General features: G+C 40.7%; 1 protein-coding gene across 2 annotated transcripts; it reads right to left on the reverse strand.

Moving 5' to 3' along the window:
• Positions 1-25,244: 25,244 nt before the first annotated feature.
• Positions 25,245-32,963, reverse strand: EDN1 (endothelin 1). Of its 2 annotated transcripts, none has more exons than XM_032247704.1 (5): positions 32,355-32,963; positions 30,552-30,720; positions 28,502-28,657; positions 28,195-28,338; positions 25,245-26,468 (listed from the first exon to the last, which is right to left on the reverse strand). In XM_032247704.1, exons 1-5 carry the CDS (start codon positions 32,416-32,418, stop codon positions 26,363-26,365), a joined length of 639 nt encoding a protein of 212 aa, XP_032103595.1. In that variant the 5' UTR covers positions 32,419-32,963; the 3' UTR covers positions 25,245-26,362. The 2 variants fall into 2 exon arrangements, with proteins under 2 accessions (XP_032103595.1, XP_032103594.1); XM_032247703.1 differs by having other exon boundaries at positions 28,195-28,341.
• Positions 32,964-72,089: the final 39,126 nt, after the last annotated feature.

Below are 72,089 nucleotides of genomic sequence, written 5' to 3' on the forward strand. Positions count from 1 at the left end.
CAAGCAGGCAGTAAGGGAAATGGTTAAATTCTGGGGAGGCTTTAGTTATACCCAACAAACCTACGTTTTACGTAAGATAAGGTGAATGTTTGCAGAGAAAAAGGGGAGTGAAGGAAGCATCGGTAAGTCTCTTGTCTTGTCTGTGTTCTGCACCTGGGAAGATGGGCCTGTATTTTATATTATCAGATGTTAGTTTAAGGAGCTAGACTTAGGTTGCAGACCTAAAATTACAACTGGCATGGCCTTGTTTATGGGAGGCCAGAAAAGAATTTCCCTATGAGTGATCCGTGGGGCAGTCCTTTGCAGACGCCAGAGGACTGGCTGAAGAGGAATGCTAATAACGCTTTTATTAGAAAGAGGGTGTTGAATGACTCTACCTCCAGGTTTTAACTTTCCCTTTTGTGTAAGGAGTTTGGAGATCTTGAGATTTTTTTAAATTTTGCTTTACAAATTTCTTTTTTTTTAATCTGCTGGTTAAAATTTTTATCTCATTGCACCTATATTTAGCATATATTTCTTTTAGTCTGTTAGTAATTCTGTTTATTCATGATGTTTTCCAGTAGACTTAAACTTCCTAAAACAGGCAATCTTCTTTCCATACCGTCAGCATTGGTGTAGAATCTGTCACTTAACCAACTTTGGTAGAATACAACCAAACTGACAGAAATCTTTATTTTACTATTGTTTGATGAACTATAATTCCTAGATTTGGGTCTTACTGATTGAATTTTTTTTTTAAGCTGAGCTTTATAAAATTGCACACAAACTAGTGAAGCAGTGGCATTGTCTGAGGTAAATACCCGAGGTTCATCATCTTACACCAAGGAAATGGAGGATGTGGACACGCAAGGAGTGAGCTCAAGAGCGGAACTTTAATAAGTGAAAGAAAGAAGAAAGCTCCCTCGTGCAGGGGAAGGGGTCCCGGACAGGTTTCCAGGTTCACGGCAAGATGCAGTTGGTTTTCTAGATGAGCTTGAGGAGGTGGTGTCTGATTAGCATAGGATGCAAGAGATTAGTTGGACCAGGTGTTCCATTTACAGAACACGCGAAGAAGCTGGCCATCCCACCCTAATCTTTTATCATGCAAGTGTGTTCTCTACCTGTCTGGTGCCACATTTCCTGTTCCCTTATTGCACATGTGGTGACAAAGAAAAGGGAAGATGGAGCTTCCATGCCGGACATGCCTGGCTCCTAGGTAACTCTTTTCTATTGGCACAGCTGCTGCCATTTACCTGTGCAAGCTTCTAGCTTGCTTATCTGTGTCTGCAGCTTGATTTTTCAGGCTGCTCTTTGTTAGGAAAGAAATTACTTGAGGGTTGCTTTTTATGAAAAGGGAAACTTTGCTGAGGACTCTCCCTCACTAACTGTCTAAATTGTTTCTTTCTAGCTCCTGTATCACTAGGAATTCAGGATTTCCAAATAGAGCATAGAAATTCAACTATCAATAGGTCTTGACTGAGACGGTAAGAAAGCCCTCACCTTTCTCCTTCTCCCCTCCAGCCTTGAATAGTTTGCACCACTTGTTGAGCCTCCTCTGGTTTTGTCAATTAAATCACCTGCAATAGTCTCTGGGGGGAGTTATCAGTGTTCCATGGAGAACAGAAACCCTTGAAGGTGGAGATCTCATCTCTCCGTGTTCTATTCGGCCCCTGAGACACATTGCTCTTGGTGTCACTCCAGGATATATGCTTTCCCAAGCAATCTGCCTAATTGCGCTGAGCAGAAAGCGGATGAAATACATAATTTGATAGGTTCCTCTGACTGCAGTATCTGGTCATTGGGCTTTGTATGAAAGGTTGGCTGTCATGTGTTCTACTTTGGCCATCTCCCTGTCAACATCTCTGATAGGAAATTGGGGTGGAGGGCAGCCACAGGCTGCGGCACAGCATTTATCTCACGTTCTTGGTAAGACGAGTCTTTAAAAAGGCACATTGCAAAGCACAACAGATCTCTTGTGTATAGCTTCATTTGTGTGTAGCTTGATATATAATGTCAAGCATTAAATTTCAGCCTGTTGATATTAGTATTTTTTTTTTTGAGACAGTCTCGCAGTGTCATCCGGGCTGGAGTGCAGTGGCACTATCTCAGCTCACTGTAACCTCCACTTTCTGGGTTCAAGTGATTCTCCTGCCTCAGCCTCCCAAGTAGTTGGGATTACAGGCGCCTGCCACCACGCCCAGCTAATTTTTTGTATTTTTAGTGGAGACGGGGTTTCACCACGTTAGCCAGGTTGGTCTCAAATTCCTGACCTCAGATGATCCACCTGCCTCGGCCTCCCAAAATACTCGGATTACAGGCGTGAGCCTGGCCTGTATTTTTAGAATAATAACAGGGAATGTCAATAAACGGTTATTGAATTCCACAGTAGGTAGAATAGAAGCCATGTGAGGGCTAAGGGCTGGGTCCAATTTATCTTTGCATTCCCCAGACCAGTGTTGCACACTGCCTGTCTCATGGCAGGTGCCTTCTGAGTGAGTGAGGAAACCATCCCTTGTGCGTTTCCTCCTGGCTGGCTTCATCTTGCAAATTGCACAGAAATTATGGCTCATCATATTCTTTAAGACAGCCAAGGAATAAAGTCTCACCATTTTCTTTAGTCTAAACATCCAGGACTTAGTAATACATCCTGCTGGGAGTCTATTCCCTTCGTCTGAGTCTCAGCAGCTACTATGCGTTTAAAAATTATATTGTTACCCCATTCCCATTCCTTTGTCTTAAACCACTTAAAAAAGAAATACTTGTAATTCCACCAGAAAAATCCTAATTAGATGCTTAGCTTCTGAAACAAAGGCTTAATGAATGAGCTCTTTTTCCACCCCCAGGATGTTGACAAGGTCCCTCCTCATCTGTGAGTCTCCCACCATGAGCTGGCAGGACTCCTACCACCCAGAAAGTGATAGACAAACTCACTTTAGAGGCCTTGCCCCTAGGGGTAATACAAACTAAGAAGGAACAGAAGGCAAGGCCCCCTCAGAGCAATGAGATAACCTACCAGCCTGTGTGGGGAGGACTCCCTTCCCTGTACTTCTTAACCACATCCTTGGTTGAAGGCACAGAGGAGAGGGATGAAGTCGCAGTTAGTTATTTGATGCACTCAGCTTTTATCTACTGACCTTATCTGTGTGATGATTATGTAGTAACAGCTCAGAGGGCAAATATTCACCGAATCCTTCACCAGAGAGAAAGAGACTAGTATGGAGGAAATATACTTTGCAATAGAAGACATATTGATTTGGGCTTCATTCTCTATTGATGAGGTCAGCATCCCTAAGTCCAGGTCTTACGAGTAATAAACAGAAAATTATTCCTCTTTGTTTTACAACAGAGTAAGTACACCGAGATGAACATAGATTATAGCCTTTTGATTTAGAGATTGCCTTCTTCAAACTCAGAATTATACAGCTCTGCTTGGCAAACTGGGTTCTCCGCTGAATAAAGGTGCTACAAGGACAGCAAATAAAGCCTGTAGTCTCCTTATGTTAATTTAACAAATACCATGTTCCTGAGTCACAGCTGGGACACACCTAGTCCCCGAGCTCCAGAGAAACCAGACACTAGGCGCTGTGTGTCTTCACTCTGTTGTATTTGCACAGACTGACTTCATTGGCTATCGAGTTTTTCCTCATTGACTTATATGGTCACTAAGAGGACCTCACTCACAGAAACCTAAACAGCAGGCAAATACAGAGTATCACTGTAGCAGATGAAGCTAGCTTGGCTATTACTGCAGGATGTGCTTGAACAGTCCTGTGCTCCCAATATTCACCTTACCCCTCAACCAGAACTCTTAACACTACAGTAATTTAAAGAAGGAGTTCTAAATCTCATTAAGCGGGGGAAATCCTGATGGAGAAAAAAGCAGGGGTGGCTATAAATATAAACATAACCCTATATTTAAAAGGATTAGTGAAAAGATGAAGAAAATACATTTCATCCATTTGTGTGGATTTTAATACTTATTAGTCTAAAACGCTTTTTAAAGAAAAGGGAAAACTGCTGGAACTTTCTCATACAATTCAGAGCACAAATATATATGCCCACAAATACACACATAGTTTATTTAAATTGTCTGAATCAGAATATACTTGAAAATGTTTCCTCACTAACTATTCACGCCTCGGTGTAAAAGCCTCAGAACTCAAGCATCATAAGAAATAATCCGCTAGGATGTCTGCATCGGATAACTAGGGCAAAAGTAAAAGCCAGTGTTAGACATAGTGAACTCCAAGTTTCTCTTCAAAGAATCAATATGTCAGTATTCTTTAATTCTCCATTTTAAAGTTTCACCTCCTTGTAGTTTCAGTAAACAATCTTTTCCACCAGTTCTAATCAGTGGTTCACATCTGTTCCCCTGGTTGGACCCTGCTCTGTCCTGACTCATCTCGGTCACCTGCTCTAGTCACCTACTTTGACCTGAGTCACCTCTGCTCACCTGCTCCGACTTGTCCCATAACCATCCTTCCCACCAAATTACCCACTCTGCCACTCCGGCTCGTACCCCTGCTCTCTTTAAACAGGCAATCAGAAATAGCTTAGACTGTGTGGTCTAACCCTAGCCAATAGGGGAATGACACAGCAGTAGGGGTTACCTGTGTCAGGAAGAAGAACCCCTTCCCCTCCCTTGTCCAAGTGTGTGCTCGCCATTGTTCCATCTGTGAGCTGCATGCACCCTTCTATAGAAGTAAATTGCCTTGCTGAGTGCTACTTACCTTGTGGTACCAAAAATGTATATGTAATACCAACAACTCACATCAGCCTAACTCATAGTTCATTTCTTTCTGAGTAAATTGTTTGTTAAGATTTGCATCTTGTCCTCAAAATGATACTGGAAACCATAAATTTCTGTTGATAATTGGTAAAATTAAAATATTGAGGTTCAGTACATGAGTGAAAGGTATTAATCAAGATTATAGCAAACTTGTTTGTCTTTTTCCTTTTCCAAATTTAAAAGTGTTTGAGGCTATGATTTCAGAATAACCCATAATCACAGACATTGATCCGTATTTAATAATTCAAGGTATACACATTTTTTTTTGCATGCCCAAGGAAAGAAGTGTTTCAAAGGCCAAGTCCATGCTGTAGTCAATATAATATTTCAGGGCTCAACAATATGCCTCATATTGCTGGCCAGTAACAGCTGTAGAAACTAATGGTTTTGAAAGCACACCCAAACTAAGTGAGGAGATACTTCAACTAGTTAATTTCAAAAAGCAAAATATGAGTGTACTAACTCATAGAACACATATTTCAAATGCTTTAGTGTTTTGACAAGTAGTGGACTGCTCAGGGAAAGGCTTCATAGATGAGGCCTGTCAGAGAGCAGGTGGCATCTTCAACTGATTCCCTAAATCATTTACTCACTCATTCATGTCTTCAATCATTAAACATTTATTCATTACCCTACTATGACAAGTCACTGTGACAGGAGATGTGACAACATATAAGGTCCACTCACTGCCTTCCTGAAATCAGAAAGATAACACATACATTCTTTCTTTCTCTTCTATTGCTTTTTGATTTGCTTGATAGCCACCAGAATTTGTTGGTGGAAAAATAATGACTGAATCTGGTACAGACAGTTGTTCATATTCCCTCAGAACACAGTTTCTCAACCTCAGAACCACTGATACTTTGGACCAGATAATTTCTGGTTGTTGAGCGCAGTCCTACTTACCATAGGATGTTTAGTAGCATCCCTGATGTATACACCACTGGACTCCAGTCGCACCATCTTCCCAGTGGTAACAATCCAAAATGTCTCCAGACATTGCCAGCTGTCCCCTGGAAAGAAAAATCATTCGCAATTGAGAACCACCGGGGGACAATAGAAAGTGCTATGGGTGACTGAGTAGGAAAAAAATAAATTAAGAAACGGAGAGAGTGTGTGTGTGTGTGCGCATTTAATGAATGGTGTGTAATTTCAGCTGCCTAATGATTTTTTTTTTTTTAAGACTGAGACTTGCCCTGTCACCAGGCTGGAGTGCAGTGGCGTGATTTCAGCTCACTGCAACCTCTGCCTCCTAGGTTCAAGTGATTCTCCTGCCTCAGCCTCCCAAATAGCTGGGACTACTGGGGCACACCACCAGGTCCAGCTAATTTTCATATTTTTAGTAGAGATGGGGTTTTACCATGTTGACGAGGATGTTCTCAAACTTCTGGTCTCTTGTGATCTGCCCACCTCAACCTTCCAAAATGCTGGAATTACAGGCATGAGCCGCTGTGCCTGGCAAAAAGGCATACTGTTTTTATAAGACTGAATGTTTTTAAGATATCCATCCCCTCTAAATCAAGGATAAATTCAACTCAATTCAATCAAAATTCAAGCATAATTTTTAAAGGAAGTGCCAATTTGTTCATGAAATAAATACAGAAACCCAGAGGGTCTAGAATAGCCAAACAATCTTGATTTAAAAAAAAAAGAGTTAGAGATATTATACTAATCAATTTGAAAACATACTCTAAAACTATAGATATTATGATAGTGACCTATGGAAATGAAAGGAGTACAGAAATGGAGCAATGGAACAAAACAGAGAACCCAGAAGTAGACACATATGCATACATACTAGTGGTTTCTTAACAAAAATATCAAGTCATTCCAGTGCGGAAATAAAAGACTTTTAGACAAATAGTGCCAGAACATCTGGGTATTTGGGGGGAAAAATAAGTCTTGACACCTCCCCACGACCTTATACCATGCACAACAATTAATTGATGTGGATCATAGACCAAAATATAAGAGGAACCTTGAGAAGATAGTACAACCTTTGGGAAGACAAAGATGTCTTAAACAGGACATAAAAAGCAGTAATTAAGAAAAAATTGATGTCAGATTCATAAATATTAATAATTTCTGTTCATCAGAAGTCATCATTACAAAACAAATTCTCAAGCCACAATCTGGAAAATGCATATTTTCTAGGATGTATAGAGAACTCTTAAAAACCAACAATAAAAACACAACTCGATTTGTAAAAACAGGCAAAATCCATGAATATGCCTATCACATAGAAAGAACCAATGGCCAGTAAGCTCATGAAAATGTGCTCAACACAATTGATCATCAGAGAAATGTCAGCTGATGTCACAGTGAAATGGCATTTCACACAAATCAGCATGGCTGAAGTAAATAAAATGTGATAATACCAATTGTTGGCCTAAGTAAAATAAAAATATTGACAATACCAAGCATGAAGCAATTGGATATCCCAGGCACTGCTGGTAGGAACGTAAGAATGATGTAACCACTTTGGAAAAATTTTAGAACTTTCACTTAAAGTTAACTAACCATAATCCTACTTATGGCCCTGCAATTCTTCTCCCGGGTATTTATGCAAAAGAAATGGGGAAAAAAAAAAACATAAAAAAGACTTTTACAAGAATGTTCATAGCAGCCTTAGTAATAGCTCCAAATAGCAACAATTCCATCATACTCATACAGAAGAATTGATAAATGTATTATGATATATTTATACAATGAAATATTACTCAGCAATAAAGTAGAACAAACTTCTGACAAAGGCAGTAACATGGGCAAATCTCAAAAACATTACGTTGAACAAAATTAGCAAGACCTAAAAGAATATATACTGAGGTACATTGTATAGAAGCAAAACTAATTTATGGTGAAAGAAATCTGAACAGTGACTTCCTCTAGGTTCTAACGGGGCTGGGGACAGGGCAGGAGTGAGTGTGTGTAAGGGAATTGACTGGAAAAGGTTCAAAGGATATAAGGAGTTTTCTGGGTGAAGAAGATGTTTTATATCTTGGTTTGGATGGGTATATATAATTGTAAAGCCCATCAAATGGGATAATTGTCCAGGCATTTTATTATATATAAATTATACCACATTAAGATGATTTTAAATCTTAAAGAGACCCATAACTTATAAAACATCTTGAAAGACCAAGGCAAAATCTCTGAAAACATTTACCGGAAGGGAACAAAATAAAAACATCCTGAAACTAACGGGCTGCAACACCTCTGCAATCTGACAAAATGATGACTCCTCACATCTGCCTCCCCCATACTTCAGTACAAGCCTTTTTGGTGTTGCAATGTTGTCCAAGTTTGGAGAAATGTGACGTTCCTCTGGCCCTGGGTCAGAGAGTGATGGGCTTGACCAAGTAGAAGGACCAGTGGAATTGACCAAAGGAAAGCAAATGCTTAGCTTGGTCTTGAAGCCAAGGGTCAACCAACACACGTGTGCTGCCAATTGGCACTCACTGACATGGTCAGTGTCAGGCCCCTGGTAGAGAGAAAAATGCGACTTCTGTCACTGCATTCCAAGCTACTGAAGGCAGTCGGCAACAAGGAATTGCTTGCAGACAGGCTAGTCATTCCTGATGCTCTTTCTTCTTTTCCTTTTCCTGGATATTTCTGTTGATGGGCATGAGCAAGCAATGAGAGCTTAGAGTGAAACCCAAGCATTAGTGAGAAATTAGAGTTGGCACATCAGTGTGGGAGGGTGGAGAAGGAGGGTAGTGAGGACAGCAGCTCCTTCCCCATGTCAAGCATATTTCTCACTCGTTACAATGCTTCGTATTCTCTGATGTGTCTTTTCCCATAGAGGAAGTTCTTTGTGAGAGAGGAGGAGAGGAGCTAGCTCGTGGGAAAAAAAAAAAAAAAAAAAAAAAAAACGTCTCTCAGGCTGTGAGCAGTAAATTGGCTCATGCCCAAGTAATGTCCTCAAGGTGTGCCATGAGAGATGAAGTCACTTGGCTCATTTTACCAGCTTCAGGATGGCATTAAGGCCTGACAAAGCCAAGCAACATGTACAAGGAAACTAATCCGAGGCAGAACCATAGCACTGAAGGAGTCTCCCTGGATGCAGCAAAAGTGAGAATCTTGCTCAAGAAAAATGCTGGAAAAGTCTTTACCCCAAAGAGGAAAGCTAAGTCATGGAACAAGGAAATGAACTACATCGAGTGAAAATGCACATCTGATGCCCAGTCCAGACCAAGACACGTATGTTCCTGGAGGCATGCTAGCATGCTGGCACCCCTTCGAACTATTATTCTTGGCATATTTGTTCAGCGTGTATTTAGTTAAAAAAAAAAGAAAAGGAAAGAAAGGGAAACACTTTTTGAGAGTAGGAAGGGGTAAGCTTTTTTGAAATATAACACATACGGGAAAGAGCACATATCATAATGTACAGCTTGAAGCATTCCACCAAATTGAACACACCCATGTTCTCAGCACCCAGATCAAGAAAAAGAAGATCAGAAGTCCCCTGGGCTCTCTTCTGCCCACTACCACCACCCCACCCTCTAAAGGGAGTTGCTCTCTTGACTTCTAACATTGAAGCTGTTTTTTCAGTTCATGAAGTTGTAAAGCTCTTTATGTTCACACTAAATCATTAAATTTATCATTTTAATTTATCTGGAGTTCTTTCATTTCATGGCTTATGTTGTTGCCCATAGCCAGAGAAAAATTTTTACTCACATTCCGAAGTAGAGATCAGTGACGTCTGTATTGCAAAGCGTTGTTGCCTAGATAGAGCACTTCATCTTGTCTTTTTAGATTTCTGCGCATCTCTTCGTGCTGACTTCGAATGATTGTCAAGTAGCTGGACTCCCATGGTAGCCGTCTGTCATTGTACCTAATAACATATTAATGTACAAAAGTAACAGAGATAGGCTGATGCTGGGAAGGAGTGGGGTTTTTTTTTTTTTTTAATACTCAAAGGCATCATCTACTTTGGTCAAAGTAGAACAATTTTTTTTTCGAGTAATGAGAGGAGTTGCATGTGGAAACCTGAGTTACCAGGCACCATTTTTCTGATTTATTACAATGACGTGTTAGCACCATTTCTTAGAAACTGATATTCCAGAGAGATGCCCAGTCTTTTATCAGATATATGTATTGCAGATATTTTCTTCATTCTGTGACTTGACAAACCTCTTACTACCTTCTGGCCTGAAACTCTGCAAGACCCTCAGTTCTGGCTTGTAGATGACTTTAAAGCTAAATATGGGAGAGATTCCAATAGTTCTTCTTGCAATATAGTGTTGGGATTGTCATTTCAATTAACAGACATTCAAAGCGTGCCTTCTCTGGATGTTGAGAACACAGATGGAAAGATGCCGTGCCTCCCCTGCAAGAGCTCTCTGTCAAGTTGAGTATCAGACTTGTTAACAAATACCAGAGTAGAGACCACAAAGCCTTTTTGCCTTGAGAAGTCCAGGAAGGCCTCACAGAAGAGAAAATATTGGAAAAGAAGCTCACCAGAAGAATCTTGAAGAAAAGCCATTCTTCTCTGAGAAAGTAGCATTTCAAAAGCCTGGGTGGAGAGAAAGTTCACAGCCAGGGTGAGGAATAGCTAACATGGTATATTTTTTAAATTCCACATAACCTAAAAAAGCACCCACATCTGCACCACCTGGGTTCTTGCCAAAACAAAGATTTCTAGGTGCTATCTTTTGCTGGATCATAATTTCTGACGTTTGTGACTTGGGAATCTTCATTTTGTCAAACCTTTCCAGGTTAATTCTGTTGCACACAAAATTTGAGAAATGTTCCCCTGCAATAGTACAGATGTAGGGTGAAGATAAAACAGGAGGGCTGGGTGTGGTGGCTCGTACCTGTAATCCCAGCACTGGGAGGTCGAGGCAAGAGGATTACTTGAGGCCAGGAGTTTGAGACCAGCCTGGGTTACAAAGTAAGACCAATCTCTACAAAAAATTAAAAAATAAGAATTTAGCCAGGCATGGTGGTGTGCACCTGTAGTCCCAGCTATTCAGGAGGCTGAGGTGGGAGGATGGCTTGGGCCCAGGAAGTTGAGGCTGTAGTGAGCTGTGTTCATGCCACTGCAGTCCAGCCTGGGCAACAGAAAGAGACCCTGTCTCAAAAAAACAAAAACAAAAAAAGATAAAACAGGTAAAGTAAGTGAGAGTCACATGGTGAAGGGTTTGTGTGATGTATAAAAGGCTGGTCCCCAGAGTTTCATATGGATGGCAATCTACAATCACACTGTGTGGTAGGTATTATTATCTCCATATTATAGATGAATAGATGAAGACATAGGAAGGTAAAATAGCTTCCCAAGGGGCTCGTAAATAGTGGACCCATGGTTTGAATCCAGGTGTATCTGAATGCAATGACCATACTCTTCGTCATTTTACTGCCCTTGAGCCACTTCCCTGATACGTTTGTGCTGACCAGCCTCCCTTTCTTACCCCATTCTCCTTACAAGGACTCCCTCTGTTGGGTGCAAGAACTTGGATAGATTGGGCCTCACCTTCAGACCTCCGTTACTCCGCAGGAGTATCTAGACAGCTGGAGCCCTTTGTGTTCCTGACCCAACGGTGAGTCCAACTCGTGTGCTCTGGATTTGCATTCATCGGTAGCACAGTAGACTTGATTGTTATTTTTCCTGAGCATTCACTCAGTTTCTAATGACATCCTCTAGTTTCATTATCTGAACACTTGATGATCTCTGTAAGCAGCTGATGGTTTACAGAGACATTGTCTCTGTTGGATGAAAGGTGACAGAATTTAGTTAGAATCGCTTCTCTCTGTCTGTCTATTTTTAGTTCAAATCTGTTAAGAATATTACGCCAACTGGGAAGTTAATATCTGGACTGGTGAGTTTTGTATTTCTGGGTTTATGTTTGACATCTAACTAAAATTCTAGAAATGAAACTATAAGCTTTCTCTGTATGTCTGCCTTTAGAAAGGCCTTTACTTTTCATTATGTGAGTGTGTAATATTTTTCTACCTTCTGATATTAGTAAGCTATGTTATGTATAAAATCTCTTAAAAAATCTCTAGTCTGATTGGCTTAGAGATAAATAAGCATTCACATAAATTAAATATTCTTTTATTAAGAGAAAGAAATTAAGAAAATTGAATCTCTAATACTTTCAGTGTGGAGACTAAAAGAGGTATTGTTATAGAAATTAACTCAGAAACAATTTAGGAATTCAATTTTATGTAATTTAGATACTTTTTTGGCAAATGAGTCTAGTTTAATAATTTTGGTTTAATAAATACAGCTAAGTTTTCTCTGATTTATCAGTGTTAAATATTGTATAGGTATAGATTTTATTCTACTTGTGAATATTTTTCCTAAACGTATACAGATTTAACAATTGAGTGACCTAGCATCACTTCTACTAAATATTTTAAATGATGAAAAAAATGTAAATTTGTATGTAAGTAATTTGAATACTTATTTTGACAAATTTTATTTCAGCAGTAATTATGTTATACAATGTGTCAGCTTGAAGATAATCTGCAAAGTCTTTAAGAAACTTAAAATCTTAGGCCAGTAGTAAATTTATTTAACAAATGGATATCCAGAGCTGTCTAGATCATTTCTGAGAAAAGTAGAATACTGAACATTAATTGCTAACCATCATTTTAAGTTTGTAAATTTGCCTCTTATGTGGTAAAAATTGGTATACATCTGTTAATGAATTTCTGGCACTTTGAGAAGTTTCACTGGTAGGGATGCATATGGACACTGAAAACTGCAGGAGCTTCTCAGAAAAGGAATTGTATTTGTCATGGCCAAAGTTAGGTAAAGTTTAATGGATATACATATAAAATTTTCAAGAACAGCTTTAGAGGTGGGGCACAGTGGCTCATGCCTGTAATCCCAGCAGTTTGGGAGGCTAAGGCAGGTGGATCCCCTGAGGTCAGGAGTTCAAGACCAGCCTGACCAACATGGCAAACCCCCATCTCTACTAAAACTGCAAAAAATTAGCCAGGTGTGGTGGCATGCATCTGCAGTCCCAGCTACTCGGGAGACTGAGGCACAGAATCGCTTGAAACTGGAAGGCAGAGGTTGCAGTGAGGAGATCACTCCACTGCACTCCAACCTGGGCAACAGAGTAAGACTCCGAGAAAGAAAGAAAAGAGGAAGGGAGGGAGGAAAGGAAGGAAGGAAGGAAGGAAGGAAGGAAGGAAGGAAGGAAGGAAGGAAGGGAGGGAGGGAGGGAGGGAGGGAGGGAAAGGGAGGGGAAGGGAGGGGAGGGGAGGGGAGGGGAGGGAGGGAGGAAGAAAAGAAAGAAAGAAAGAGAGAGAGAGAAAGAGAGAGAGGGAAAGAAAGAAAGAAGGAAAGAAAGAAGAAAGAAAGAGAAAGAAAGAAAGAGGAAGGAAAGGAAGGAAGGGAGCTAGAATTTTGTTTTCTTTCTGTTTAATGAAATTTTTTCTCAGATTGTTGGTTTGCTTTTAATAAAAGATTGTAAATGGTTACTCTTTATCTACTGTGCAATCTGCCTAGAAAACAGTGCCTGTGTCTTACTTGAATAACCTGGTTTATGCTGACTTTTTCATGCCTTAGTCTGTTTGGGATACTGTAACAAAATACTATAAACTGGGTGGCTTATAAACAACAGAAATTTATTTCCCACAGTTCTGGAAGTAGGGAAGTCCAATATCAAGGCACTGGGAAATTCAGTGTCTGGTGAGGACCCTTTACTGGTTGGTAGATGGTGTCTTCTGCTGTGTCCTCATGTGGTAGAAGGGGCAGGGCAGCTATCTTTGGCCTCTTTTTCTAAGGTCACTAATCCCATTCATAAGGTCTCTGTCTTTATGATCTAATCACCTCCCAAAAGCTCCACCTGCAAATACCATCACATTGGTGATTAGGTTTTAACATATGAATTTCCGGAGAACACATTCAAAGCACAAAAATGTACTTAATTATTTAAGAAAACAGTTTCTTAGAAAGAGTTAATCTACTTTGCAGTCATATTACCTCCTATATTTACTTTTTAAATATTTTATGGTTGTTTTAGTCAAATATGTAACCAAGTATTGTTTCTCAGTAACCCACAATGTTACTTAACCAAGTGTTCAACTCGACTAGCAACTTTTGATGTTTGTCTTCCCCAAACACAATCTTAATGATTTCTTTTATACCTAAAACTATTTCTGAAAATTTTCTAGGGTATAGGGGCTGGAAAAGTAACAAGATTTATTCTTTTATCTACAACGACAAAAAAGAGAGATGCTGGAAATAATTACAGCTAGTGCTCGACTTACGACCACGATTGGTTCCAACAGACTGGTCGTAACACGATTTGGTCGTAAGTTGAGTAGGCTATATATATGTACAGTACTGTGAAATGTTGTTATAAAAATCTTTAAGTCATATTTTATCATAATTTTCTTTCATTATTGTTATATATCATAATTTTCTTTGTTCATTTTATGCCATTTGTATCATCTCTACACCATTTTGTTTCTTATTTTTACATTTGTCAGGTTTAAGTAAAACACTGCATTACCAGTACAACTGGTTTAATATTTGCAAAACATACAAAATTACAAAATACAGGTGCATACAAAAATACAAAATACAGGTGTAAAAATTCCCGTATGAAACATTTTCCCAATTGCAAAACATATCAAAATATATAAACATGTACGAAACATTTTATTGGCCGCTGGTGGTTGGCTGCGGATCGTTGATGTCGTCATCTGAGGCAGCAGTTGGGGTTACCGGAGTTGATTTTTTCATAAACATGGTGAGCTTTGTCTGAATTGTATGTTTCTTTTTTCTTCATAAATTTCACGATATGGACGAAACACATCGTGCGCCATCCGTTCAATCCTTGCAAATCGTTCGATGTTTGGGTCCATTGCTTCGAAATGTATAAGAAGTTTATTCAGTAAAGATAAACCGTCTGATAATCCCTTCGTGGTGAACTTTCTTTCTGGCTCCTCCTCTTCTTTCTCTGCTTCTCTTCTTTCTTCTTCCGCCACTCTTTCTTCATCCAGTCCGATTAGCTCTTCATTTGTAAGTTCTCTGGATTCTTTGTCTAGCAACTCTTCGACATCTTCCATTTTACACTCCAAAGAAAGGTCTTTAGCGAGTTTTACTATTTTTTCCCGAATCGTTTCAAGTTCATGTTCACTGTCAAATCCATCAAAATCATTAACATAGCGCTTAACACAATTTTTCCAGATGCCATTCATGCACTTTGTCGTCACAGCCTCCCAGGCAGTAGCGATATTCTTGATACACATCAAAATGTTGTAGTGTTTCCAAAAATCTACAGCAGAGCAGTCATGGCTAGCGATTGTGGTTGTAAAGTCGAATGGTTGTAAGTTGCATAGGTCGTAAGTCGATCAATACCTGTATCTGTATTTGATATGTTATAATTGATAAGTTAGGAAATCAGATTTGCTTGCTTTCTTTAGGTAAAATGTGTGTTAGTTATAGTTCAGAAGGTGTGTACTGTAGAAATCCCTAGAGAATTGTCCATACCATCGCTCCTCATATAGTTCTATTTGTCACAGCCCTAGTTCTGCTGCGTCTAATATTACACAATAGTACAGTGCAGTCATAATTTCAGTTATTCAATTATTTCAGTTATTTTTTTTTAAATATCAACTTGATCACAAATCTGCTTCTTTGAGGTGAACCTAGAATCTTCTAGGCCAGTGATTTTCAACTGAGGATACGCATCACCTCCCTATGGAGTTTTATTAACATATAGATATTTAGGATGTACTCCATACTCATTCAGAATATATTCTCGGTATATTCTAACCATATGCTTGACATATTCATGGTATTTTGTGTCAGGATTATTAAAATTATTAAGTTTTTTTCTCTGTCAAAATAATGTTTACCCATGATATAGTTTCGCTCTGCATCCCCACCCAAATCTCATGTGGAATTGTAATCCCCTTGTGTTGAATGAGGGGCCTGGCCGGAGGAGACTGGATCATGGAGGTGAATTCTCCCTTGCTGTTCTCATGATAGTGAGTGAGTTTTCACAAGATCTGATGGCTTAAAAGTGTGTGGCATGTCCCCCTTGGCTTTCTCCCTCTCCTGCCACCATTGTGAAGAAGGTGCCTCCTTCCCCCTCACCTTCCAGCACCATCGTTAAGTTTCCTGAGGCCTCCTAACCAGGCTTTCTGTGGCTCACGCCTGTAATCCCAGCACTTTGGGAGGCCGAGGCAGGTGGATCACGAGGTCAAGAGATCTAGCCATCCTGGTCAACACGGTGAAACCCCGTCTCTACTAAAAATACAAAAAATTAGCTGGGCATGGTGGCGTGTGCCTGTAATCCCAGCTACTCAGGAGGCTGAGGCAGGAGAATTGCCTGAACCCAGGAGGCGGAGGTTGCGGTGAGCCGAGATCGCGCCATTGCACTCCAGCCTGGGTAACATGAGCGAAACTCCGTCTCAAAAAAAAAAAAAAAAAAAAGACTGGGAAACTGAGTCAATTAAACCTCTTTTCTTGATAAATTACCCAGTGTTAGGTAGTTCTTTATAGCACTACCTGAGAATGGAGTAATACAACCCATTTTTATAAATCATATGTAATATCCACTCCTTTTTGAAAATAGGGGAAATTACCACCTTGTCTAAAACCTTCTGGATCAACTTCTTTATCTTGTTTTGCATGCCACATGAACAGCCAGATTTCCTTGTCAGTTGCATTATTGTTCTTTGTTTTATTTTACTTTAAGTTCTGGGGTACATGTGTAGATCTTGCAGGATTGCTACATAGGTATACACATGCCATGGTGGTTTGCTGCCTTCATCCCCCCATTACTGACATTAGCTATTTCTCCTAATGTTATCCCTCCCCAATCTCCCTACCCCCTGCTATCCCTCCCCTAGCCCCCCACCCTCCAACAGACCCCAGTGTGTGATGTTCCCCTCCCTGTGTCCATGTGTTCTCATTGTTCAACACCCACTTATGAGTGAGAACATGCAGTGTTTGGTTTTCTGTTCTTGTGTCAGTTTGCTGAGAATGATGGTTTCCGCATTATTGTTCTAATGACCTGTCATCAGATCTTTCACTTTTGAAAATTATCAGTAATAAGTTAACCACAATGCCATTTCTTTTGTCATCTACAGATAGTCTTCGTTTTACTCTGATGCATCTCAGTCTTTGCAGATCAGCTGCAGGCCACAATGCTTGTCCTCGGCATGGTAGTGTCTCAAAGCCCTGTAGAAAAGGATGATGCCAGATTGTCCTTTACTTTTTCCTGATATTTTTGGGTACAGGCTTCTGATGGTGTCACTTAAACAACATTGAGAACATACTAGTGGACTGAGTTAGGATTGCTAGAACTCTAGCTGAGGAACAAAGGGGCTCATGAGACTCTTCACTCAAGACTGAGTGGAATAAGAACTACATAGGACTAAACGAGCTGATGAGGACTGACTGTGTTTTCTCTTTGGAATATGATCATTCTGATAGTCTGTTTTCTGGATATATAGCGAAGCCCTTTCTTTTTCTCTTAAGCTATCTATAATTCATGGCAATTTAGGTTTGCTTTTTTGTAAACTGAAACTCAGTTTATAAACTCAGAGAATATGATATCACTTACAAAATGAAATGCCTGTAATCCCAGCACTTTGGGAGGCCGAGGCGGGTGGATCACGAGGTCAAGAGATCGAGACCATCCTGGTCAACATGGTGAAACCCCATCTCTACTAAAAAAAAAAAATATAAAAAAATTAGCTGGGCATGGTGGCGTGTGCCTGTAATCCCAGCTACTCAGGAGGCTGAGGCAGGAGAATTGGCTGAACCCAGGAGGTGGAGGTTGCGGTGAGCCGACCGTGCCATTGCATTCCAGCCTGGGTAACAAGAGTGAAACTCCGACTCAAAAAAACAAAACAAAACAAAAAACAAAATGAAATGTTCCATAGTGATATTTTATGCTCTCTGCCTGACTCCCCCAGAATTTGGAAACTCTTATTGAGTATTTTTATTTTCATGGCAATATAATTATTTGCATAGGTTCAATAAGAATCTGGGGTTTTTTTTTGTTTTTTTTTGTTTTTTTTTTTTGAGACAGAGTTTCGCTCTTGTGCAATGGTGTGATCTCAGCTCACCACAACCTCTGCTTCCCGGGTTCAAGCGATCCTCCTGCCTCAGCCTCCAGAGTAGCTGGATTACAGGCATGTACCACCTCCTTCTTGTCGCCTTGACAAAATTGAAAATGCAGGTTATGCAAAACTAAGGCAGTGCTCGGAATGTCATAGCTGAGAATGATGCTCATTTAGTCAGCTATGACCAGATGTTTTTAAGAAATGAGGTTGGCTTTATGGAGATGATGCTTTACAAAGCCTTCACAGGAAAACAGGCCTGATACCTGGTTTACAAATCTTCATCCTTATCAGTGAGTTAGGAAATAAATAAAGTCTCTTTCTGGTAGGCCTAAGAATCCTAGGATATTTTGGGGACTTGGAGAAGAAAGAAATTTGCCCAAATTTATAGGTACTTGATAGGTGAGATGTGGTAGCAAGTTCTTGGCTTGGCTTCCTGCCTAGAGAGACTTTTAAATGTCCAATCCGAGCCTCCTTATGAAAATTTCCAAAAAGCAAATTTAAAAGGCTAAAATGGTAAATTACCTTTGTTGCTGTACCTATCTGAATAACCATGCTAGATCTAATGAGATGGCTTATAATGGCAAGAATAATCTTTCTTCAACATTATTCTTGATCCGAAGTCAGTGACTACACAAAGAAATTTTGCATTTTAATGAAAAACTATACATCACATCAAATAGCACATACTTCAGGTTACCTCATTCTAACCTTGTTCATTCTTTTTGAGCTGTTGGGATTTTTTTTAATCAAATGTGAATAATGATGAAAATGAAACTTTCTTGTCTGGTGGAATTTTAATTAACTTTCTCTTGAGCTGTGAAAAAAACAGTTTTTGTCCCTATCTGTAAGTTAGGCTGGATCCTGCAACATTCCCAAATTATCAGTCCTTATCAGATTTTCAATCTTTCCAGTTTCAAACTTTTTTTACAATTTTTCTCCCTGCTGCCTGACTTGGTGTCACTGAGTCAGGTCCCTATGAGGACTCTAGGTTGTCTTGTATCTGGGTTCTTTTTCCTAAGATCTGAAGGAGCATTATAAGCTAAAATTTGCTATATATACTTATAGATAGGTGAGTCCTATATATAAGGACTCACCACTATAGCAGACCCTTCATGGGCCCAGTTTCTCCCTGGAAAGGCAGTGTCTGGGCCTCTAAGAAGCCTGTGGAATGCTAAGTCAGACACACTCTGTGGAGTGCACTGCTGAAAGCACTGATGTCCTATTCAGTAGCTCCAAGACACTCAAAGAGCAGTGCTACAAAATTGAAAGACTATCCTCCACTGACCTCTTGGAATCTACTGAACTGATTACCCTGGGAATTCAATTTCTGGCCCTTTGATATACCGGTTATACTAATATTTCTTTTTTTCTTTTTAAGCATCCTTCCTTTTAGGTGCCTAATTCCCAGAATCCCCAAACAACTGACCTTCCCATTATCTCTCTATAGATGCTTCACCTGGCTTTGTAGGAATAACACCAAGACTCTTTGAGAAATGATTTCTGAGACCTTACTTCACCCCACTCGGAAGATTTATGATTGTCATTGCATGTTTCTTTGATGAATGATATTCATCTTGAACAAAACCAGGGACTGACAATGTTGAACTTTACCTAAGTCCTGTGTCCCTCAAATCTCCTCAATCCTTTGTGTTCTGAAAAATGGCAAACTGCAAAGAAACAGCCTGCTCTTGCATCTTCCTCTCCACCCTTTCTTCATGGTTCAGAAAAGACCATTTCCATCCTTCTTATGACTACCAAGAGACTCACTGTGGCTCCCTCATTTACTGCCTTTATAAAATCCCAGGTTTCCTTCCTTTCTTTGAGATATTTTTCATTAATGAACATTTGCGTTATTGTAGTAGTCTAGATAAGATCGTTTCCCTAATTGTCCAGGGCATTTTTTTCTTTTACCAAACCAAGAGGCACTGCCTACCTGTGGCCAGTGATCAGAGCAAAATGATGAGGTTATGTGGGGAGAACCACACCAGTGACCAACATCAGAGCAGGATCGATCCGTAATAGTACCTTATCAAGTTGTTCAAACACAAAGAAGACATCTAAGTTGACAGGTGGCTTATTTTTATCCATATATCAAGAGGGAATTCTTGGCATGGTGAGAAGACATTTGTGACCATGTGTCAAAGAGTAGGTTGATAGGGCATGTGAACTATAAAATAAGCTTACATTCAGTAAGTACAGTGATTTTCAGTGGAATTATTTCATCATATTGTAATGTTAACAAATGTAGTTAACTTCTCAAAATTCAGTCAAAATCTGTTAGAATTGCTTTCTTTCTGTCTTTAAAGTCATACCCCAAAATTTCAACTCAATCAATGCCACTTGAAAATTAGAGATTTCTGTCCCATTTGTTGTTGTTGTGTGGCTTTACGATTTTCAACATCCTGGAATTATGGCAAGATAAATCACCTTTTAATGATCTAGATACCTGTTTACTTTTCTTATGAGTCAATCACATGAGCATGTTAGGTTATGTTCTTTTTATCAAGTCATCTATTGGCAAAGCATTTTATTGAGACTTCTTCATGCCTTTGATTCAGCTTTAAATTTCTTTCGAATGGTATCTTGCTTACTGAGGAATTCAGGGCTGATTTCTCACTGTTTCTTTTTATGAAACCTTCCCTGAAACCACCACTTCCCCTCCCCGCCTCCAGGCAGAGGCGATCACTGTCACTTTGATACCATCACAGGACTTGATTATCCTATAGTGTAACCTTTATCGCTTTGGATTCTTCTGAATCAAAAATCATAGTGAATGATATTACCTGGTTCCTACCTCTTCACTAGCTGCCTGACCTTGCATAAGTTACTATTGAATTTCTGTCTTCAAGTTTCCTCATCTATAACATAGGATAAATACCTCATAGGGTTTTAGTGAGATGGAAATGAGTTGATACATGTGAAGTTCTCGAAAGACTGTCTGGGATATTAGCAAGCACCACATAAACACGAGCTGTCAACATCCACTGTCTCTTTTGTTGTTATGAGTTCCATGAGGCTTTTGTTATTGTGAGTTCTTCATTCACTCCAAGCTCTAGGCCCACATATCTAGACGACTATTTCACATTTTACCTGATTAAACAAGGCATATCAAGCTCCTTACGTCTACACTGAAATATTCACAGATAAGATAATAATGATACCTGGGATTGGTGTCAAAGTAACTCAAAGAAGGAGGGCAGGATGCAGGTAGAGATAAAATAACACCAATTATATCTCAACAACAGTATAAACTGTATGCTAGGTATATTGGCTTCATTACACTATTCTCTCAAATGTTGGATGCATTTGAAGATAACCACTGTCATCCTAGATAACAGACAGAGAGAGACTCCCTAAAAAAAATTGAGCTGGGGACAATCACTTTTGTAAACCCAGCTATTTGGGAGGTCAAGGTGAGAAGATTGCTTGAGCCCAGGAGTTCAAAACCAATCTGGGCAACATAGGGAGACCCTATCTCTACACATTTTTTTTTTTTTTAATTAGCTGAGCATGTTGGTGCACACCTGTGGTCCCAGCTACTTAGGAGGCTGAAGTGGAAGGATCACTTGAGCCTGGGAAGTGAAGGCTGTAGTGAGCTGTGACTGCCATTCCACTCCAGCCTGGGTGGCAGAGTGAGACCCAGTTTCAAAAACAAATACATTAATAAATAAAAAGAAAACATTTATTCAGGAATGGACGTTGCAATGAAAATACATATGTCATAGTAAACTATGTCCATATTTGGGGAGGTAAAGCAAAACAAAGATTGTTAAAGGAAAAATGAGGAGGATAACGTAATTGTTTTGAGGTTATTCTTGGCTACAATTATCAGTAACAAAGGTGGCACCATTCTGAGGCTAGACAGGCAGTTGCTGGGCCGATGTCTTCACGGAAGTATTTTTTGCGTAAGGTTGTGATGGCCTTTATGCAAGATTGTGGTTTTTGCAAAGTATTTTGTGATAGCTTTGGTTATCAGGCATTTGTGCATGAGAAATCTCCCTTTATGGCCTTTCCTGGCTCCCTTTGTTAGGGTTTTTAACACAGGTGATTTCGTTTTGATCCTGACAACTTTCACATCATGACAAAAAATTTAAAACTTAATATGCCCAATACTGAAATTGTAACATTTTTCAATCTTTCTTCCTGGTGTAGTGCCTGTCTCATAGATAGTGTATTTTTATTCTATAAGCAGAGTGCCAATGGAAGGCTTTTGAGATGGGGTAATAGCTTAAGTTGTTTTTAATTTCCTTCTAGCTCTGTAGTTATTGAAATTATAATTAAAAGCATTTGGAGACGATTATTGTTATTATTATGGTGACATGCAGGATGGATTGGAGTAGAAAGAATACCCCATTGTGTCAAATAATTTACCACCAGCCCAGAGCCTCAATAAAAGAAGATTTCAGCTACATCGACTCTGCAAAGAGAGTCCTGGAAATGGGTCTTACAAATCTTCTGTAGCCTAGTTGCATTCTGGCTAGAAGAGTACCAGCTTTTCCCATCTTACCGAACACTGGAACTCACCTGTGTATTTATTTATCCATTGAACAAGCATTTATTGAATGACACATTATGCCCCAAGCCCTGAGGCTGAAGGCACCAGAAAAGGAGGAGTTGCCCTGCCACAGCCTCATCTGCAGGAAAGGTATACAGACATTGAGTGTGCTTACACAGCACCACGCTCTGACACTTCCAAGAAGCCAAGATGGTTCTGAAATTCTGACCTGATTCAAGGCTTGTTTTGATCTAAGGTGACCATGTGTCCAGTTTTTTTCAAAACAGCCCAGTGCGTAGCTCCATGAGAATTGTTAAGAGTGTCACCACGTACTGTCAAATATGTCCCAGTTTAAATAATAAATTATAGGGCCACTCTTTCCTAGTCCCAAATTAATCTAAGAGGGCAAGAATCAATCTTACAGGCAACTTGTCCCTCTTGCTCCTTCCTATTGCACATCTAGGTCCCTAGCAAGCCCTGGGCTAAGGCAGATCTTGACTTTGGCAACCATAAAATTGCGCTGCTAAAAATCTCCAAGAAGAATGTAAATTCGTTCAACCTCTGTAGAAAACAGTATGAAGAGTTCTCAAAGAACTAAAAGTAGATCTACCACTCTATCCAGCCATCCCACTACTAGGAATTTACCTAAAGGAAAAGAAGTCAATACATCAAAAAACACCTACACGAGTATGTTTAACACAGCACAATTCACAGTTGCAAAGATATGGAATCAACCTAAGTTCCCATCAACTGATGAGCAGACAAAGAAAATGTTTTATATATATATATATAGTAATATATATATTTACATATATGTAAAAACAGAGGGTTTTATATATATATATATATATATATAGCAATATATATATATATATATAAACAGGGTTTTATATATAATATATATATTAGTATATATATTTATATATACTATATATGTTACTATATTTTTATATATGTAGTAATATATACAGTAATATATATATATAACAATATAGTTATATATATAGTAATATATATAATATATACTATGTGTATTATATATATGGTAATATATATAATATACAGTATAGTATTACTACAATATATAGTAATATATATAATATATACTATATATTTCTATATATAGTATATATTGTATATATATATTTGTATATATATAGTATATATAGTATATATACTATATATATATATTTATATATATATAGTATATATTGTATATATATTACTATATATAGTAATATATATATAATAATATAGTAATTAATATATATATAAAACATGGGAACAGAGGGTTTAAGCATTTGACTGATGAAAAACGCAACCAAAACTCTTATTACTCTGACTTGCTATGTTGTCCTTTGGACTGTTTTGTTCAGTGGCTTCTCTCATTCTGACTTCCTCTTAAATGTATTAGGTCCATGTCTTCTAAGCTCAGATCTTCATTTTTATCACGCCACTTCAACTTCTTTATGTAATCTTGAACTCTTTCTCAGAGGTATTAGATAAACTCCCCCAAACTCCCTTATTTAACAGATGAGAAAATTCACCATACAAGGAAATTGTATGGTGAATTTTACAATCAAGATTAAATAGTGGCTAAGTTCAGATCAAGCACCTTGTCAATGTTGGCAAAGCTTAACAGTCCCCTTGAGAGCCACACACTGAGGAAGTTTACTACATAAAGTAAGCTTTATAAACAATTTCACCCCTGGGCGCAGTGGCTCACACCTGTAATCCCAGCACTTTGGGAGGCTGAGGCGGGAGGATCACCTGAGGTTGAAAGTTTGAGACCAGCCTGACCAACATGGAGAAACCCCATCTACTAAAAATACAAAGTTAGCTGGGTGTGGTGTCGCATGCCTGTAAGCCCAGCTACTCAGGAGGCTGAGGCAGGAGAATCACTTGAACCTGGGAGGCAGAAGTTGCAGTGAGATCGTGCCATTGCACTCCAGCCTGGGCAACAAGAGCAAAACTCTGTCTCAAAAAAACAAAAACAAACAAAAAACAATTCCCCAAAGACATTGGACTGTGCCTTAAAAAGAAAAATGAAGGTCAATGAGGATGGAGACTCTGCCCAGGACATTGATTACGCATGCCTGAAGACTATTATTTGAAATCCTTCTGATGTGTCACTGTCCGGACAGCAGTGATCACTACAAGCTAATATTTGTTGAATGACAGGAATTCCTTCAGACACTGTCAGAGAAGGGCAACGAAGATTCTCGAGTGTTGATCAAGCTCTTGGAGAGCTCAGTTAGTGGTGACCAGTTGCAACACTGTGCTCTCCAGTGAGCTGGCAAGGCCAGCCAAGGCAAAGTGAAGAGGAAGTGGTGCTTTGTGGCAGATGACCTAGAATCAGGACCTGGTTTCTCTACCTCCATGGGCAGATGGCCAGTCCTAGGCTATCACGAAGAAGCAATGGTAGTCAATGTTCTTTAATAAACAAAATCCTTAATGTGAGAAAATGAAAAGCCATTGGAAGCCTCTACTTGCTCTGAGCAGCCCATTTTCTAAAAGCAACTCTGGTGTGTAACTGTATAACTAGGTATGTTTTGGGGGGTTGTCTTGCCATTACTTCCTTCAGTCCATTAATATGGAGAAAGCATCTCTCACCACACCATCAGCTTAAACTGTTGAATCCTGCCTGAGCCAAGTTAATGGATGAAGTCCCTGGAGGATTTTCAGGTGAAAGGGAAGCAGGAGGCTGCTACCCAAGAGAAGATAGAGGTGTTAAAGCTGCTTTGGTGTTTTGTGTTTTTACCTCAATGCAATATAAAATCAATATTTAAGATATAGATTAAATTCTTTTTATAATTAGCTTAGACTGTAAAATCCTTCCAATGGTCACTTTTCTACAAAACCGTCTTTAACCATTTGCCTTTATATTTCTTAATCAGTTTGGTCCACTCCTTAGAAATTGCAGTAACGATTCAAAATCAGTACAGTAAGGAAAAAAAATATTTATTTTCTAAAGTCATTACCTTGACAGGCAAAACAAAGCATGTTCTCAATTTCATTTAGAAATACATATTTTAAAATACATAGACCAATATGGCCTGCCCAAACAGATATTTAACATGGTAAATATAAGGAATAAATTGTTTGAATATAAATATCTATAAAAAAATAAGTACATCAAAATTCAATCCAACCTCTTTCATTAGCCGGTTATATAAAGGAAAATAATTTTACTGCTTTAAAGCATAACCAACACTTACTTTTCAATATATTTCATAGACAACCCTATACCATTGTGTCTCCGAAAATCAAGGACAGGGAATCTCCTGATTTAATGATGTTTTTTTATCTTATGGATCAGAGCTAGTAGATTACTAGGAAAATATTATATCTACTGCTGACACATTAGACCAGACTTCTCTGAGGCTAGAATTTAGTATGGGGGATGGGGAAGGGGGCAGCAGGAGAAGAGTTTGGGGAGGTAATAATTAAATGTGGGAAATACTTCTGCCAGAGTGCAATATAGGTGAGGTAGACTCATATTCGTGAAACATATCCTGATTTATGGTAGTAACAGTTTCATTCAGTTTTGCATTTTACGAATTTAAACAAAAGTCTTTTTTTTTCTACTTGCATGTTTGCCTTTTGAGTATGTTTTCAATTTGTGCATTCCTTAGAAAATCTTTGCGTGGACTTTGGAGTTTCTCCCTGAAATGTGCCAGGCGCCTGAGTCAGACACAAACACTCCCTTAGGACCTTCGTCAGAAACTCCACCCTTCTGTGGAATCTCCTTCCTCTCTCTGGAGGATGCCACCTGAATTCGAATGTCACCGTGCGTTTCTGCTTTCTGAGAGGTCCATTGTTATCCCCATATGAAAGGAGAGACCAAAACAGTTACCACTGATGGAAGCCAATGAAGACAGTTTGGGGGAACTCCTTAACCTTTCTTGGAATGTTTTGGACGAGGACGCTGGTCCTTTGCCAGTCAGGAACAAGCAAAGAGGACGCTCCTGCTCTGATCCCAGTCAGGGTGGAGAGTGCAGAATCGGCCACGGGGCTGTCCGTGGAGACTATGGCTTCAGACAGGCCTTGAAGGTCTGTCACCAGTGTGCTCGGTTGTGGGTTACGCTGTGCTCCCTGGAGGGCTTGGTTTTCAGCTTGGGATCATGAGAAGATTGTTTGACCTTGTTGCTGATGGTTTCTGACCTAATAAAGCAAGATAAGAAAAAACAAATGTTAGTTTTAAAAATCACCCCTTTGCAAAAGAAACATCTAAAATTAGAATCTGGCACAAACAAAATCTAAATCTGGTTGTGAACTTTCACCACCCACTGCAACTCTTTGATAAAACCTCAAGTGGTATCTATTACCATAGCATAAACAAAGCCTGCCCCATGCTTAGAATGGGAGAGAGGGGTCATATGGTCAAGTCTAAGGGGCATTGAGCAATAAATACAATAATACAATTTTTTTTTTGAGATGGGGTCTTGCCCTGTCACCAGGCTGGAGTGCAATGGCACGATCTTGGCTCACTGCAACTTCCGCCTCCCGGGTTCAAGCGATTCTCCTGCCTCAGCCTCCAGAGTAGCTGGGACTATAGGTGCACACCACCACACCCAGCTAATTTTTCAGTAAATACAATGTTTAAATAACCTAGAGCTGTTCTGGTTTCTTCTGTAGCCTCAGCCCAAACTTCACCACTATGCGACCTTGCATTGAAGAACTCAGCATAGGTTTTGAATAGTTACAGTCATCTTAATGAATTGACAATTGCTTAGTTGAAAAGAGAGAAAATGAAAAGAAGCATACAGTAGGCCCAGAGCAAGTACTTTATGGCAATTATTTTAAAAAAGAATTTTTGTGTGGGCCTAATGTTTTCTTTTTACAGAAGAAATACAGAGGGAAGAACTATAATGTTGACTTAATAGTTGACATAACACAAACTCATAAAATTATTCCAGGTTAGTTCAGAAACTGATCTTGTGGGAAGCATTACTGGCCTGGAACCATAAATATGGAAACTCTCATAGCAGGGGTGAAGGAACTGATGGCTGAGGCTGCCCCACAAATCAGCAATAAACAACTCAGAAGTAGTTCATGACTGCCTGGCCTGAGCTCAGAACAGTTTAATCATAGGACTTCTTGCCACTGGATTTCTAGGAAAGTTTTCATAGACCACGAAAGAGAAATGCAGAACATGTGATAGATGGGAGAATAGGTTTCCTCCTTCGATCTTGTGAATTCCAAAACGTTTAGGATTTGGAAGGGTTATCACCAAAGAGCAGCTCAGAGCAACTCTGTGATGTTGTCTAATCCAGATCCCTTCTCTATCCCAGTGCATGACTGACCAGGGAAAGAGAGAGCTTTTTGGAATGATATTGGCTCTGCACCAGAATACATTTCCCTATTTAAAAAAAAAATCATAAACCTGAAAAACAGCATGTTCTAAATTCTACCAAGCCTATCTAATGACTTTATTTTTCCCTCGGCCATCTGAATAACTGCTACTTTTTGAAGAACTTGATTATCCATGACATTTTGATTCTTTTTCTAAATGTCCTGTCCCCAAAATCATTCTTGATTTCTCAGGGAAAGTGGTAAACACGTTGACTCTGAGAGGTAAAGGCTGTATATGACCGAATGACAAAGGCATCTCTGGATCTATTTTGGTTGGGAAATCTACCTGTAGATGAAATGGTACGTGCTAAAAGTAGAGAGGGCATCAGTTTGCATTCCAGAGCTTCACGGAAATATTTAGGAGGAATTCTTTTGCTCTTTTTAATCTTTAGAATGCATAGATCTCCTCTGTTACTGTTTTCTAAGTGTTTCCCATGCCCAGGTAAGAAGGGCTGGAGAACAGGCCACTGCCATCACTGACCGGGGCTGGCTGTTCTTGTGAACCTCTTCCTAATTTTACTTCCTTCCCTCTTACCTGGTTTGTCTTAGGTGTTCATCTGAATTTCTTCTGATTCTTCTTCCTCTCACTAACTGCTGATGAACACACTTTTTCCCAAGCTTAGAACAGTCTTTTCCTTTCTTATGGGTATTCCAGGCTATCTCCATACTGTCTAGGGTCCTGTTAAAATACACAAGGAAAAACATTTCAGCATATTATCTTCGAATTTACCTTGCCTTTCAATGTCTCTGTTACTCTCCCTGAAACAGGAAGATAGCACCATGATAGGAAGGAGGTCAGGAGGCCATTAAACTGATTGAAAAGCAAAGGTATTTCTGCTCACCTGAGTTCTTTTCCTGCTTGGCAAAAATTCCAGCACTTCAAGTCTTTTTGGCTTGCACATTGGCATCTATTCTTGTGGGCTGCTGCCTTTGTGAGAAGTAAATTCTCCAAGGCTCGCTTGGCCCTAGGGCTTCCAAGTCCATATGGAACAACGTGCCTATTATCCAAAGAGAGGAAGAAAAGATATTAGCATACTTAATAGTCTTTAAAATGACACAAGGGCACACCCATTCCACTGGGTACACAAGGAGCTCATCACACAGCACTTGGGAGTGTCATTTCAGAGGGTAAAGTGTAATAACAGTCAGGAACACCTGTGCATCAATGGCCATGACTGTATGTATCTAAGCAGGAAAAAACAAGTTTTTCTTTTTTTTTTTTTTTAATTGTACTTTAGGTTCTGGGGTACATGTGCAAATCATGCAGGATTGTTGCATAGGTACACACATGGCAATGTGGTTTGCTGCCTCCATCCCCCTGTCTCCTACATCTGGCATTTCTCCCCATGTTATCCCTCCCCACCCACCGCCCCCAGTGGAATTCCATTTCAATTCTTCACAAAGTTCAGTTTCTTCTTGACACAAGCAACATTGTTTATTTTTTGTCAAAAATTAGGACATCTCTGCTTGGCAACTGCTTTATATTTTCTTCCTTTACTAATGGTCTATTTAATTAACAACCATTTGTGGGTACACAGTGGGAAGATACTTCAATGCAAAACCATGACTCACAGGGTTTTGATTTTTTTTTTTGTTTTTTTTTTTTTTTTTGAGACAAAGTCTCACTCTGGAGTGCAGTGGTGTGATCTCAGCTCACTGCAAACTCTGCCTCCTGGGTTCAAGCGATTCTCCCACCTCAGCCTCCTGAGCAGTTGGGACTACAGGTGTGCACCACCACACCCAGCTAAATGTTTTTGTATTTTTAGTAGAGATGGGGTTTCATTATATTGGCCAGGCTGGTCTTGAACTGCTGACCTCATGATCCACCCGCCTTGGCCTCCCAAAGTCCTGGGATTACAGGCATGAGCCACCACACCCGGCCAACTCACATGATTTTTAAAACCTATTTTCAATTCAAACCATGTAGGATAATGCAAAAAGTGCACCCCCCCATGGGGGGAGGAGGAGATACATGTTCGCACATTTCTCCTGCCATTGGGTGATATCTTATGCTTGTGGAAGGACTCATTGCCAGAGGGCTCTTCAATAATTTCCAATGCGTCCATTTTGATTCTCATCTAAGAAATAAAGTCCTTGCTTTGGAAGTATCCCCTTAGTAATTATTAGGCTCCTTGTGCTTTGTGGTTTGGTTTGATAGCGTTTGGATTTTGGTCCTCCTTCGTCATATGGGACACCGCACGCACAGTAAATGTGGGCTTGTTTCTGACTGCTTTTCATAGGTGATGAACTAGTGTCCAGGGCAGAGGGGAAACACTGCTTTTCTTCTCTGTAGGTGAAAGAGAAGCCTATGGACAGCATCTCTATTTCTGTTCTGAAATGGGCATGTCTAAAGAGAAAATATCGCAGCAAAGGAAAGCCAAGCTCCGGTTCTATCTCTGCTACAAACTCTTTCCTGCATAAATGACTGCAATATTTTGAGCCTAGGTATTTGTATAAGTAAAATTAACAGATTCTCACCCTCTATATAATCCCTTCTGCCTCTCAGTCTCCACCCTCCCATGAGAAGCACAGATTGCAGTAACCCACATCTGACCTCGGCCATTCCCTAACCCTAAACCCTGTCAGATGCCACGGTGACAGTGTCCCCCACAGGCTCCCCTCACTGAAAGTTCCTCATTTGAAATGTGCGGCGGCCTTGTGCTTGTCTTCAGCTCCTTCTGTCTATCCCATCACTTGTAGCCTGAGCTATGGGACCCCAGAAGACCCTCCACTTTGTTGCTAAAAACCAAGCCGTTGTTATTTTCAGGAATAGAGGGAAACTATGATGAAAGGCTACCTTCAGAGTCCCTAGAAAAGAGACTCTAAAACCGGGCTTCTGGTGAAGCCAGAGCTAATGAATGACTAGGGTTACGATGCCCTCTAGAGACTTACTCAGGAGTGTTGACCCAGATGATGTCCAGGTGGCAAAAGTAGACACACTCTTTATCCATCAGGGACGAGCAGGAGCAGCGCTTGGACCGGCGGAGCCGCAAGGGTGGACTGGGAGTGGATTTTCCCCCGCTGTTCTCACCCACTGTGCTGAGCTCAGTGCCCAAGACTGCTGGGGAGAGAAAGAGCAGGTCAGTGGGGGATGTCTCCTCAGAGGCCCAGAGACATGCTGGATCACAGTAGGGTCAGAGCTAGCAGAGCAGATAAAAGCAGATGAAGCACACAGCCTGCCTGCCATCAGCAAGAAACACAGAAAAAAAGGGCTCTTTATTTTTTCCCTTCTTAACATGACTTCACCTTTTGCCTCCCCCTCATCCTCTTGGCTTATCCACCTTCAGGGAGATTATACAAATGCAGAGGAGACAAATGCCTGAAAAGGGACTTCCCCCACCCCTCTTGAAGCAGGCTCAGGGAAATGCTTTGGAATGCTGCCTGTTGAAAATCTGGTTGGCTTCTGCAAGGAACTTAGTAGGACAGCACAATCCACTGTGGCTTAACATTGACACATGATGAAAGACAAGAAATCACACTGTTATTCCTAGCTTTGGGACCACTTCCCCATTCAGGATGACCTCTCTTTAGAGGGTACCCACCCACTGCACACCCTGTGCAGGGCACAGAGTACCCCAGATAATATATACCTTTCGAAATTAAGTGGGGGAAATGATTGGAGAGAGAAATTAACGATACAATATTCATTTCAGGAGGGTAACTCCATAGAAACCAGTGACCTAAGGTGGAGCTGAGAAGCAGGTCAGGGGACCTAGGGAAGGCTGCGTGGGTTTTGAATTCCGAATCCCTGGACATCAGGCTCATGTGGGATCGCTGCCTCCCCCTTCCCCACTACTGCCTTGCCTCTTCCTCCTGACAATTTAGCCATGTAGCTTATCTGCCCAATTTGGTACATTTCAAATGATCAGACACATTCCAGGATTTTCATTCCCTTGACATCCTTTCTCTTTAGTCAGGGTCACGAGAAGACAAAAAAAGTGCACTGACCCCAAAAACAGGGGGACCCAGGCAGATGCACACGCACTGCCTAAATCCTTAAGCAGCCAAGAATTATCCTAGCTCTCCTCCCAGGACAGGTGAATAAAACTGAAAAGAGAGCTCACACTGTGTTGGATGCCAAAAACCTGCCAAAAGAAACCTAAACTCAATAATGACAAATTTTAAAGAAAACATCTGCTTCACCCAGAAACTGCCTGCGGGGGTCGGGGGGGCGCGGGTAGTCAACAGACTTTTGTTCTGCAGGTGATTTTACTGCACATATACTGCTTGAATGACTGACTTGGATAAAATTCCTTGGCTTCAAGCTGGAATGCTTAAATATTTTACACGTTAACACACTATTAAAGCAGTGTTTAAGATTTAAGTTTCTATATATCCTGTGTACTTGTATAAACACATATATTGCAAACATACATTTGAGTAAATTGTATCTTGCCCATACTCTTATTATTATTTAAAAGCCAAGGAAACACACAATGCAATAATAATAACAAAGCAGTAAGTTATTTTAATACCATGTTATAGTCAATTGTATCTAATTGTATCCAATAGAGGAGTCTTAACATTTCTCACTAGAAAACTTAAGTAGCTTTGAGCCATAATTCTCAGACACTTGTTCTCTAAGCTGCAGTCACAAAAAGAACGGGGAAAAACAGGAGTAAGAAAAGCACGAAGGCGGATAAGAGCACATTAACTTGTAATTCCGAGACGGTACAAGTCAGCGAGCTTGCCTACCTGTTTCTGGAGCTCCTTGGAAAGCCACCAACAGCAGAAAGAAAATCATGGGCAAATAATCCATTCTGGAAAAAAAAGGGGGGGGATCAAAAACCTCCCGTGCAAACTGAACCCAAAGGAAAACGAAGAAAAACAGCTTCAGGTCCCTCACAGCTCTGCGGGTCGCTCAGATCTCAAGGCGATCCTTCAGCCCCAGCGCCCTTTAACGGGGAGAAGAGGCAGCGCCGGGCAGGAGAGCAGGCGGCGAGCGGAGCGTCTGCGGGCGCACGCGGCGATCCCGGACTGCAGGAGGCGCAGGAGCCGCTCGCCTGGCGCAGATGCAGAGGCGCGTCTGACTTGGACAGCTCTCCGCTGGCTTTTATATTGAACCCCTATTCGAGTGGGGGTAAACAGCTCCGACTTTATTCCAGCCTCAGACAATGTTATTGTGTTATTAGTCACCAACAGGCAACGTGCAGCCGGAGATAAGGTCAGGCCCGAAAGGAAATCACTGCTAACTTCAGAGGCAGACGCCCGCCGTCTGACAATTCGGGGGCAGGGCTAAGAAAAAGAAAATACCCATTAGAGACCTTTGCGAAACCTGCCCGTGCAGTGCTGCAGTCTGCTTCCCCTTTGCAAGCTGCCAGCCTCGGAGTTCAAGAGTCAGGAGAGGGGACTCCAGAAAAAAAGTCATACCATTGGTATGAAAAGTATGAGCCACAGTTTAAATAGATTGTATTGTTGTGAGCCGGGGAATTTTTTTTTAATTGTTGTTCGCTTCATTTTCCTTTTATGTCTCTCCGATTCTAGTCTCGGTCAAACAAGGGACTGCCTTCCCTCGTCACTCCCCCCGCTACTGGGGGTCAGACTATTTTGGCAGATAAACGTACTTTTTTCTCTTCAAGCCCCCTTCCTGCGGGTCTTTTTATTTTTTTTTTTTGCTAAAGTTCTTTGCATCTATGGGAGAAAGATCCGTGAGGGACTGGCAAGAAAGGGAAGCTTTAAAAAAAAAAATTAGAGGTCGTTTAGGTGCATACCCAATCCTTTCCCTATCACTGATCAGAAGCCCGCATAAATTCTTTTGTGTAACCACACTTCCCCTGCGGAGGAGGCTGTTCAACTGATTGAAACGCAAAGGTGTTTTTCATACAGGAATTTAAATCGTCAGCTTGGTCAGTGCCGCCAATCTTAAGACATGGCGGGAGAAGAACACCAGGGGGAGATGAAGAGCTGCAGGGGTTGATGTTTTACTAGGACAGAAAGGAAAAGCCTTCCAAATGACAAGAAAACGCAACCTGCCTCGGGGGCCCGATGAAGGTCAAGGAATGGTGCCTAACAGAGGAAGGAGGAATGCGCTTCAGATTATTCCATTTGCTCTCGGCACAAGCAGGGACATCCTTTCTGGGATTTTTTTTAGGGGGGCATGGATTGGGGGGGTGCTCTTCATTTAGGGCAAGAAATGTGTTCTTATATAAGGTTAAGTGAATATTCGAGAAGGGTGATGTTGAGAAAGAAGAAATGCCATTCGAACAAGGAATCAGATGATACCTCACCTTTAGTGATGTGTTTACATTTTCTAAACAATTTCCTGTCTATTTTACTTAGAAATACCCCCTCTGAAGTGCCACACGGGCAGTTACTGTACAGGTGACAGCATGCCTTAATAAAGTAAGCAAAACGTACATGGCACACACTGGATTTTTCCACTAGTTCCATTTTTCAGGTGAGACAACTGAGCACCCAGAATTTTTGTTTGTTCTCCACCAAAGTGCTCACGGTGGCCCAGAAAGACCTATGGGATAAATCTAGAGTGTCTTTCCAGGAGACGACATCAAATACACACTGTGTCCATCTCCTCTTTTTTGTTTTACTCCAGTTTTTCTGGGGATAGAGGGTGGAATTCAAGCATGGATGAATTTCCAAGGCTGGCACAATACACGTGCTGGAAAACCTTTTCTCCCTCTTCCTTCTAAAATCAAAAGGATGATTTTTGTCCCAACAGCAAAGCCATGGGTTTGGACAGCTCAGATCCCCCTAGAAGTCACAGTTGGGGGATAGGGACAGTGGCAGTGACAGGTCCATAGTGACATGTATCCCCTAAAAGAGCCACTGAGGCAAGAGTCACAGATGGGAGAGAGAAGCAAGAACTCTCCCTCCCACACCCACACCCACATCCAGAGATGCCTCCACTCTATCCCTAAGGCCTCTGCCTGGTCCTCTGGCCTCGCGGTGCGCTTACCTCAGCCTAGCCCCAGGGCCTAGCCACAATTCCCCGAGGACAGGTGGCACCAAGCGGGAAGCCAGTGCTGCCGTCTGTGCCAGGCAGGGGTGCCCTGACCTCCCTCCGGCAGCAGACCTTGTAAGAGGAGAGGAGAGCTGATGTCACATTCAAAGGATCCAAGCGGCGCCCCCTACCACCCCCTGGTGGAATAAAGGTGGCCTGGGAAAATATGTGTTGGCAGGGATTCCCCCCAACTTTTTTTTTCTTAACCTTTGGCAACTTTGACCAAACACTGGCAACAGTCAGAACCAACTTGTCCTCAAGGCCCCTACCCGGAAACCACTGCTCCCGTCCTCCTTCATATTCTCAGGTCCAGCCTGGGTCTCCCAGCCTAGTACACAGCACCCCACCTTGCTGAGGCTGCCCCTGCAGGTTCCAGCAGCGTCCAGCCTTCAGGGGGAGAAGTGAAGCAAAATGAAACTGCCCACGCGCCTCCAACAGCGCTCCCGCCCCGTCTGTGTCATCCAGTGAATATGAATTGGAAACACAAAACGTGGCCAGCCATCCGCCCACACCTGGGCCTTCGGGAGCTCAGGGAAAGTAAATAGTAAGGAAGAATGCAGGATTTCAGACCTGGAAGGCCCCCACCGTGCCAATATAATGTTGCCCCTGTCTCTTTGTATCCTGACTTTCATGTGCCTCCATGCGTGTGTGTGTATGTGTGTGTGTGTGTGATAGAGTGTGTATGTATTTTTGTCTCTTTCTTTGTGTGTGTGTGATAGTGTGTCATGTCCATGTCTCTTTCTGTGTGTGTGTGATAGTGTGTGTCTGATAAAGTGTGTATGTATTTCCATGTCTCTTTCTGTGTGTGTGAGTGTGTGTGAGTAGAGAGCATGTGTATATGTATTTCCATGTCTCTTCCTCTGTGTGTGTCTGTGTGATAGAGCATGTATTTCCATGTCTCTTTCTCTGTGTGTGTGTGTAATGGTGTGTGTGTATGTATTTCCATGTCTCTTTCTGTGTGTGTGTGTAACAGAGTGTGTGTGTATTTCCATGTCTCTTTCTGTGTGTGTGTGTGTGTGTGTGTGACAGAGAGAGTGTATGTATGTATTTCCAAATCTCTTTCTTTATGTGTCAGGGCAAGGGGTGGCATCTGCATTCTCTGTCCATCTCTCCATCTCTCCATCTCTCCCTCTGGCAGCAGCCCCCTTTTCCTTCTGTAGAGGCAGAGGGAAGCCCAGTTCAGGCCCACAGAAGGCAGCTAGGGCACTGCCAGGCAGCCTCCCAGCAAAACATTTCCCAAAGAATCAAGAAGTGGGGGGAAAGGAGAACCCCAACAAACCAGTTTTACAAGCTGGATAGCCCACGCCTCCTCCACTTCAGGCACTGCTAGATAGAGTGGGGGAGAAGAAGGAGAGGTTAAAAAAGCAGACAAAGGAGTGCAATATGGAGGCTGCCTTCATAGCCCCGCCCCACCCTACCCCTCAGAGGACTGCAGGGGGATGATGCTCTTTTCAGCCACAATCATTCTCAGAGAGAGAGGGGAAGGAAGGGAGCGATGTAAAGAGGAGGATTTTTTCCCCCAATAGAAAGTTTGCTGTGGCTGTACTTGCTTTCTGTTTTTTTTTTTTTTTTTTTTTTTTTTGTTTTTTTTTTGAGACGGAGTCTCGCTCTTGTTACCCAGGTTGGAGTGCAATGGCGCGATCTCGGCTCACTGCAACCTCTGTCTCCTGGGTTCAGGCAATTCTCCTGCCTCAGCCTCCTGAGTAGCTGGGATTACAGGCACGCGCCACCATGCCCAGCTAATTTTTTGTATTTTTAGTAGAGACGGGGTTTCACCATGTTGACCAGGATGGTCTCGATCTGTTGACCTCGTGATCCACCCGCCTCGGCCTCCCAAAGTGCTGGGATTACAGGCTTGAGCCACCGCGCCCGGCCCTTGCTTTCTTTTTTAAAATTTTTTTAGAGACAGGGTCTCACTGTCTCCCAGGCAGGAGTACTTTAGCTCACTGCAGCCTCAATCTCCTGGGCTCAAGTGGTACTCCTACTTCAGCCTCCCGAGTAGCTGGAACAACAGGCTCAAGCCACCATGCCCAGCTAAGTTTTAAATTTTTTTTGTAGAGACAGGGATCTCACACTATGTTGCCTAGGCTGGTCTTGAAATCCTGGCGGCAAGTGATCCTCTTATCTTGGCCTCCCACAGTGCTGGGATTACAGGCATGGACCACCACTCCTGGCCTATTCTTGCTTTTGAGGCTACACTTGAATGCTGGAAATTATTTGATAAAGTTACTTTTTATGTGTTTCTTCCTGTATCTCTGTATTAATAGAGACCTATAAATAAAACACGCTGAGTCCCAAATACAGATACTACACAGTAGCAAAGTGTACTGCTTTTAGCACTCTCCAGCTTTGCTTTCCCAACTTTTGCGTAATAAAATTTGTTACTTTGCTGAGCCAATACATTCGTTATGAGATGTTGCATTTAGTTCAGCGAAGCTAACAGTCGTTAAGTTGCTTGAAAATCACACAAAGAATGAGGAAGCCTTTTCACAAAGAATGAGGAAATCTTTTATCATAGGCAAGGTGAAGATATGCACAGCACTAGGCCAGGTTCAGTCTTGGGTTGGTGGCTACTGGACATTTCTACTTTATGTAGCACCTTTGTGAAAAATTGTGTAATATAGTTAATAGGCCTGTGACACATCACACATCACATAAAAGAGTATTTCCAATTCTCTAACCTAGCATTTCCCAAGGCTCAGTCATCATGAAACGGCTTCACAATTTTTACCATATTTGGGTACCACCTGTAGATTTTTACATAATATTTTCCTTTTAACTGACTTATTTTACATGAAAATTTTTAAGAAAATTTTATATCATTACTATCGTAAGCAATAATCTACATGAAATCATGGTAGGTATGGCTAAAAAAATCTACATGAAATCATAGTTTAACACATGCTAAATATTTAATTATACATTCGTTAAGATATTAAAAATAAAAATGTTCATACATGTATCTTATATACTAACAGAGGCATGCTCAGCACCCTTGGGGAACATGCCCACCACTGCTCTGTCAACTGCAATATCTTAAACCTTCTTCACTGAGAGTTAAGCCCTGTTTCAAGTCCTGTCTCTGACCTTTACTTTCAAGATAACTTTCAGATATTTCACACAAGGCAAGGCACTGTGGGAGGCCGAGGCAGGCAGATCACGAGGTCAGGAGATCGAGACCATCCTGGCTAACATGGCGAAAGCCTGTTTAAAAAATTTTTTTAATTAGTCGGGCATGGTGGCGCATGCCTGTAATTCCAGCTACTCAGGAGGCTGAGGCAGGAGAATTGCTTGAACCCAGGAGGTGGAGGTTGCAGTGAACCAAGATCTCACCACTGTACTCCAGCCTGGTGACAAAGTGAGGTTCCGTCTCAAAAAAAAAAAAAAAAATTCCATACGAAAACTGTCCTAAAGATGCATCTCAAAAAAAAGATGTTCTGGCACCCTGAATCTAGAAAAACAAAGGGTTTACATCCCAAAAAGTTTTTAGGATACCTTCCTCTTGGATTATTGCTTCAGTGTTGCAGGAGTTATCTTTTCTCTCACTTCCCACCCTCTCTTTAAATCTCCTGTCAGTGCCACTGACACATGTCCACACACACAGCTGAACCGATAAAGGAGACTAAGAGAAAATCACGATATTATTATGTATTAGTAATTAATGATTAACAACTATATTAGAATATTATTGTTTGTTAATAATTTATTATTATTAACATTAGAATCCTATTTCACACATCTCAGAAAAATGTGAGAGCCAGTGGCTGCCTCCTCATCTTTTAAATGTTCATTCTATGTTATGAGTGACATCTGAAACTAAAGGGACTCTGATGCAGGGAAAGAAGACCACTTGAGGGTGAGGGAAATGGAGCCAAGTCACTTCATTAAGTCTAATTTGTGGAGTCATTCTAAACAAGCTTTCCATGTGTCTGAATGGGGTGGCAAAAGGAGCTAATTCTGGAGGGCAGGTTTCAAGGAAATATGTCAGCTACCTACATGGTTTCTTTCTTTCCTATTTTCCTTCTTTCCATCCTTCCTTCCTTTCCTTCCTCTCCTTCCTACCTTCCTTTCCTTCCCCTCCTTCCATCCCTCCCTTCCCTTCCTCTTTCCCTTCCCCTCCCTCCCTCCCTCCCTCTCTCTCTCCTTCCTTCCCTCCTTCCTTCCCTTCCTTCCATCCCTCTGTCCATCCTTTCTTTCTTTTCTTCTTTCCTTCCTTCCTTCCTTCCTTCCTTCCTTCCTTCCTTCCTTCCTTCCTTCCTTCTTTTCTCTCTCTCTTTCTTTCGACAAGTTTCCACTCTGTCACCCAGGCTGGAGTGCAGTCACGGCTCCCTGCAGCCTCGACCTCCTGGGCTCAAGCAGTCCTCCCGCCTCAGCCTCCTGAGTAGCTGGGAATATTATGCATTTCTTTTTTGTTGTTTTTTAGAAGTTTCTTTGGCACATCAAGTATAGTGGCAAAAAAATATCTTCAACCATTCTCAATTTTTATGTAATAAAAGGTCTTTGGTGTCCTACTAAAATTCAGAGAGCTATCCTAAAACAGTAGTGAGAAATTGATTCATTTGAAATTCATTTTCACATAAGAAATCTGGAATCGGAAAACTTCCTTTACTCCGTTTCTCGAATGTGATGTGCATCCAATCCACCACTAGGTGTCAAAAGGAATTCTAGATACACTGTGTGTCCCAATGTAAAGACAGCATGGCTTATATTCACAAGTCAATAGACTGATGCAGGATTGATAGATACCCCTGGAGGAAAAGCGATACTAGTGGAAAAAAAGGTAATAATGATTGGGATGAGGAAGCTGAGGCTCCTACAAGGCAGCTATGAGGACACTAGGTACAATGCAACTTGAGAAAAAGGCTGAATGGAGGTTTTAAAGGGTAGTAGGAAAGATTTTCAAAAGTAAGAGGGTTTATGAGCTTTGGCAAAGGATAGAACATGGATAAGAAGGGCCAGAGAATTTGAACAGGATGTTTTGGCTACTGGATTTGCAGTTGCAGTGAGAGCACAAGGTGGCTGGTGATGATGATGATGAGAGAGAGTATGTAGACAACGTGTGTGGTTAATACTTCCAGTACCTCTGTAATGTGCCGGAAGACTGCGAGAAGTCTGTATAGTTGTTACATATGATTCTCAAGTCCTAAGGATGAGTGTCCAGGCACTAAAAGGAGAGGAAGATGCTAAAACTGGCCACAGTTCCCTGAGGAGACCCTCCCTGTACGAAAGCTCCAGTGACTTTGACGGTTTATGGTGTGGACTGTGCTGCCATTAAAAGGTTCAGATTTTTATTTTTATTAGAAAATACTGCATGAGTTCAAATCTCCTCCTCTACATTTTGGAGATCCCCCCTTTTTGGACTCAGATATTTATAGAAAGAAAAATTCCCTACTGCATTTTAGAAAAGTTATCTGGCTTTCAACACTTCTTCTCATCTCTTCTTTTCAGGAGAAGAGATTGAATAAATGGATAATTTGTAATTATCCGTACCTGCTGCCTCATTACAGATCATTCATACTCCCCCCTCAAACTCTAATTTACTAAAAGTAAATTTCTCTTCAGATAATCACGTTTTCCCAAACATGAATATGCTGGGAAAATGGAAAGAGTATATTTCACTGGTTGTCTTCCTAGGAAAAAAAGTTAGATGACTTTTGAAATGGACATTTGGATTTATTTGCAAATTCAAATTTAATTCCACATGCTCCAAAATATATTTCACACCAAGGATTTTGTTTGATTTGGCTTTTGCACTTTTTCCATTTGTTCTTTTGATGGAAAAAGAAAGTTTGGGATAGTTACAAGAATAATTTTCCTGGAAATTCATGTTTTAATTTTTTTTTTCTGTGAAGGTTAAAAACTCCTGCATACATTGTGTTAATATTATTTAGCATTTATTAATTACTGGCATTTCCCTAAGTATAGACTTTATCAAGGGCAGTCAAAGGGGCATTGAAAGATGTCTCTTTCCTACATGTGACTTGCAAGAGCAAAAAATGAAGAGTGATGACATTGTGTGTCAATCTTTGCTGTAGCCAGTACTCCAAATTATGACTTTATTATGTTGATTCATTTTAGAGACATGTGGGAAAGAGAAAAATGGGATAAAATGAAGAAATATACAGTGTGTGTGCTTATGCCTCAAGAGAAGGCCATTGTGACACTTTAAGGGAAGCAGTAATGAAGACTTACTTTTAAAGAAGAAGGAGGAAGAGAAGGAGAGGAAGAGAAAGAGGAGGAAGAGAGAGGATCAGGCCTGGAGCCCTGCCCCCATTCTCAACCTCCCTCCTTCCTGGAGTGTGAGAGAAGCAATGAAGCATGATTTAAACAATCTCAAAGCTGCTAATGTTCGTGTAAAGCCCATAATCTTGCTACAAAGTAGAAAGGATCTCATGAACTGCAAAGTAGCTTGTTTAAACTATTTTTTCCAAATTGTTTCAAGATTAGCCAGGGAGGGCTAACACTTTCTAGATAAAGCATTTGCACAGCCTTATTTCTTTCTGACTGTTCTTTCTCCCCCCCACATCCATTCTATTTTTGTACATTATCTGGAAGAAACTATCTTTTTGGACTAATGACCAGGTCTCTGTACCAGTGGCTTCATTTTTCCCATTTCTCTCCCACACTCCTCCCCTTTCAAGGGACATTCTACCACTTTGTTATGACTTGGATCCAACCAAATGAGACAAAGAGCACCTGTTTCCAACATGCATAGAAACTCAACCAAATGCCCACCTCTCTTTGACTGGTTAGCATTTTTTCCCGTATGTGTACATCTACATATGGATTTTTTTCTGCTCTCAAAGGATGGCCAGAAAACATCAAGGACATCATAATTCTACTTTTTAGTTTTTTTGATCTACCCTATACTCACCTTATTTCTTTAGATTAAAAATGATATCAGTTCAAAACCCTAGATACAAAATGAAAGAAATAATCAATAAGTAATAAGTTCTCAGTGATTTTTCGAGGGCTTTGTTCCCTTCTAGGGAACACAGAATCCAAAAATGGCAACCATCTTTGGAAAAGCCACCACCCACTAACGTTTAAGTGGGAGCAAAAATAACATATTGGAAAAAGAGAACATGACTACAGAAAGTGACCAGTCTTTAATTTAGCCAGAACTCCAAATTACGAGAATACTCACTGCTTAGGAAAGTGAAACTATTAATAATGACATGGTCCAAACATAGATCATCCAACTCAACAGAAACTAACGTCTACTTATTAAACACCTCCTTGGAGATCAACTCCTCACTCAGATAGTCAAGGTACTTAATCTCTCTCTGCCTTTTCCCATTACAAAATGAGAAAATATCATGTGCCACTTATCTCAAGATGCTTAAAGGAAAATGTTTAGTTGAGACTGTATGTCAAATGATGGAGACTGTTGTATAAATTGGAAAAAGACTTACTCTTTAGTTAATAAGAGATACAAAGAGCTACACAAAGTTCTTTTCAAATCAAGAATTCAGAAGAAAAGGAAAGAGCAAGGTATCATCAAATGCAGAACATAAAAAAACAATGCAAAGAACAGAGGAAGAAGTGTTTGATATAAGCTCTATTACTAAATGTTGACTGGGGAAAAACAATATCAAAATCCAATTTATGGCAGAGACGCTAAGTTGAAGAGTCAAAAAGTTGAAACACAAGAGACATTGTACAGAGAGGTCTGAAAGAGGAAGATTCAGGCAGTCCGAATGTAGATATGGTTTTGAGGCTGAGCACATGAGCTCTTCCTAATTCCAGCTGAAAGTGTCAGACTTGAGTTATGAAGCAGGCAGTGGAAAAAGTGTAATTTGTAAATATGTTTTAAAAAAAAGTGATCTAAGAAAAAAAGTCAGTTTTATTTTAATTTCCTATCATTCTTTCTTTATTAGGGACAACATTTTGTTTGTTTGTTTGAGGTGGAGGCTTGCTCTGTTACCCAGGCTGGAGTGCAATGGTGCAATCTTGGCTTGGTGCAACCTCTGCCTCCCAGCTTCAAGTGATTCTCCTGCCTCAGCCTCCCAAGTAGCTGGGATTACAGGTGCAGGCCACTATGCCTGGCTAATTTTTGTGTTTTTAGTGGAGACAGGGTTTTGCCATGTTGGCCAGGCTGGTTCAAACTCCTGATCTGAAGTGATCCACCCACCTCAGCCTCCCAAAGTGATGGGATTACAGATGTGAGCCACTGACCCCAGCCAGGGACTACACTTCTTACAGAAATTTTCTTGTGGGTTGTAGAGATAAAGTAAAGCACTAAAGATTGTGTCGAGATAAAGCAACACACTAAAATATCTTAAGTAGGAAGGTAGAGAATGAAGAATGTTGATTTTCTAATTTATGAAAATGTGTTAGGAGAAAATAGTCAAATATTATTAAGTAAAATAGTGCATATAAAAGCTTATTGTGGGATATAGAGTTATTAATAACAAAAGAATATGCTACTAATAAATCTGAGTTACTATATAATATACAGGAAGAAATTATCTTTCCAGGCCTTATGTTTTTATACTATTAAAAGTGACATCAATACGGAAAAAAGCAGGTTCCTGCTGCCCACCTTCATTGAAAATATAGCTTTGAAAGCCCCCTTTATTGTTCACCCATTTACCACAGCTTAGTATTGTTGCAATCTTCAGCTCACTCTAGAAACTAGCTTTTCCTTTCTCTTATTTTGTCACAGAGCCAGTTTTTCACAGATAAATCAAAGTCATGTTTACATCTGTACTTGATTATATTCTTCTCCTTACATTATGTATGTAGGTTTCTTTTAAAAAGCAACTCTAATAAAACCTCTCCCTGTAGTTACACAGATCTCTAGTTATCCTTCTTCTTCTCCATCAAAGTTGTTTTTGATTGGATTACTTATAGTGATACTTTTGGTTTCAATTTGTAACTTCCCATTCCTCTTGAACATTTTCCCTTTCAACAATCTCTGAAAGTTTCTACCTATTTTTTACTGTACATTTCACAATCTACTTTCTGGTGATCTCTGGTATCTGTTTGCCTTCAGGCTAGATTTTCCCTTTTGGACTGTTGAAAGGAATGATAAGATACAGTTTCACTTAAGGTTCTGATCATTTTCATTTCACCAGATATTTGGGGTTTTTTTCCTATTCAGCTCAAATTTTCCTATCGGCATCTTTCTGCGAAATGAACGTGCAAGGAGGCACAGGCCCTTGAAGAACAAGAGCATGCAAAATGGTTGATAAAAAAAAAAGAGCTGTCCTCAGACACCCTGACTTAGCAAAATTTATCCTAAGCCAACCCTACCCTGATTGCTCTCTGACCTCTGACCCCATCCTGCCAGCCTCCCATGTGTGTCAGAGCTAGCTTGAGCTCCTGTCTTGGCTTGGAGTTTCCTTTATCCTCCATCTCAACACTTCAGCTTCTGGCTCCCAGCTCATCTCCCCTGCAGATCTAGCCCTTACACCAGCTGCCTAGCATGGAGTTTTCTGGTTAGCTTTAGGAGTGGCTAAATCTCCTATCTTTCTCATCTCTTTACCAGGGTCCTTGTGTTGGAGACATACCTCCCCTCTCTGCCTCTGCTACCTGTATATTGTGGGAAAAAGAACACTGGACTTGAAATCAAATAGGATTTGCAATGGTGAATAAAAACATACTAAATTCCTATTTCCTTAGATCTTTAAGGTAGTGGGAGAGACAGCCAAACAAGTAAACAGAGAAATAAATATAAATTGACAAGTTATGCTCAGGGCTATCCAGGCAGGTTTTATAACTATGGTGATTTTATGATAGCTAAACTGGAAGATTCCAGCTGCAAGCACTGCCACAGAAAGTTGGAGGAGGGAGGATGAAAAACATGAATTCAGAAGGAAGGTAGGGAAGGTAGTATTCTTTCAAAAAATAAGCCAAGTGTTAAGCTTCATAAAGGACTCAAGTATTCAAGCTGGTTTTTTTTTTTTTTTTTTTTCCCCAACAGAGTCTCGCTCTGTCACCCAGACTGGAGTGCAGTGGCATGATCTCAGCTCACTGCAGCCTCCGCCTCCAGGGTTCAAGCGATTCTCCTGCCTCAGCCTCCTGAGTAGCTGGAATTACAGGCACCCACCACCACACCCAGCTAATTTTTATATTTTTAGTAGAGACAGGGTTTCGCCATGTTGACCAGGCTGGTCAGGTCTGGAACTCCTGACCTCAAGTGATCTGTCCACCTCAGCCTCCCAAAATGCTGGAATTACAGGTATGAGCCACCATGCCCGGCCTGAACTGGCTTTTGCAAGAGATTTTTAAATGTAGGATTTGAACAAATGGGAAATATATGGTATGTGTGGTATATGTGAAAATGATATATATGGCTCAGACTAAGAAGAAAGAGTGGCCAGACATTAGGGATTAAAGACCCTCAAGGACCCCAATCTGTCTTAGCAGTGTTATTGTAAGGACAAAAATCAATAGTATCTTCTGAAGCAGTTGCCATTCAATAAAAGGAAAGGAAATGATTTTGGCTACCTAGTGGCTTGAGGAAGGCAGAGATCTCTGAGAACTGATGAGGTCTGCTGAATTTTAACCTGGGAAGAATAAACAACATGCTTAGCATAAGGATTCCCAACAAACTTTCTAAAGGCTCACTATACCAATGAATATTTGGAGGATAATTGGGGTTTTCTGCTTCTCCTCCTAGATATTTTCTAGCTAATTCTTAGTAAAGAGAAAAGAAGAACTATACTTTAAAGCAAGTGATTTTCTTACTCATTAAATGTTCCAGTAAATGATTTCTTAGAGAAGAAATTAAATGTATAACCAGCATTCTAAGAAGGAGATGATCTGATTTTTAATTCATAACCAAGTCCCACTCCCTCATCCTTCATCAGTCCAGATTATCGAGTCCAAAAATAAAAATAAAACCCACAGGCTTTTCCTACAAATGTTGCCTTCATCCCAGTGGAGTTGTGGAGCCATGGGGAGAAAACAAGATCCAAGGTTTCCAGCAAATCTCAGCTCTACCATTCCCCAGATTCTATTTCCTCATCCGGAACAGGCAGGTGGCAATCCAGCCCTGGAGGCCCTTGGTGTCTATCACGACATTGTCTTCCAAGGTCTCCAACCTCTTGTGCTGGTGTAACTCAATCCTCTCTCACAGGATGACTCCTGACATATTGAAATAGATAACCCTTCCTCTACCGATTCCTGAAATACTGGGATTTCCTGGAGTTTCGCCCTTGGCCCTTTCCTCACCCAGCAGAAACCTCCTGAGTAATTCTATCCATTGTTTACGTCTGCAAGACCTTTAAGAACTGACGATTCCCAAATCTATTTCTTACAAATTGTGTAACCTTGGGTGAGTTACTTATCCTTTCTGTTTCCATTTCCTCATGTGCGAAATGTGAAAAGAGTGGATTATTGTAATTATGAGATGAGCTCAGATATGTAAAGCGATGTAGAACAGTGCCTGGTGCATAGTTGGTGCTCAGTAAATGCTCACTATTGTTTTACCATTGTCCTCCTAGTTGCCCAAGCCAGAAATCCACAAGACATCCTTGATTCTTGTCTCTTCAGCCCCTCCTTCCCCATCTTATCAATTCTATCTCCTAGTAGCATTGCCACTCATTGGAGTGCCCAAACAACCTCATGATTAGTTTCCAGCCACAGGTGTCATTTTCTCCATAATCCATTCATCACATTGCAAGACAATTAAGTCAGTTAATTTCATAACACACTAGATTTTCCAATAAAACATTGCCTGCGAAGAGAATTAGACCACCAAGCATAATAATCAGGTGATCCTATGAATGTCTGTTTATAGCAAAGTCCCTGTCCCTCATTTCTTATCCTTCTGAAGAAGCAAAAGTTCAAAAAAAGCAAACAAAAATAATCATATGTCTATATTCAAAATGCTAACAGATTTGTATATTTATAAATGCAAAACTGATTCTATTTCTCCCCCACTTTAAATCCTTGACCCATTACCCACAACTATCAAAATGAATCTGAACTCTTCAAAGTGGCCCTGCCTCCCAGCCAGAGGTATTTGAGCAGGGGCCTTGAACTTGTCCAGCTCTGTCTCTGGGAGCTCTGTATGTTTTTCCCTCTGCCTGCAGTGAAGCTGTCCCTATGCTTCTGCACTGGCATTTGAAGATCCAAGGTGAATGTCACCTCCTTGGGGAAGTCTTCCCTAAAACCCCTCCACATACATATTGATGAACCATTGTCTGGCTAAGACAAAATATAGGTGCCTAAGTCCTCCTGCATAATAACTTGGTACAGACTTCTTGCATAATACTTATTACACCCAATTGTAATCACCAGTTGTTCACCCACCTCACCTTCCAGACTGTAAATTCCTTGGTGTAAAGGAATGTACTTTATTCATCTTTGTTTTCCCAGCTTTTGCACAGTAACTTACTTTTAGAAGTTACTCAGTGAAATTTATTTTTAAGTACAGATCGAATCCATAGCCTACATGGAGTTCCCAGCACAGTGCCTGCACTAATAGTCAAATCGTTCCCTTCTCTTTCTGCTAGTAGAAAATGCCATCTGGATGGAAAGTCCCCCTCCTAGAAATTTCTCTGACACTACCAACATCTTTGTGTAAATAATAAAACTCCTTGTGTGTTAGGATGCTTATTTTTAACTTATGTACAAATACACACTGGCATGCACACACACACACACACACACACACACACACACACACACACACAGTGCCCCCAAACACACAAACCAAGTCCCTCTCACTCAAAGACTTGAGTCTGCAATCTAACCAGCTAATTAAGAAGGGAAGTGGGGGTGCAAGGCCTCTACCTGTTAAGTGTCCCCTACAACTTTTAAAAATACCATTCGTTTAACTGACCTGAAAGTGTTGGCCCCAGATCTTGTTATGAAGAAAGTGAGAAATTTTACATTTATAAAAAAATGTATAATATCAACATTACATGAAATATATTATAAATATATCAGGTGATCAGATATCTAAAAATTGTTATCTTCATGGTCAAGTCCAAAGGTTGGGGAAAAAGTAAATTTTGGTTACAGTGGAGAGAAAATAAACAACTACAGATTTGCTGTGTCAAATGAAAGATGTCTATTTTAATCAGGATTTTATAACAAAAGAAATATGTGTAATCAGGCCAAGTCTCTCCCTTTAAGAATTCATGCCAAGACTCTATCACATCCCTCACCTGCCCTGAGTGAGAAGTGGCTTCAGAGCCAAAAATGACTTATCGGGACAGTACTTTCTGTCTGTGCATGTGGCATGAGGAAGCATGTCTATGAGAGAAGAGCCCCAAGTGGCCAGATGAGGGTCCTGAGGCCTAACAGCCTATTTATGAGCCAGAGTCTGGGGGACCCTCATGGCTACCACTAGAGGTGCTCTTGGATTAGAAGTGTTTTGAGGTTGCGTGATGTCTTGGTGTATCACTAAACACTGAAACCTAGAAGGAAATCCACTAGTCACTTGTCTAGTTCATATCATGGGTCTTTGGGGGAAAAATACTAGCAGAAGGAAAAAAGAATTCAAAAGGCTTTCTAGCAGCCAGTGCGCAGTCCTCCCAGCAAAGAACCAGAATTGTCCCTTAAATCCAAGGTAAACAAGAAAACGTTCTGAAGAGTGAAGTTAGAAGGCTTGGGCTGAATCCCACATCTGACACTTGCTAGCTATTTGTCATTGGACAGTTAGCCCCTCTGAGCCTCAGTTTCCACATGGACCAATGAGACATCTGACTGGCTCTGACAAAAATCGAGTAACTCAGATCTGAAAGCACCAGACAGTATATGTCAAAGTTAGTATGTAGATGATTCTAATTTATTCTGAAAATATTTATGGAGAGCCTATTAGAGACCAAGTAGTGTTCTAGATGCTGGCAATACAGATAGTTGTAAACAACACAGTCCCTATTCTCATATTGTAATTGTAATGTATGTTTCATACATTAAAAATTGAGCTGAGAAAAATAGAAGTTTTTTAAATAAATGTCCACTTTTTCCATCGGGGAGGTATGTTCTTTTACTGAGGACTTCCCATGATATAGTAAATATGCCTCATGTTCTGATTGCATCACAGGGCTCTGCATTAATATTCAACAAATTTACTCTTAGAATTGATCTCTGTCTATTGCACTCTCTGCAAAAAAGGGAAATAGCATTTTATTACCAAGGTCTTAAGTTGCTAATTGCCTCATGCTTTTCTAAATTTTACTACTTATCTACATCAAAATAAAATCCATTTGAATTAGTTACATCTCCTACTCAAGTTTTAGCTGCTCTAATAAATTCCATGGGAGGGGGGTAGTGTACATATTTATAATTCTCTGGGCAAAAGACACTTTGTTTAGTCACAGTGATAATTCACCAAGTACCTGCTCTGAAGAGAAGGGGTTTTTTTAAAAATAAGAGTGAAGACCAAGTGAAGGTAACAGATGAAATTTCTTCCAGATGAAGTGGAAGCCAGATACAACATAGGAGTAAGAAAAGAATCCACCCTCTAGTTAGCATCCCCAGCCCCATTAGTGTTATTTCTTTTTTTTTTTGAGACGGAGTTTCACTCTTGTTACCCAGGCTGGAGTGCAGTGGCGCGATCTCGGCTCACCGCAACCTCTGCCTCCTGGCTTCAAGCAATTCTCCTGCCTCAGCCTCCCGAGTAGCTGGGACTACAGGCGTGCGCCACCACGCCCAGCTAATTTTTGTATTTTTGGTAGAGAGGGGGTTTCACCATGTTGACCAGGATGGTTTCGATCTCTTGACCTCGTGATCCACCCGCCTCGGCCTCCCAAAGTGCTGGGATTATAGGCGTGAGCCACCGCACCACAGAGCCTGCTCTTTTACTGTATGACCTCCTCAAATGTCCCATTAAGGTCAATGGCTCTTTTTGTGCTTCCCTGGAAGACTTTCTTCACAGTTCGAATTCTCCACGATCTCTGAAAGGAAAGGCACTTACTGAAACTCAAGGACAGTGCAAGAATCTCACTTGAATTGTATGAGTCCACTAAAGCTTTTCCTATGGTCAAATGAATCGGGGTGCTAACTCACACTTTAGAAATTTGTGGATTCCTGAACTGTTGTTAGGACTAGGAACTTTACAGGTAAACCATAACTTAAAAAAAAAAAAGTCCTGCCTATAATTCTCTAGTGCATCTCTCATCAGTGTTTAATACATCCTTTTAAAATGAAAATAATATTGCTGAATTTGGCATTGTCTTAAATTTTCTTTACTGTTATAGTTCTTGAATATATGCAAACCATCTAAATGATTCATAGTACATATACATATCCATCAGTTGCATTATTAAAATTTTTAAGTTCTGAGAGAGACACTGTGCGTCGCTCCCTTTGCCCTACCTCCCTACCACAGAGAAAAGGACCACATTTCAGAAAAACTGTTGTATCCCAGCCATAATACCTCCTTGTGGTTCCATGAATGATTCATGCTCTTCCATCTCACAAGCTTTCCACAGGCCTGAAATGTACTTCCACACATTTCTTCATTTGCCTAGCCCTGCCTCTCTATCATGACTTGGCTTGGATGTCACCTTTCCTGGGGAGGCCTCCTCTGACCCCCTTCCCTTAGCACCAGCCAAGGGATCCCTCCTCTGTGCTCCCATTGCACACCATGGGTTCCCACCTCAACACTTACAAGTCTGTAGGGTCGTCACAATTTACTTGTCAGTGCTCATCACTGGGATGGGAGATTTTGGAGAAGATGAACTGTGCCTTTCCTGCCTGGGCCCCCATTCGATCAGTGAGAGCAGTTCTAAGGCATTTATTAACACCTGGAATAGCAGCACTCCCATTGTGTTCTTCCCTCCTGCTGTGCTCTAAACCCTTTCCCCGTTATCCGAGACTCTTTTTGTCCACACCTGACATTCCATTTCGAGTTTTGGAGTATCTTCTCCACTTCTTTTCTCTTTCAAGACTATCTTTGACACATATTCCTTAAAGAGTATGACTCAGTAATTATTAGCTCCTTTTTCTTCCTTGATGTTTATTCTAGATTTATTTTGTATGTATCAAAGTGTGAGACAAAATCACATAATTAATTTTTCCTCACCCTGGCAATTCCTATGGCCTCCTTAGTTTCCTAACCAAGGCTCAAATTCAAGCTTCTGTGCGTCATCACATCTTCCCCCACACTGTCCTATATCTGAAACGATGACTTACAAGGGTGGCCCTGGTTTCTGTGTCCTCTTCTAATACTAGCGACTTCTCCAGGGAGAAACCTTGTCAAGCAGTGACCAGTCTCTGAGTCACTGGGAAAGAAGGGAAGGGTTCCCTCAACTTAACCATCGTAGCCTTGCACCATCACAACCATAGACTTTTTCATGTAGACTTCTGTTTCTGTTCCCCATTCATTTATGTTCTGCATTTCTCCAACTTTATTTTCTCCTCTCTCCCTAAATAAGTCATTTAGGACTGCTAAAAAATTAGTTACTATCATAGGGCCAGACAACCCATATAACTAAGATATCATTGTTATTTGAAGGGAAAATAAAATAAAGTGGGTAGTGTATGAGTTTATTAGGGCTGCCATAACAAATAATTACAGACCGGGTGTCTTCAACAACAGGCATGTACTTTCTCACAATTCTAGAGCATAGAATTCCAAGATCAAGATGCCAGCAGGGTTATTTTACTGAAGGCTCCTTTGTTAGCTTGTAGATGGCTACCATCTCCCTCTGTCTTCACATAGGCAACCCTCTGCGCATGCACATGCCTGGTGTCTTTCTATCATGTCATAAACTCCTCTTCTTATGAGGACACTGGGTTAAACCACACCCTAGTAACCCCATTTTACCTTAGTTACCTCTTTAAACAACCTATCTCGAATATAGTGGCATTCTGAGGTGGGGGGGGAGGTTAGCACTTCAACATATGAATTTGAAGAGGAAAAGGACACAGTGCAGCCCCTAGCAGGTAGATTCTTGTTTTCCTTCCCTTATCAAATCCAGAAATTATTACCTATCAGGCACATATCACTTGGCATAGGACAGGTCTAGCAGAAAGCTGTCTACAACCTGGTCACAGCTAAACACAGACCTCCACTTGCTGCTGGCATTCAGGAAACTTCTTCAAAACCTGACTTCATCCTTGGAGCCTGCAGCCATGCTCCATCCCACATTCATCTCTGACTCTGCAATCCTTTTGCACTTAACATCAGGGTAAATGGTATAGCCCTTTATGTGTTGGACTTGTCTCTTCAAATAAGTAGAGGGAATGGCAAAGTTGAGGATATGGCTCATAAAAGAAATCCCCATTTAAGAAATCAAGTGACCTGTGGTATCAAATTTTAGTAAAAAAGATCCCAGTATTAATATTACGAACTTGTGGGGACTGTCTTAGTCATCTTTGACTTTCTTCATCTCCTCCTACTCCCCAGCTCATCTTCTCTAGTTCTCCCCATCTTCTGGCTCTGGGGATATCTCCATACCATGCCTTTTGTCTACAGCAAGCTTGTCCAACCCATGGCTTATGGGCAGCATGTGGTCCAGGATGGCTTTGAATGTGACCCAACACAAATTCATAGACTTCTTAAAACATAGAGATTTTTTTTTCGCTCATCAGCTATCGTTAGTGTTCATGTGTTTTATGTGTGGCCCAAGACAATTCTTCTCTTTCAGTGTGGTTCAGGGAAGCCAAAAGATTGGACATCCTGCTCTAGAGCACTCTCTTTTCAATTCTTTCCCTTCCAACCCACTTACTGGATTTAGACAAGAAACTCAAATCATATCATCTTATAATCTGCTTCTTTTATTTTGCGGAAAATGATGATTCTGTCCTTCTGAACCATTATCTGAAACCCACTTTTCCATACCTACCTTAGTTGCCTACAAACACTGAAGATCAGAGAGGTTAAGAATCTTTTGTCGTGTCTATACAGTTATTGGAGCTAAAGATTCAAGCCAGAGTTGATCTCTCTTAGCTTTCAAGCTCCTAATCACAAGCTTTTGCTCCCATCTATACTACTTCAGGTGCCTGGGTTTCTCCTCTTACTAGAGCCATTGGAATCTTGGTGAGCAAAGACCTACCCATAGGAAAAATGAGAATATTCGTACTATTATGAAAGCTTACATGCCTATTAATTTTACATTAGGAATAACTCTTCATTCTTCACTCAGCAAAACCTCTTGAGTGTTTCAGGTAAAAATAGTTGTATTGGTAGAATGAAATTATTTTCTCAATGGAAATAATTGTAAACATTTCAATGAGGTTCAAAACAATAATTCATGAACACAAACTTAAGTTTTTACAAAAGCTAGACCTTTATAATCTTTAGAAATCAAGACAACCAAGTATCCCTTAAAATGCAAAGGTTAGTGCACAAAGACAGTTTCTAGGAATTACATTCCTTTTTTTAAACAAGGAACTGGAAAGGATGAAGAAAATTATACTGAAATTAAGAAGCCACTCAGAAAAAGAAAACACAGGAGAGAAATGTGAGGAGCCTCAATTTTCATGAAAGATGTCCAAAATAATCCATTGAACCCTCTCTTCCACGATCTCATTGTGTTTGTGTAACTCCAGGCCAAGTATCAATAACATCCAAGTTGATTTATGGTGGTGAAAGGTTTTTCCGTGAGAACTCTGATGATGGAAGTTAAGAAATGAGTATTAGGAAGATAGAAGTCTCTCTACAAACCCAGAGTGGTGGGACTGGACTGTGTCAAAGGAATGAAAAATGAGGCTGGTCGGTGAATGCCTAGTACCCTGTGTAAAAGCAGAGCTAGCAACCAGATCTTAGGTAAATTTTTGTTCTCCATCAAAAATCTACATTTGTACACCCCACCTTTTGTAACAGATTCTTTTTATGCTAATTCCTCAAAGAAGTTGCTTACACTGGTTTTGAAGACTGGGCAGTGTTCCCTAGATTTACCCAAAATTGTACATTTAGTAGGTGAAATTTGGAAACTCAAGTGTAGCTACCTAGAAATCTGGAGATCACAAGCTGGCTTAAAAGTATTTGAGATTCCCTGAATCTTCTTTGTCAGAATATGCAGTACATTCTCTTTGATCTGTATGATCCATTTCTCAAAATTTGGGCCAATAAAATATTTAAAATGCAAATAATTATAAGATGAGAGGGCTGTCTTCACAGTTATGTGTTCTGCTCTAAAGAAAATGTGCACATTGACTCCTTATAATTACCCAGAAATAAGACAGCACATGTAAACACTCAGCTCCCACAACCCCACCCACTTTGAATTATGCTCTAGGTTAAACATAAACATTTGGAGAACTGGGAGAGCAAAACACTGCCAAGTGGTTAATTGAAATTTTTTTTTTTTGAGATGGAGTTTTGGTCTTATCACCCAGGCTGGAGTGCAGTGGCATGATCTCAGCTCACGGCAACCTCCCCCTCCCAGGTTTAAGCCATTCTCCTGCCTCAGCCTCCCAAGTAGCTGGGATTACAGGTGCCCACAACCCTACCTGTCTAATTTTGGTATTTTTAGTAGAGATGGGTTTTCACTATATTAGTCATGCTGCTCTCAACCTCCCGACCTCCAGTGATCCACCCGCCTCGGCCCAAAGTGCTGGGATTGCAGGCGTGAGCTGCCGTGCCTGGCCTTGAAAATTTTTATGTGTCTACTTATAAGCCATACATCATTTTTATTTCCTGTTTTAGTTTCTCTACTCTCACTCCTCCTTGAGTCCAAAGTCAGAGCCATTCCCAGCAGATTTGTGCTTTAGCAAGGGAAGATCCATTCTCTGGGAAGCCAGACCCACATCTGGCCCACCCTGAGTCAGAACTCAGCCAGGATTTCACACAGTCCCAGAAGGCTCCCACACAAGCCTCTTGTTCCCTCAAGGCACACAACCTGGTCCAGGAATCGTGAGCTAATACTGCATTTTCTGTCTTTTGTTGGTGTACCCCAAAGTTTCTTTCATCTATGCTTTTACTTTAATGAACAAATAATTTTAAATCCATCTTCCCTACCACTTCATTCCCTTTAAAGCATTCTTTCAAATTACTTAGCCATCAGGTTTTCCCCAAAATATTTGTGTATGAAGTCACCCTCAAAAATCCCGATAGGCCTATGGCAATTAGCAGTATCTGAGATATTGAAACAATCGTTTGTGGAGGCATCTTCCCAAGTTCATTCCAAAGTTTCATTTGAAATGCTGGGGCTGCCAATTCTGTCGCATTGGTTCTGTTGATGTGCCCTTCCTCTGTAGCCCTCGACTCCCAGAATTTCTCCTCCCTAGTTACCTAACAGACTAATTCTGGTGACCCCCTCCCCATGTCTATAATTCTCCATTCCACTGAGAGCAGCCTGACCTTTCTGTGATCCATCTTTCCCCTTTTGACCTTTCTTTAACTCTAACCATATGTCTTCTGGAAACCCTGTTCTGCTGCCAAGGAGCTCAGAAATTTGGAATCTTTTTAAATACATCCTCCTCCACCTTATCCCAGGTGAAACCTGGATTTCCCCAGATGACATAGTAACCCTTGTAATTCTCAAGGTGCATCTACTTACCTCCCACGCAGCCTTTCCTCAGCACGTTAGCCTTGGGGAAGTGTTCTGTATCCCCTGTGTGAACATTCAGCCTTTGTTTAATAATACTCTTCCCCTCCTTGTCAGTTTCCCATCCTTGCCTAACCCCTACACCCATTCATCCATAGCTGTCCTCTTTCTCATTGCTTGGGAGCATCACAACCATCATTAAATTTAAAAATCAAGCCCCTGTTTCCCAACTGGGACATGCATGCTACATGGGGTTGCCCATGTGAGCAGCCACGCTACAGCAATTAATCCACACTTGAGATTTCAGAGCATACCTGTTCATATCCTTCAATTTGCAGATTCCTTTGAAAGCAGACTCTGTTGGCTCTTCTGAGGACTTCTCAATATGTGTAACATGGCTCAGATGCTTGAATCACATGGTTCTCATATTGTACTTCAGTTTTAGTTGCTTGAAGATAGCTACTTTTCTCCTTGAGGTGTTTCCCCGAAGCAGATTTCAAAAAGTGCTCTGCCAATGAATTTCAGTGAATCCAGAGTACTCCACAATCTATTAACAACTCACAAATAACTGGACACTAAAGTTACTTCCACCTTTTCACATAAACATCATTACAGCGATCATCTTTGCATGTAAATCTGAATAGCATTTCTGATTATTTTCTTAGAAACAATTTATAGAAGTGAAAAATAGGGTCAAAATATTGGAATGTTTATAGCTTTTGTCACATAGTGACAACTTGCTTTCCGGAGTGGTTCTAACAGTTTATACTCTACCAGTACTGTTTGAGTGTCTCACCAGACCCTCCTTTCATATAACATTTCAACAAATCTTTGCAGAGCAAGTAGCCAAGACTGGAGCAAAAAGATCTAGGTTTATGGATCAGTGGTCTAAGTCCAGGAGAGAATTTGCTTATGCACCTGATATAATCAAGCGTTTGAAAAAAAAATATCATAAAGGCAATTAGTGCTATAAAAAAATAAAGACAGTATGAAACTCCAGAGGGACAGGGGGACAAAAAACAGTAAAAGGCATATAATCATTAAACATTAGTGAGTTTCGAAGGGAACAATATTTACATGGTCATATGACATAAAAGTAGTGATTCAAAAGTGATATAATTACATGAGTAAAATGGGAAAAAGAGGAGGGTGTATGCTGAGGGCTGAAATTTCATTCGTTACTGCTGAAATAAATATCTAAGGTATAAAACTGATAAAATAGGAAAAGCAGTTCATGCTTATCACTCAGAGATATGAAGGTAAATATGAGAAGCAACAAAGTTAAGTGCTTGCTTTCAGAGAATTGAACTCAGAGTAGGGAGAAGGCAAGAAGCTTGATTTTCATATAAGATCCTTTTATTCATGAGCTCCTTACTTTTGATTTTAAAATTTTAATATTCTTAAATATGAAGATTATTTGAAGTCTTTACCAATTTTTAAAAACTGTATGACCTTGAATAAAAGCATTATTATCATAAATCTATCAGAATGTCATCATTTGTCTGTCTATGTACTTTACTTAACAAGAACTCTTATTAGTTTTCTTTGATTTGTAAGAGCTTTTTATATATTTGTCCACCATATTTGCTAAGAAATATTTTCCTCAGATGTTTGTTTGCTTTGTATTTTGCTTCTGAAATGGAAGAAATGTACTAAATAAATCAAGTTTTACCTTTTTCATACAGAAATTCTCAGAACACCAGTGTTTATTTCTGTAGGGATTATTATTTTACTTTAAAGTTTTTAGATTTATCTTGGTATCTTATTTGTTTTATTTATTTAATAAATAACTATATAGAGCATACTTGTGTCAGGCACTACTATAAGCCCTTAAAATATGCTGTGTCATAATTATTTTCCAAACAAAACTGGAAACTATGATTAAAATAGTGTCTATTTACAATTCCTAAATCACTTGCATCCTTCATCATGTGTGCTACTGTTGATTGTCCTTGTCTTCACTGATTTTCCATTCTATAGATATTTCCTCAGCCAGAATCATTATTTTGTTAGCTTGTGTCCCCAGAATCCCTCATTGGAACACGCAAAAGAGAAATTTAGCTAATTCAGCATAAACTCACCATGAGTCCTGTTAAATTTAAAAGGACTTCTGGCTGGTCCTGCTTGTCCCAACAAGATACACAAGATGCAGAAATGGCACATTTAGTTTGTCAATAATTTTTTGTGCCCAGCAAAATGGAATTTAGGAAATTATTTTAGTAATATACATATAAAGAAGAGATTTGTACCTAGGCATTATAGGCTATGCAAATCAGAATAATCCTTCATCTTCAACTACTTCAGTTGCCAGTTTGCAGAAATCATTTCAACAGGCTTTTAAATATATCTGGCCTTGAAGACTCAGAGATATATAGGGCTATTTTCTTAGAGCATGCTTGTTAAGTCTGTTATTTTGAAGTTAGATTAACAATATAAAATGTGTTTTTGGTTCCTCATTTCTCTCTCTCTTTTTTATATCCTTTATTATATTGATACAAGTCATTGAGATTGTTATACATGATTTTAGTTTTACCTCCTCATGAACATTTGAGGTGATAATGTACAAAATGTGAAGAATTTCCAAGCAGGACCATTACTCCTGAAATAGTCACAGCTTAAGTAAAGTTAATTTACTGAAAATTAAATATGGCTCTTAATGATTATTTTATTTGACAATATGAGTACTAGGATGCAAACAATTCTACAAAGATTACTAGTACTATATAATTTAATTCTAATCTTCTATTATATTGTTATTAATGCTTTTTATAAACCTTGGATGGTTCAAAATGGATATTGTCATGGCACAGACCCAAGGACACCTGAGCCAGTGTCGCTTGGTGCATGCAGGAGCTCACAGGGAGAAAGTCCACAGTTTTGTTTCCATGCTTTTTGCCTCTTGGGGAGATGCATGTCTACCTGGGTCACAGACAGGTGCGCCTTGGGACTGTGCTCCAGGAAAGGGACCCCAGGCCCGTTGCTCTTTCTTGTTATTAGGTTGATGGCTCATTGCGGAGGGTAGAGGTTGGGGGTCAGGAAAAACGTTCTAAACATTTTGAGTTCAGGTGCCAGGCAGTCTTTTTTGGATTTTAGGGGGTGGGGAATCTTTGTTTTTTAGTTTGGTTTTGTTTGACAGGATCTCACTCTGTTGCCCACACTGGAGTGCAGTGATGCTACCATAGTTCACTGCAGTCTTGACCTGCTGGACTCAAGTACTCTTCCCACCTCAGCCTCCCAGACAGCTGGGACTATAGGTGTGCACCACTATGGATAAATTTTTTTTTAATTTTTTTGTAGAGACAGGAGTCTCGCTTTGTTGCCCAGGCTGCTCTCAAACTCCTGAGCTTAAACAATCCTCCTGCCTTGGCCTCTTAAAGTGCTGGGATTACAGGTGTGAGCTGCTTCACTGGCCAAGTAGTCTTGCTTCCTGTGCCAGCTTTTTAGAGGAGTTGTTACAGTGGGTTACAGAGGTTCCTAAGCACCTTATCTTTTGAATAAGAAAAGTTGAATTTAGGAGCAGATCCCCTTGCAGTCTGTAACAGTTATTAAAACTGTAATTGTGGCCAGGTGTGGTGGCTCATGCCTGTAACCTTAGCACTTTGGGAGGCCCAGGCGGGTGGATCACCTGAGGTCAGGAGATTGAGACCAGCCTGGCCAACATGGTGAAATCCCGTCTCTACTAATAATACAAAAATTAGCTGGGCGTGGTGGCACATGACTGTAATCCCAGCTACTTAGGAGACTGAGGGACGAGAATCACTTGAACCTGGGAGACGGAGTTTGCAGTGAGCTGAGATCGCGCCACTGCACTACGGCCTGGGTAATGGAGCGAGATTTCATCTCAAAAAAAAAAAAAAAAGGAAAAAAAAGAAATCATCCATTAGAATACTGTTAAATGTCCTTTGCCAAATAGTGGTATTATCCACCGTCTCTTGTTTGATCTGGTCTGGAACTCCCTTGAAATTTCCAGGACCAACAAGATTTTCAGTGCCAGCATCCATGTCATTTCATGTTATACAGAAACATGTTACTCATTTGTGAGACCAGCATTTCTAGGTACCCACATTCACCCCCCCAGCAACAGCATTTACACACCAAAGTTCACTTAGCGCAACCTCCTAGGGAGTGAGTCAGATCCACACAGGAATGGAATCACAGAAACCAAGTAGATGTTGTGGCCTGGAAAAAGATCCCCAGCGACCTGTGGCATGGTGGGAGCCAGTCTGCTTACACACCCGACGTGGCACGACATGAGCCAAGGCCTAGAGCACTGCAGGCTACCAGATCACCCATGAAACATGTAATAAAAACATGTGCGTAGTGATCTCACAAAGTATTTCCAAATATAGTCATCCATTCAACCAATGTTGATTGAGCACCCACTATGCACCAGTTGGTGTTCTAGGCACTGCAATGAAAGTAAATAAACATGTTCAATACTGCTGCATAATAACAATTGATTCTTACAAGGGTCTCAGGAAGCAATCAGGATATGTACTGTTGTCGCTAGTTTGAGATGGAAAACTGAGGTAGAGATAGGTTAGTGACATTGGCTAATGGGTGACAGTGTTATGGGGACCTAGGTTTTCTGATCCAGGGTTCTTTCCTCCCCAAAAGTTTATACCGTTTTTCATCCCAAAGGCTCACAAGGCTAAACTAAGAACAGTAAAGCTGGAAACAACAAGTTCGAGGGAGGGAAAAAAAAAGCCAAAAGATTATATAAAAGGAGGAAAAGAGATTGGAAAACCAGATAGTGGCAGAACAATTAATTCTAACATACAGCCTTGACATTCACACTAACCCCAAGCAGCAGGCTTACAGATGCAGCCTGTGTGTGCACGCCCAGGACCTTGCCAGTATCTCTCAGAAGAGGGACTTTTGAACTGATTGATATTCTTGGCACGGGAGGACAATGTCACTGCAACTCCTAAGCAGATTGCTGTCTGGGAAAATGGTTTTCCACCCAGGCAAGTTTTTCCAAGTGTTAAGAAGTGATTGCATCTGAGCTATGTTAAGAAGTGATTGCATCTGAGCCGCAGGTGCTCTTGCACTCTCTTGGACCCTAAGATGCAGGCTGTGGAAGGAAGCCTCTCAGATGCTGCCCCTTGTCCACAGGTGGCTTGGGTTGGGCAAACCACTCAGAAACATTTCCCCTGCACCTTCCATTTAAATCCTGTGCTACAATCTAAAGGGCAGAGGGAGGGCATGATGGAAATTATGAGAGGAAGAGGCTAAGAGCATTTTCAAGAGCCATATGGCTCGAAAGAGGGAGGAAAGCAGCTGTTCTTCTCTACACACAACAGAAGTGTATGCAATTTCTTTAAGAATCTTCTTCTTCCTTTGTGGGGTAAAATATGGGTCACATAAATACAGCATTGTTGGCAATTACTTGCTGGTGACACACGGAGAAGATTCTGTTACCTATAAACAGCTAGTAAATATGAACTGTTTTCTGCTTTAACAAGACAAGATCATATTTCCCTTCTCTTCAGCTGATTGTCCCTGCCCACCCACATCCTCTTCCTCTTCAACACTTTCTGCCCAAATCTCCAAATAATCACCCCACTCACTCACACCAGGCCAATGGCTGGCAGGCTCCTTGGCCAAGTTTACCCTCTGGTTGCAAAGGGGAAGGAAAAATGCATTTGTGCTTTCAGAATGAGAGCCTTCAGAACATCAGGGGTGGAGGGCTTGGTCATCAAGGGTGTTTCTATAATCTGGAATTCTAAATGTACCAAGTGATATAACCCAGGCTGACAGACTTCCTTCCTTTCTATGAATTTCCACCCATCGGTAGAAGTGGAAGCTGAAAAAGCTCACAGAGATCACACTTTCCCCATAGGTTTTCAGTTATTTGGAACACTGCACTTTAGGGATTTCCAAAGTCACTGGGCTTATTGGAATATTCTCTGTTTATTGAAATGAAACATGTTTGCTGGCTGGCTGGCCAAGTGATTCCACAGAGTGAAAAGGAAAAGGCCTTGAACTATTTATCAGGAAGGCTACCCAGTTCCACCTCCAGTTTCCTAGGTGATGGTGGGTGAATACAGTCATTTTCTTCTCAGTCTCTTCATCTCTAAAATGGAGATGATATCAAGCCCTAGGTAACCAGATCATAGAGATGTGTTAAAATAACATAATACATGATCAATGTTTAGGGAAATAGCTGCTGAAAATGCATTCCAAGTGGAGTTTGTAGCCATTTATTGAATTATTGCCACTTGTTCAATTTCAGTTTTCAGGGTAGAATTTTTTAAAAGACATTTTGTGACTTCTTTACACTAATAATTGTGGGTGATATTGGTAAAATATTTCTCATACATTGATCTTAAACTCAGTTATCACAGTCTTTTGTAACGTTTTGCCCTTGGTTTATTTGTTCCTGATAGGGTAGAGGATGTAGGAAAAGTTGCCTAATTAAAAGCCATATTATTGTAAATGTCATCTATGTGGGGTCGATGAGTCTTGTAATTTAATATCAGAATACCTTAGAGCAGCAAACTTCAAAGTGTGGTCTTTGGACCCCTGGGCTTCTCTGAGATCCTTCTGTAGGACCATAAGATCAAAACTTTTAAAAAAATAATATTAAGATGTTATTTGCCTTCTTTACCATGTTGACATTTGCAGTCATCATGAGCATGAAGCACTTATAATCTACTCTGACACTTACACAGTGGCTATGAGCCTGAAACAGCCTATATTTTCATGGAGCTATTTTTTCCTTAAAAGACAACTGACTGCAAACTATTGCTATTCAGACTGGCTATTTCACAGACTTTTCCTTGAGACTAAATAGAGAGCCTGTCACTTCAAAAAAAAAAAAAATGACGAACATTATTTGTAGCTGAAAATAACCATGGAACCTTCAAGCAAAACTTTAAATGTTGGTGAACTTGTATGTGCTTGTGTAAGCCTGACCACTTCTCAATGCCTTGAAGGCTTTTCTAATGAGATCAATGATATTAACAAATGTGATTTTTTTGAAATATTGTATAGCCAACCTTTGAAAGTTCAAAAATTCACTCGAATTAATATTTTCCAAATAATTGATGCATTACCTGGCAAAATCATGCATGGGCAAAAGATCTACAAGGAAAATATAATTGATTTTATTAAAATTAATTTATTTAATTTGTATTGAGTTTATTGTTGTCTTAAACAAATAAACATTTTAAATATTTTTTAAAGTATTTCTTTGATATAGTAAATATATTCTTTGATATAGTAAATATAACCCACATAAATGAAAGCTTACTGGGATCCTCAATACTTTCTAAAGGGTAAATGAATTCTGAGAACAAAAACTTTCAGAATGACTGTGCTGCAAGTCTTAGCTTATATTCTGCAGTGAGATAACATCTGTAATATAAAAAGAGTTTCTGTCACAAGTAACTACTTTCTCAATTGATAAATAAAAAAAGAATATTCATATAAATTAGGTTATATCTAACAAAAGCTTTTCTAAAGAAATATTATTTATTTTCAAATCAGAATGTTACATTTTAGTGAATTAAATTTGAATCATTATACATTTTACCCATTCACATAGCAAATACATTAAGTTCCTGTTCACTGTAGGCTTTTGGGGATATAACAATAAATGAAATGTGATCTGTCTTCAAGCAGCTCAGAGTTTATAAAAACATCAGAAAAGGAAATTCTTCTCACACTCGTTTTATTTATGTATGTATTAATTCAGCATTCACATATTTGTTGTGTCCCTTCTGAGCCAGGCACTACTATAGACATTGGGTGGACAGACGCAGGACTTGTTAACCCTTCTTGGAACTCACAGTTGTGAGTACAGATAGGAATATAGTTGACCCTTGAACACCATGGGTTGAACTATGCAGATGTACCTATACAAGGATTTTCATCAATAATAGTTATCCCCAGCGTGCCTGCCTCTCCTGCCTCCCCTTCCACCTCTTCGGCCTCTGCCGCCCGGGGGACAGCAAGACCAGCCCCTCCTCTTCCTCCTCCTCCTCCTCCTCCTCCTCTTCTTCAGCCTACTCAATGTGAAGACATGGCGGATGAAGCCCTTTATCATGATCTACTTTCACTTACTGAATCGCAAATATATTTTCTCTTCTTGATGATTTTTTTAAATAACATTTTCTTTTCTTTAGCTTATTTTATAAGACTACAGTAATATACCATACCTAGAACATACAAAATGGCTATTAATTGACTGTTTATGCTATCACTAAGGCTTTTGGTCAACAGCAGTTATTACTAGTTATGTTTTTGGTAAATCAAAAGTTACCTGTGGATTTTTTACTGCAAAGAGAGTTGGTGACCCTATCCCTAAAGTTGTTCAAAGATCAACTGCAATTATATAAATGAATACTCCAGCGCAATTCTAAGTGCTCAGGTGGGTAGGTACAGAAGTCCTCGAGAGATATCACAGAGACCTGAACCCAGTCTAAAGAACAGAAACAGCTTTGATGAGAATCATAATGGTTAATAGAGAGCATTTCAACCAGAAGAAATATTATATACAACCCCGGGGAAAGGGCTGGAGAAACGGAAAGGTCAGTGTAGTGAAAGCATGGTCAGTCAGAGGAGGAAGGCGCCAGAGTGACCTGGCAGGGCAAGCAGAGATCCAAGGCCACCTCACCAGGGAGCAGCGAGGCTGAGATTCAAACCAGGATCTGCCTCATCCCAGGGTTTAACTAGCACCTCACTATCTCCCCTCAAAAAATAAATTATGCCGCACGCCATGGGATATACTTTATGACCACGTTTGCATGTGTCACTCACAGCAACCTTATAAGGTAGGTCCATAAAGAGGCCTATTTTATAGACGAAATGACCGAGGTACAAGGAGGTAAAATAACTTGCCCAGGGCAAGTGTTACAAAGTCACAAAGTAGCAGAGGCAGAGTTGGGACTCAAGCAGTTGACTTGAGAGGTCACACCCTTCAGAGGTCACCACTCACTCCACCACCTTCTAGTCCACACAATTACTGGGTGGTTGACCCGGTCCTTGCAATCAGGTGAGTCAAATCTCTCCACCACTTTAGAGCATGACCATTCCCATTAGAAATTAGCCTAGAGAGAACTGATTATAAAATCACACTGACTAATGGGTGACACCCTCAAAATCCCTAGAGACTGCACACTTCCAGACACTCTTTGGTATAGATGGTCAAGGGATTCCCAGGCTGCTTCCTGGGTGCCACCTGAAGTGCAACCGCTTCGCAGCAAAGAGGAATATGCTGTTGAGGAAATTCTTTCAAAGCTGAATCTCTTCCTTCCTCATTCCAGATAAATTGCATTGATGCATAGCCTATTACCTAATGGGGCTGTGGTTTAACTTCCTTCTCCCAAGCCTTTTATGGGAAAGCAGTAAAGATGGGGGCAGGCTGCACAGCATGGGCTGGACTCTTTCAAAAGAAATTCCCACCACCACACCCTTGTTGTCTTTGGTTTATTGAGTTTAAATTTGTAGCAGAAGTATGTAAAGGTAATTTGCAAAAGTTACTTAAGGTAAACCACCTGCTAGAGAATGCAACAGAATGGAAACAGTGATTGAGGTCTTCAAAAAAGTGTTACTCATATGATCATCTCCTATGAAAATGAGTAAGAGAAGAAAAGAATAAACTGGCTTCGATTCTAAATACGTTTAATTTCCAAAAGAACAGGCGAGCAATTACATCAATATTCCACTTATCATACAGCAATGGGCCACCTCATCAGACAAAAACATTGAGCCATGCTTCTTCTGCAAATAATTTTCATGAAGCTAGTGCTGGGCCTACCAAAACCCAATTGTACCAATGCCTCCCTCTTTTCCTCTCCTGGAGCCATCTCTCCCACCAAGATCTCTACAGATGCCTGCTTATAAAATGCGTTCTAATCTTCCCACAGTGTAAATGTCTTCCAAGAGCAGTTAGGATTGGGTTCAGCTGACAGTGACTGAAAATTCAAAATCAAATGGCTTTCAGGGAATAAAAATTTGCACACTCATGAATGTAAGTGATCTGGGGCTGGCATAATGGCTCCACCATCTCAGAGTCCAGTGCTTTCTACCTTGATGTTCCATCTCCCTCAGCACACAGCAGAAGCAGCACCAGCCATCACATCTTCATTCCAGGCAGCAGGGCGCAAAAAAGAGGCAGATAAAGCCACATGATCTCCCATTACAGACACTTCCTGGGAGTTGCACACCACTGCTACTTCCAGACCTTGGTTCTTTCAGGTTCATAGAACCTGAGGAAGAATAGATATTGAAGGACAGCTATGTCTCCACTTTAGCCACACATGTATCACAGGGTACTCTTATTTCCATGTTCAAAATGCACTCAATGCTTCTACTCCCAGAGAAAGAATCCCAAAGTTCCATCAAGTTCATGCATCTGGTTCTAAGTCCAGGATTTTCAGGTAATATTGGATGCTCTTTACCAGGTCTGAGCATGACTACTCATTTTCAGGGACCCTACAAAATAAAAATGTAAGTTACCTAATACAACACACCTACTAGTGCAATAAGAAAGGGACAAGCTATAAAAAACATTTCTCCCATTCAGAAAATCAAAAAGTAAGAATCACAAAATAGCTACTTATCTCTAAAAATTATCAGATCCCACGGGGCAGAAAGAAAACAAAATTATGAGAGTCTGCTGGACTCTCATCTGCTCACTGGGAAAGACTTCTTCATTCACTGTCACCTGTGGGTTTTTCTCTCCCTTTAGGAAATGTTCCCCTGCTCATAATACTCCCAAGTGTTCACCTTTCTTGAAGGCTTTACAGCTTTCACAGTCTTCCTGCTAATGCTGTCTGGGAAAGGTGGTCACATTAGGTATTGAATGGTCAAAGGCTTTTGCAGGCTAGACTGCTGGTCTCTTTGTCAATACAAAACTTCACGGCATGTGGCCTATTTGAATTCAACCAATTCTGCATATAAGCAATCAGAACGATGTCTGAAGATGGGTTTTATCCGTAATACCTTTGCTTTTATTTTATAACCTGTATGCTCCACCAAAACCTCTCTCTCTCAACCTAGACTCCTTTTATCGTGCTGATTTTCTGTCTTTTTGCTTTTTGGTTTTTGTTTGTTTGTTTGTTTGTTTGAGACAGAGTTTCACTCTATCACCCAAGCTGGAGTGCCACGTTGCAATCTCGGCTCACTACAACCTCTGCCCCCTGGGCTCAAGCGATTCTCCCGCCTTAGCTCCCTGAGTATCTTAGACCACAGGCACACACCACCATGCCCAGTTAATTTTTGTATTTTTTTTTAGAGACCAGGTCTCCCTATGCTGCTCAAGCTGGTCTCAAACTCCTGGGCTCAAGCAATTTTCTTGCCTCAGCCTCCAAAGTGCTGGGATTATAGGCACGAGCCACTGCACCAGGCCTGTTCCCTCTATTTTCAACAGATTTTTACCTGATGGTCCAAAATGGTTCTTCTAGCTTAAGCCATCATCATATTTGGGTTATTGTGGGTGGGATGAGAAAACAGGCAGGAGAAGGGCCTACCCCCATCCCTAAAAGAGACATTCTGAGAACCATACACATTTCTTTTGTTTATATCTATTGACCAAAGCTTAGTCATTTGGTCATATCTGCCAGAAGGGGAGTCAAGAAAATGTTTTTCTCCTAGGTGGCCATGACCTAGCTAGCATTTTGAGGCTTTATTATAGAGTCAGAAAAGAAACAAGAACATTCAAGTATAATTAGCAATCCTATTATGTTAGTATGTGTATTTTTAAATGGGTTTATGGAGGTGGACAGTTACTATAGAGAGTATAATACACATCACAGACAGAGAGGAACACGGAGAACTGAGGCAACATTCTGCAAGCAATGCTGCTTATCTAATTGGCCTACTCTGGGCCCAGAACTGTCACAGAACCCAGAACTGAGGTTCTTCGGTCAACATAGAATCAGGCCCACTGTGTGTGCCAGGAACTGAGTATTCACAGGCCTTGCTGAACGTCTGCCTAATTTATACTGAAGAAGTTTCTGTAAGTTGGAATATTATTCCAATAACTAAAAGATTCATTGAGAAGGGCTAAACTCACCCAACTGATATAATACATGCAGTTTTTCAAACAATTGGCTTCAGTGCTGTATATATTTATATACCAATCTAGAAATAATCAACAGTATGGCTCTCTGTGTAATTTTTATTTCATCTTCACTGGGAAATTGGGATGCTTTGGTCAAAGGAGCTAAAGGCAATGCATTGTTGCACAGCCTGGCTGGGTCCTATTCTTTCATTTTCCTGTTTGATTTCGATTCTGTGGCTACAATGCTGATTTTCTTGTATCAGCTTGTGATTGCAAGGGAAGAATTCTGCATCTCTCTTTCTACAAGAACTAAATGTCCCTGCATTAACCACAGCTGCATCAGCTGTAGTTCTAAGCGAGGACAGCTGGCAATCTGAGGGTTGTATTAGTTAACCCCGGAAAGTGCTTCCCCTCCGCCTCTGTGTATGTTCACGGCTGGTTATCTGACAAATGCTCTCTGACCAACCTCCTCCTGGCACAGAGGTCACTGAGTCTGTGGCACTTCCTGTCCTATGGTGCTATCCCCTCGTCTGTAGACACCTGAGTGGGAGTAGAGAGGGCAGGGGAGACCTTCACTTCCCCCATGACACAGGACTTGAGAAATGATTCCACTGGGACAGGGACTGGCCTTATCATAGCACAAATGTGCTATCATACCCCAGAGGAACTTCTACATCTCCTGAAGCCCAAACTCTCGTGAAGACCAAATCACAAAGAAATAGAAGCATGAGGCTGGGCACAGTGGCTCACGCCTATAATCCCAGCACTTTGGGAGGCCGAGGCGAGAGGATCACAAGGTCAGGAGATTGAAACCAACCTGGTCAACGTGGTGAAACCCCGTCTATACTAAAAATACCAAAAATTAGCTGAGCATGGGGGCACATGTGGGAGGCTGAGGCAGGAGAATCACTTGAACCTAGGAGGTGGAGTTTGCAGTGAGCTGAGATTGTGCCACTGTACTCCAGCCTGGCAACAAGAGTGAGACTCTGTCTCACAAAAAGAAGAAGAGGAAGAAGAAGAAGAAGGAGGAGGAGGAAGAAGAAATAGAAGCATGGACTTAAATTGGTTCTCTGTAGCACTTTGGGGTTTTTGTTTTGTTTTGTTTTGTTTTTGAGATGGAGTCTTGCTCTTTCACCCAGGCTGGAATGTGGAATGCAGTGGCGTGATCTCAACTCACTGCAACCTCTGCCTCCCAGGTTCGAGCAATTCTCTGCCCCAGCCTTCTGAGTAGCTGACATTACAGGCGCCCACCACCACACCCGGCTAATTTTTGTATTTTTAGTAAACACTTGGTTTCACCATGTTGGCCAGGATGGTCTTGAACTCCTGACTTCATGATCCACCCGCCTTGGCCTCCCAAAGTGCTGGGATCACAGGTATGAGCCACCACACCCAGCCGGGTTTTCCTCTTTTATGGGTCTAGATTGATTTCCATGTATTAACCTTTGAGCGCATGAGAAATGTCCATTCTCCAATGATGCATTTTGGGAGTGTCAAGTCACTTTCTGTAAGAGAGACAATTTTCTGCACCAAGAACAGAAGTATGTGAAACATTCTTCAACTAGAGCTCAGATCCCACAGGACATCAGTGTCTGTATAGCATCATTATAAAGTACAGGCAGTCCCGGAGTAGCAGATCACCATATGGTCCCAAGATTAAAACGTCAGTCCTTCAGCAGATTATGAGGAATGACACTAGGAGTTCCACTCTTTCATTCCAGAGCAAAGTCAGAATCTCTCGTTTATTGGATGTCCCTCACAAATTCTAAAACATAGCAATATAGCAATATGCTTTTTCATGCAAGCATCCATGCATTTATCAAAATTTAACAAATTCATAAAAAATTTGTAAGTTTGCAATTTCATGAGACTTTTTGGTTTTCTCTTCCAGCCTAGGTATCACTTTCTCAGGATGATCTCCTCCCTGACAACCTCTTTATATTCTTTGAGGATAAAAGGTTTTCTCCATCTTTGTTCCAGTTAAGAAATGCTAACCTAATTAATTAGAAGCACACTGGGACTGTCACTAAAGCTTACTCAGGATAGGAGTTTTAGAATAAAGCATTTAGAATTCTGACAGTTTTTTCCCTAATTTCATCTTCCATATCAAATATTTTAGGAAAATGAATTTATATATAAAGATCCCTTCTTAAAGTGAAAATCTACTTTTGTTATTAATTGTTTGGCATCGGGGCTGGGCACGGTGGCCCACACCCTAATTGCAGCAGTTTGGGAAGCCAAGGCAGGTGGATCACCTGAGGCCAGGAGTTTGAGACCAGCACCGTCAACACGGTGGAACCCCATCTCTACTAAAAATACAAAAAAATTAGCCAGGTGTCGTGGCACACACCTGTTTTCCCAGCTACTGGGGAGGCTGAGGCAGGACAATCACTTGAACCTGGAAGGCAAAGGTTGCAGTGAGCCAAGATCACGTCACTGCACTCCTGCCTGGGTGGCAGAGTGAGACACAGTCTGAGAAAAAAAAATTTATTTGGCATCAAAATTACTCCTTCACTGCGAGGAATTAGAAGACGTACATTCAAATTTATTCCTTTATTGAATGGAAAAATCTCTGAAGTGAGATAATACTTTTTACTTGCAACCAAGGAGTCAGTTTTATTCCTATGGAATGAAACAGGGATTCCTTTTCAACTATTCAGTTGAAATAAGCCAGGAACCAATTCAGTCATCTCAAACATAAAATACCATTATTGTTATGAAATTTTGTATACAAGAAAAACATTGAGAAACGATCTTTTGAAAGTCTGCTTGTAAAGCCAGTATCAGGATAGCTCTGTTATGATGTATGCTTTGTGCCTTAGAGAAACCAGTACATCTGCAACAAAAGTCTGTGTGATGGCAATACTGCAGAGCTACACTGTCCAATATGGACAAAAGTCTGGGTGATGGCAATACTGCAGAGCTACACTGTCCAATATGGAAGATACCAGTCACATGTGGCTATTTAAATTTAAGTTAATGAAAATTAAATAAAATTAAACCCTTGGTCCGTCAGTTTTACTGGCCACATTTCCGATGCTCAATAGCCACCTATGGCCATTGCAGAGCACAAATAGTATTTTCTTTTTCTGTTTTTTCGAGACAGAGTCTCACTCTGTCACCCAGGCTGGAGTGCAATGGTGCAATCTTGGCTCACTGCAACCTCTGCCTCCTGGGCTCAAGAGATTCTCCTGCCTCAGCCTCCAGGGCAGCTGGGATTATAGGCACACGCCACCACGCCCAGCTAATTTTTGTATTTTTAGTAGAGACAGGGTTTCACCAGGTTGTCCAGGCTGGTCTCAAACTCCTGACCTCAGGTGATGTACCCACCTGAGCCTCCCAAAGTGCTGGGATTACAGGTGTGAACCACCATGCCCGGCACAAACAACATTTTCTACATTGCAGAAAGTTCTGTTGGACAGCTCTGTTTTAGAGTCTACACTAGTACAGATTATCTGTTAAAAGAATAGCTCAACAAATAGAGATCTCAAGTAAGAAATCCAGAGCGAGAGCACAGGAAGAAAGCAGAATGGGAGAGGCTTTGAAACAGTCACTGTCTTGGCACTACATTCTAGCTGTTCAAGGGCAGACCACCCATGACAGTGCTTCCTCTTCTGCGGGTACTTTCTGTATTTGTTTCTGGTGTATGGAAAGTCAGGGAGTCATGAACTATGTGGATTTGTCTACTTTGGAAAAACAGAGAAGCACATGTTCCCCTATATCGTTGTCCTTAGAGATGTTATTAAACATCACTATGTACAAGTCATTGTGTTACCAAAATTAGCAGCAGATTCAGTTGAGAATAGGAAGGAAGTCTGAGCAGGACGGACTTTCTAAGGAAATGGAGAAAGCTGAGTTTGCTGCCTCACAGTTTCCATACAGTTGCATTGTACTTTAGAACCATCTACCTCCTAGTGGAGTCCAACCCCGATTCTACAAATGATAAAGTGGAAACCCAGAGACAAAGAAGTGATTTACCCACGGACACTTGCAATATCACTGGAGGAAGACCAGGGGCAGATCTCCCTTCCACCATGACTTGGCCCACATTACTATTACTCACTCACCTTGCAGACCAGTCAAGCTGATACTCCAGTCCTCCCCTTAAAACAAGGTATGTGATAAAATCATCCTTTTTAAAGAATAACTGAATTTCAGTTCCGGAAGCACTGTAATTGTCCAAGTGAATATTTGCCACCTAACTATTTCTGGTTTTGTTTCTTCATGAGTGATTTAGAGAATCTGGTCACTTGCTGTCTGGCCCATCCTCAAAAGCCAAAATTATTCCTAAACTCTAGCTATCTCAGGAGGTCCATGGACACCAATGAAGTCCCCACCTCTGAATACAAACCTTCCTGATCAGTGTAACCTTGGAGAACAGGTTACTTCCAGCACTTTGAGTGAATTCCAGGTAGAATTCTAGCAGCTCTGGTTTGCTTTGGACCCCGGAGCCAAAATCCCCCAGAAGAGCCTGAAGTGGACCTTGGGCTTGGTCTTGGTCTTAGAGGTCGGCAGAGCAGTGTTTAACAGCGGAGACCTTTGTTTCAGAAAGACTTGACTTCCAAGTCAATCCAAGCTCTGCCGTTTATCTATGACTGGACCACTAAGTGACCCCAGCCTCAGTTTCCTCACTTAAAAGTTGAAGTAATAAGAAACATTTCCCTGTGGTTTTGAAAGGATTAAGTTGGCTACTCACTATACGTGCCTAGCGTAGTGTGTTACTGTCAGGAACGTGGGACTCACCCCATGAAAGGGGATGCCATCGTTACCTGGTCTGAGAACCCAGAGAATTAGCGGAAAGACACCTTGGGGGTTCTTGCTTCCAGCTAGCCACCTGGGAGTCAGTTTTCAGATCCTCGCTCTCTACCACCAGCTGAGGGAGCATTTCCAGTTGCAGCTCTCAAATTGTGCCGCTTTAATAAATGCATCAGACCACAAGGTGGTGCTTGATTCTAAAGTTTGATATTAGGAGGCTTTTCCAACCACAAAAATAGTGAATAGCAAAGTACATTCAACGTTGTCAACAAGATCCAATTTCCTAACCCTGATACAGATGTACAGGT

The sequence above is a fragment of the Sapajus apella genome, unplaced genomic scaffold (genome assembly GCF_009761245.1).
Source record: "Sapajus apella isolate SASKATOON/1434 unplaced genomic scaffold, GSC_monkey_1.0 scaffold63, whole genome shotgun sequence".
Taxonomy (NCBI): Eukaryota; Metazoa; Chordata; class Mammalia; order Primates; family Cebidae; genus Sapajus; species Sapajus apella.

Excerpts from the sequence above, each read along its gene's own strand:
- EDN1 (XM_032247703.1), bottom strand. The coding sequence starts at position 32,418 with ATGGATTATTTGCCCATGATTTTCTTTCTGCTGTTGGTGGCTTTCCAA. Across the intron at positions 30,721-32,354 it reads CCAAGGAGCTCCAGAAACAG|CAGTCTTGGGCACTGAGCTC; the intron begins GTAGGCAAGCTC and ends TTCTCTCCCCAG. Across the intron at positions 28,658-30,551 it reads ATCTGGGTCAACACTCCTGA|GCACGTTGTTCCATATGGAC; the intron begins GTAAGTCTCTAG and ends TTTGGATAATAG.